We start from the raw sequence: 69,932 nt of genomic DNA, 5'->3' as shown, positions 1-69,932 counted from the left end.
GAGATAAGCATTGGAAAATTCAGGGCTATAACGTGTAGATGAAGCACTAACAGGAGGCTTTTAAATTTTCATTCTAGTGTCTTTCGTTTGGGAGAAAAATGCAAAGGTACAATACAGCTTTTCCTTGCCAATATCTCTCTTTTGCAAAGAGCTAGGCATTGGAAAATGCAGGGCTATAACGTGTAGATGAAGCACTAACAGGAGGCTTTACAATTGTCATTCTAGTGTCTTTCGTTTGGGAGAAAAATGCAAAGGTACAATGCTACTTTTCCTTGCCGATATCTCTCTTTTGCAAAGAGATAGGCATTGGAAAATGCAGGGCTATAACGTGTAGATGAAGCACTAACAGGAGGCTTTAAAATTTTCATTCTAGTGTCTTTCGTTTGGGAGAAAAATGCAAAGGTACAATACAGCATTTCCTTGCCGATATCTCTCTTTTGCAAAGAGATAGGCATTGGAAAATTCAGGGCTATAACGTGTAGATGAAGCACTAACAGGAGGCTTTAAAATTTTCATTCTAGTGTCCTTCGTTTGGGAGAAAACTGCAAAGGTACAATACAGCTTTTCCTTGCCGATATCTCTCTTTTGCAAAGAGATAGGCATTGGAAAATTCAGGGCTATAACGTGTAGATGAAGCACTAATAGGAGGCTTTAAAATTTTCATTCTAGTGTCCTTCGTTTGGGAGAAAAATGCAAAGGTACAATACAGCTTTTCCTTGCCGATATCTCTCTTTTGCAAAGAGATAGGCATTGGAAAATTCAGGGCTATAACGTGTAGATGAAGCACTAACAGGAGGCTTTAAAATTTTCATTCTAGTGTATTTCGTTTGGGAGAAAAATGCAAAGGTACAATACAGCATTTCCTTGCCGATATCTCTCTTTTGCAAAGAGATAGGCATTGGAAAATTCAGGGCTATAACGTGTAGATGAAGCACTAACAGGAGGCTTTAAAATTTTCATTCTAGTGTCCTTCGTTTGGGAGAAAACTGCAAAGGTACAATACAGCTTTTCCTTGCCGATATCTCTCTTTTGCAAAGAGATAGGCATTGGAAAATTCAGGGCTATAACGTGTAGATGAAGCACTAATAGGAGGCTTTAACATTTTCATTCTAGTGTCCTTCGTTTGGGAGAAAAATGCAAAGGTACAATACAGCTTTTCCTTGCCGATATCTCTCTTTTGCAAAGAGATAGGCATTGGAAAATTCAGGGCTATAACGTGTAGATGAAGCACTAACAGGAGGCTTTAAAATTTTCATTCTAGTGTCCTTCGTTTGGGAGAAAAATGCAAAGGTACAAGACAGCTTTTCCTTGCCAATATCTCTCTTTTGCAAAGAGCTGCGCATTGGAAAATTCAGGGATATGTCGTGTAGATGATGGCCTAACAGGAGGCTTTAAAATTTTCTTTCTAGTGTCCTTCGTTTGGGAGAAAAATGCAAAGGTACAAGACAGCTTTTCCTTGCCAATATCTCTCTATTGCAAAGAGCTACGCATTGGAAAATTCAGGGCTATGTCGTGTAGATGATGGCCTAACAGGAGGCTTTAAAATTTTCTTTCTAGTGTCCTTCGTTTGGGAGAAAAATGCAAAGGTACAAGACAGCTTTTCCTTGCCAATATCTCTCTTTTGCAAAGAGCTGCGCATTGGAAAATTCAGGGCTATGTCGTGTAGATGATGGCCTAACAGGAGGCTTTAAAATTTTCTTTCTAGTGTCCTTCGTTTGGGAGAAAAATGCAAAGGTACAAGACAGCTTTTCCTTGCCAATATCTCTATTTTGCAAAGAGCTACGCATTGGAAAATTCAGGGCTATGTCATGTAGATGATGGCCTAACAGGAGGCTTTAAAATTTTCTTTCTAGTCACCTTCGTTTGGGAGAAAAATGCAAAGGTACAAGACAGCTTTTCCTTGCCAATATCTCTCTTTTGCAAAAGAGCTGCGCATTCGAAAATTCAGGGCTATGTCGTGTAGATGATGGCCTAACAGGAGGCTTTAAAATGTTCTTTCTAGTGTCCTTCGTTTGGGAGAAAAATGCAATGGTACAAGACAGCTTTTCCTTGCCAATATCTCTCTTTTGCAAAGAGCTGCGCATTGGAAAATTCAGGGCTATGTCGTGTAGATGATGGCCTAACAGGAGGCTTTAAAATTTTCTTTCTAGTGTCCTTCGTTTGGGAGAAAAATGCAAAGGTACAAGACAGCTTTTCCTTGCCAATATCTCTCTTTTGCAAAGAGCTACGCATTGGAAAATTCAGGGCTATGTCGTGTAGATGATGGCCTAACAGGTGGCTTTAAAATTTTCTTTCTAGTGTCCTTCGTTTGGGAGAAAAATGCAAAGGTACAAGACAGCTTTTCCTTGCCAATATCTCTCTTTTGCAAAGAGCTGCGCATTCGAAAATTCAGGGCTATGTCGTGTAGATGATGGCCTAACAGGAGGCTTTAAAATGTTCTTTCTAGTGTCCTTCGTTTGGGAGAAAAATGCAATGGTACAAGACAGCTTTTCCTTGCCAATATCTCTCTTTTGCAAAGAGCTGCGCATTGGAAAATTCAGGGCTATGTCGTGTAGATGATGGCCTAACAGGTGGCTTTAAAATTTTCTTTCTAGTGTCCTTCGTTTGGGAGAAAAATGCAATGGTACAAGACAGCTTTTCCTTGCCAATATATCTCTTTTGCAAAGAGCTGCGCATTGGAAAATTCAGGGCTATGTCGTGTAGATGATGGCCTAACAGGAGGCTTTAAAATGTTCTTTCTAGTGTCCTTCGTTTGGGAGAAAACTGCAATGGTACAAGACAGCTTTTCCTTGCCAATATCTCTCTTTTGCAAAGAGCTGCGCATTGGAAAATTCAGGGCTATGTCGTGTAGATGATGGCCTAACAGGAGGCTTTAAAATTTTCATTCTAGTGTCCTTCGTTTGGGAGAAAAATGCAAAGGTACAATACAGCTTTTCCTTGCCAATATCTCTCTTTTGCAAAGAGCTAGGCATTGGAAAATTCAGGGCTATACCGTGTAGATGAAGCACTAAACAGGAGGCTTTTAAATTTTCATTCTAGTGTCCTTCGTTTGGGAGAAAAATGCAAAGGTACAATACAGCTTTTCCTTGCCGATATCTCTCTTTTGCAAAGAGATAGGCATTGGAAAATTCAGGGCTATAACGTGTAGATGAAGCACTAACAGGAGGCTTTAAAATTTTCATTCTAGTGTCTTTCGTTTGGGAGAAAAATGCAAAGGTACAATACAGTTTTTCCTTGCCGATATCTCTCTTTTGCAAAGAGATAGGCATTGGAAAATTCAGGGCTATAACGTGTAGATGAAGCACTAACAGGAGGCTTTAAAATTTTCATTCTAGTGTCTTTCGTTTGGGAGAAAACTGCAAAGGTACAATACAGCTTTTCCTTGCCGATATCTCTCTTTTGCAAAGAGATAGGCATTGGAAAATTCAGGGCTATAACGTGTAGATGAAGCACTAATAGGAGGCTTTAAAATTTTCATTCTAGTGTCCTTCGTTTGGGAGAAAAATGCAAAGGTACAATACAGCTTTTCCTTGCCGATATCTCTCTTTTGCAAAGAGATAGGCATTGGAAAATTCAGGGCTATAACGTGTAGATGAAGCACTAACAGGAGGCTTTAAAATTTTCATTCTAGTGTATTTCGTTTGGGAGAAAAATGCAAAGGTACAATACCGCTTTTCCTTGCCGATATCTCTCTTTTGCAAAGAGCTAGGCATTGGAAAATTCAGGGCTATAACGTGTAGATGAAGCACTAATAGGAGGCTTCAAAATTTTCAATCTAGTGTCCTTCGTTTGGGAGAAAAATGCAAAGGTACAATACAGCTTTTCCTTGCCAATATATTTCTTTTGCAAAGAGCTAGGCATTGGAAAATTCAGGGCTATAACGTGTAGATGAAGCACTAACAAGAGGCTTTAAAATTTTCATTCTAGTGTCTTTCGTTTGGGAGAAAAATGCAAAAGTACAATGCTGCTTTTCCTTGCCGATATCTCTCTTTTGCAAAGAGATAAGCATTGGAAAATTCAGGGCTATAACGTGTAGATGAAGCACTAACAGGAGGCTTTAAAATTTTCATTCTAGTGTCTTTCGTTTGGGAGAAAAATGCAAAGGTACAATACAGCTTTTCCTTGCCGATATCTCTCTTTTGCAAAGAGCTAGGCATTGGAAAATTCAGGGCTATAACGTGTAGATGAAGCACTAACAGGAGGCTTTAAAATTTTCATTCTAGTGTCTTTCGTTTGGGAGAAAAATGCAAAGGTACAATACAGTTTTTCCTTGCCGATATATCTCTTTTGCAAAGAGATAGGCATTGGAAAATTCAGGGCTATAACGTGTAGATGAAGCACTAACAGGAGGCTTTAAAATTTTCATTCTAGTGTCTTTCGTTTGGGAGAAAACTGCAAAGGTACAATACAGCTTTTCCTTGCCGATATCTCTCTTTTGCAAAGAGATAGGCATTGGAAAATTCAGGGCTATAACGTGTAGATGAAGCACTAATAGGAGGCTTTAAAATTTTCATTCTAGTGTCCTTCGTTTGGGAGAAAAATGCAAAGGTACAATACAGCTTTTCCTTGCCGATATCTCTCTTTTGCAAAGAGATAGGCATTGGAAAATTCAGGGCTATAACGTGTAGATGAAGCACTAACAGGAGGCTTTAAAATTTTCATTCTAGTGTATTTCGTTTGGGAGAAAAATGCAAAGGTACAATACAGCTTTTCCTTGCCGATATCTCTCTTTTGCAAAGAGCTAGGCATTGGAAAATTCAGGGCTATAACGTGTAGATGAAGCACTAATAGGAGGCTTTAAAATTTTCAATCTAGTGTCCTTCGTTTGGGAGAAAAATGCAAAGGTACAATACAGCTTTTCCTTGCCAATATCTTTCTTTTGCAAAGAGCTAGGCATTGGAAAATTCAGGGCTATAACGTGTAAATGAAGCACTAACAGGAGGCTTTAAAATTTTCATTCTAGTGTCTTTCGTTTGGGAGAAAAATGCAAAAGTACAATGCTGCTTTTCCTTGCCGATATCTCTCTTTTGCAAAGAGATAAGCATTGGAAAATTCAGAGCTATAACGTGTAGATGAAGCACTAACAGGAGGCTTTAAAATTTTCATTCTAGTGTCTTTCGTTTGGGAGAAAAATGCAAAGGTACAATACAGCTTTTCCTTGCCGATATCTCTCTTTTGCAAAGAGCTAGGCATTGGAAAATTCAGGGCTATAACGTGTAGATGAAGCACTAACAGGAGGCTTTAAAATTTTCATTCTAGTGTCTTTCGTTTGGGAGAAAAATGCAAAGGTACAATACAGTTTTTCCTTGCCGATATCTCTCTTTTGCAAAGAGATAGGCATTGGAAAATTCAGGGCTATAACGTGTAGATGAAGCACTAACAGGAGGCTTTAAAATTTTCATTCTAGTGTCTTTCGTTTGGGAGAAAACTGCAAAGGTACAATACAGCTTTTCCTTGCCGATATCTCTCTTTTGCAAAGAGATAGGCATTGGAAAATTCAGGGCTATAACGTGTAGATGAAGCACTAATAGGAGGCTTTAAAATTTTCATTCTAGTGTTCTTCGTTTGGGAGAAAAATGCAAAGGTACAATACAGCTTTTCCTTGCCGATATCTCTCTTTTGCAAAGAGATAGGCATTGGAAAATTCAGGGCTATAACGTGTAGATGAAGCACTAACAGGAGGCTTTAAAATTTTCATTCTAGTGTATTTCGTTTGGGAGAAAAATGCAAAGGTACAATACCGCTTTTCCTTGCCGATATCTCTCTTTTGCAAAGAGCTAGGCATTGGAAAATTCAGGGCTATAACGTGTAGATGAAGCACTAATAGGAGGCTTTAAAATTTTCAATCTAGTGTCCTTCGTTTGGGAGAAAAATGCAAAGGTACAATACAGCTTTTCCTTGCCAATATCTTTCTTTTGCAAAGAGCTAGGCATTGGAAAATTCAGGGCTATAACGTGTAAATGAAGCACTAAAAGGAGGCTTTAAAATTTTCATTCTAGTGTCTTTCGTTTGGGAGAAAAATGCAAAAGTACAATGCTGCTTTTCCTTGCCGATATCTCTCTTTTGCAAAGAGATAAGCATTGGAAAATTCAGGGCTATAACGTGTAGATGAAGCACTAACAGGAGGCTTTAAAATTTTCATTCTAGTGTATTTCGTTTGGGAGAAAAATGCAAAGGTACAATACAGCTTTTCCTTGCCGATATCTCTCTTTTGCAAAGAGCTAGGCATTGGAAAATTCAGGGCTATAACGTGTAGATGAAGCACTAATAGGAGGCTTTAAAATTTTCAATCTAGTGTCCTTCGTTTGGGAGAAAAATGCAAAGGTACAATACAGCTTTTCCTTGCCAATATCTTTCTTTTGCAAAGAGCTAGGCATTGGAAAATTCAGGGCTATAACGTGTAAATGAAGCACTAACAGGAGGCTTTAAAATTTTCATTCTAGTGTCTTTCGTTTGGGAGAAAAATGCAAAAGTACAATGCTGCTTTTCCTTGCCGATATCTCTCTTTTGCAAAGAGATAAGCATTGGAAAATTCAGGGCTATAACGTGTAGATGAAGCACTAACAGGAGGCTTTAAAATTTTCATTCTAGTGTCTTTCGTTTGGGAGAAAAATGCAAAGGTACAATACAGCTTTTCCTTGCCGATATCTCTCTTTTGCAAAGAGCTAGGCATTGGAAAATTCAGGGCTATAACGTGTAGATGAAGCACTAACAGGAGGCTTTAAAATTTTCATTCTAGTGTCTTTCGTTTGGGAGAAAAATGCAAAGGTACAATACAGTTTTTCCTTGCCGATATCTCTCTTTTGCAAAGAGATAGGCATTGGAAAATTCAGGGCTATAACGTGTAGATGAAGCACTAACAGGAGGCTTTAAAATTTTCATTCTAGTGTCTTTCGTTTGGGAGAAAACTGCAAAGGTACAATACAGCTTTTCCTTGCCGATATCTCTCTTTTGCAAAGAGATAGGCATTGGAAAATTCAGGGCTATAACGTGTAGATGAAGCACTAATAGGAGGCTTTAAAATTTTCATTCTAGTGTTCTTCGTTTGGGAGAAAAATGCAAAGGTACAATACAGCTTTTCCTTGCCGATATCTCTCTTTTGCAAAGAGATAGGCATTGGAAAATTCAGGGCTATAACGTGTAGATGAAGCACTAACAGGAGGCTTTAAAATTTTCATTCTAGTGTATTTCGTTTGGGAGAAAAATGCAAAGGTACAATACCGCTTTTCCTTGCCGATATCTCTCTTTTGCAAAGAGCTAGGCATTGGAAAATTCAGGGCTATAACGTGTAGATGAAGCACTAATAGGAGGCTTTAAAATTTTCAATCTAGTGTCCTTCGTTTGGGAGAAAAATGCAAAGGTACAATACAGCTTTTCCTTGCCAATATCTTTCTTTTGCAAAGAGCTAGGCATTGGAAAATTCAGGGCTATAACGTGTAAATGAAGCACTAAAAGGAGGCTTTAAAATTTTCATTCTAGTGTCTTTCGTTTGGGAGAAAAATGCAAAAGTACAATGCTGCTTTTCCTTGCCGATATCTCTCTTTTGCAAAGAGATAAGCATTGGAAAATTCAGGGCTATAACGTGTAGATGAAGCACTAACAGGAGGCTTTAAAATTTTCATTCTAGTGTCTTTCGTTTGGGAGAAAAATGCAAAGGTACAATACAGCTTTTCCTTGCCAATATCTCCCTTTTGCAAAGAGCTAGGCATTGGAAAATGCAGGGCTATAACGTGTAGATGAAGCACTAACAGGAGGCTTTACAATTTTCATTCTAGTGTCTTTCGTTTGGGAGAAAAATGCAAAGGTACAATGCTGCTTTTCCTTGCCGATATCTCTCTTTTGCAAAGAGATAGGCATTGGAAAATGCAGGGCTATAACGTGTAGATGAAGCACTAACAGGAGGCTTTAAAATTTTCATTCTAGTGTCTTTCGTTTGGGAGAAAAATGCAAAGGTACAATACAGCATTTCCTTGCCGATATCTCTCTTTTGCAAAGAGATAGGCATTGGAAAATTCAGGGCTATAACGTGTAGATGAAGCACTAACAGGAGGCTTTAAAATTTTCATTCTAGTGTCCTTCGTTTGGGAGAAAACTGCAAAGGTACAATACAGCTTTTCCTTGCCGATATCTCTCTTTTGCAAAGAGATAGGCATTGGAAAATTCAGGGCTATAACGTGTAGATGAAGCACTAATAGGAGGCTTTAAAATTTTCATTCTAGTGTCCTTCGTTTGGGAGAAAAATGCAAAGGTACAATACAGCTTTTCCTTGCCGATATCTCTCTTTTGCAAAGAGATAGGCATTGGACAATTCAGGGCTATAACGTGTAGATGAAGCACTAACAGGAGGCTTTAAAATTTTCATTCTAGTGTATTTCGTTTGGGAGAAAAATGCAAAGGTACAATACAGCATTTCCTTGCCGATATCTCTCTTTTGCAAAGAGATAGGCATTGGAAAATTCAGGGCTATAACGTGTAGATGAAGCACTAACAGGAGGCTTTAAAATTTTCATTCTAGTGTATTTCGTTTGGGAGAAAAATGCAAAGGTACAATACCGCTTTTCCTTGCCGATATCTCTCTTTTGCAAAGAGCTAGGCATTGGAAAATTCAGGGCTATAACGTGTAGATGAAGCACTAATAGGAGGCTTCAAAATTTTCAATCTAGTGTCCTTCGTTTGGGAGAAAAATGCAAAGGTACAATACAGCTTTTCCTTGCCAATATATTTCTTTTGCAAAGAGCTAGGCATTGGAAAATTCAGGGCTATAACGTGTAGATGAAGCACTAACAAGAGGCTTTAAAATTTTCATTCTAGTGTCTTTCGTTTGGGAGAAAAATGCAAAAGTACAATGCTGCTTTTCCTTGCCGATATCTCTCTTTTGCAAAGAGATAAGCATTGGAAAATTCAGGGCTATAACGTGTAGATGAAGCACTAACAGGAGGCTTTAAAATTTTCATTCTAGTGTCTTTCGTTTGGGAGAAAAATGCAAAGGTACAATACAGCTTTTCCTTGCCGATATCTCTCTTTTGCAAAGAGCTAGGCATTGGAAAATTCAGGGCTATAACGTGTAGATGAAGCACTAACAGGAGGCTTTAAAATTTTCATTCTAGTGTCTTTCGTTTGGGAGAAAAATGCAAAGGTACAATACAGTTTTTCCTTGCCGATATCTCTCTTTTGCAAAGAGATAGGCATTGGAAAATTCAGGGCTATAACGTGTAGATGAAGCACTAACAGGAGGCTTTAAAATTTTCATTCTAGTGTCTTTCGTTTGGGAGAAAACTGCAAAGGTACAATACAGCTTTTCCTTGCCGATATCTCTCTTTTGCAAAGAGATAGGCATTGGAAAATTCAGGGCTATAACGTGTAGATGAAGCACTAATAGGAGGCTTTAAAATTTTCATTCTAGTGTCCTTCGTTTGGGAGAAAAATGCAAAGGTACAATACAGCTTTTCCTTGCCGATATCTCTCTTTTGCAAAGAGATAGGCATTGGAAAATTCAGGGCTATAACGTGTAGATGAAGCACTAACAGGAGGCTTTAAAATTTTCATTCTAGTGTATTTCGTTTGGGAGAAAAATGCAAAGGTACAATACAGCTTTTCCTTGCCGATATCTCTCTTTTGCAAAGAGCTAGGCATTGGAAAATTCAGGGCTATAACGTGTAGATGAAGCACTAATAGGAGGCTTTAAAATTTTCAATCTAGTGTCCTTCGTTTGGGAGAAAAATGCAAAGGTACAATACAGCTTTTCCTTGCCAATATCTTTCTTTTGCAAAGAGCTAGGCATTGGAAAATTCAGGGCTATAACGTGTAAATGAAGCACTAACAGGAGGCTTTAAAATTTTCATTCTAGTGTCTTTCGTTTGGGAGAAAAATGCAAAAGTACAATGCTGCTTTTCCTTGCCGATATCTCTCTTTTGCAAAGAGATAAGCATTGGAAAATTCAGAGCTATAACGTGTAGATGAAGCACTAACAGGAGGCTTTAAAATTTTCATTCTAGTGTCTTTCGTTTGGGAGAAAAATGCAAAGGTACAATACAGCTTTTCCTTGCCGATATCTCTCTTTTGCAAAGAGCTAGGCATTGGAAAATTCAGGGCTATAACGTGTAGATGAAGCACTAACAGGAGGCTTTAAAATTTTCATTCTAGTGTCTTTCGTTTGGGAGAAAAATGCAAAGGTACAATACAGTTTTTCCTTGCCGATATCTCTCTTTTGCAAAGAGATAGGCATTGGAAAATTCAGGGCTATAACGTGTAGATGAAGCACTAACAGGAGGCTTTAAAATTTTCATTCTAGTGTCTTTCGTTTGGGAGAAAACTGCAAAGGTACAATACAGCTTTTCCTTGCCGATATCTCTCTTTTGCAAAGAGATAGGCATTGGAAAATTCAGGGCTATAACGTGTAGATGAAGCACTAATAGGAGGCTTTAAAATTTTCATTCTAGTGTTCTTCGTTTGGGAGAAAAATGCAAAGGTACAATACAGCTTTTCCTTGCCGATATCTCTCTTTTGCAAAGAGATAGGCATTGGAAAATTCAGGGCTATAACGTGTAGATGAAGCACTAACAGGAGGCTTTAAAATTTTCATTCTAGTGTATTTCGTTTGGGAGAAAAATGCAAAGGTACAATACCGCTTTTCCTTGCCGATATCTCTCTTTTGCAAAGAGCTAGGCATTGGAAAATTCAGGGCTATAACGTGTAGATGAAGCACTAATAGGAGGCTTTAAAATTTTCAATCTAGTGTCCTTCGTTTGGGAGAAAAATGCAAAGGTACAATACAGCTTTTCCTTGCCAATATCTTTCTTTTGCAAAGAGCTAGGCATTGGAAAATTCAGGGCTATAACGTGTAAATGAAGCACTAAAAGGAGGCTTTAAAATTTTCATTCTAGTGTCTTTCGTTTGGGAGAAAAATGCAAAAGTACAATGCTGCTTTTCCTTGCCGATATCTCTCTTTTGCAAAGAGATAAGCATTGGAAAATTCAGGGCTATAACGTGTAGATGAAGCACTAACAGGAGGCTTTAAAATTTTCATTCTAGTGTCTTTCGTTTGGGAGAAAAATGCAAAGGTACAATACAGCTTTTCCTTGCCAATATCTCCCTTTTGCAAAGAGCTAGGCATTGGAAAATGCAGGGCTATAACGTGTAGATGAAGCACTAACAGGAGGCTTTACAATTTTCATTCTAGTGTCTTTCGTTTGGGAGAAAAATGCAAAGGTACAATGCTGCTTTTCCTTGCCGATATCTCTCTTTTGCAAAGAGATAGGCATTGGAAAATGCAGGGCTATAACGTGTAGATGAAGCACTAACAGGAGGCTTTAAAATTTTCATTCTAGTGTCTTTCGTTTGGGAGAAAAATGCAAAGGTACAATACAGCATTTCCTTGCCGATATCTCTCTTTTGCAAAGAGATAGGCATTGGAAAATTCAGGGCTATAACGTGTAGATGAAGCACTAACAGGAGGCTTTAAAATTTTCATTCTAGTGTCCTTCGTTTGGGAGAAAACTGCAAAGGTACAATACAGCTTTTCCTTGCCGATATCTCTCTTTTGCAAAGAGATAGGCATTGGAAAATTCAGGGCTATAACGTGTAGATGAAGCACTAATAGGAGGCTTTAAAATTTTCATTCTAGTGTCCTTCGTTTGGGAGAAAAATGCAAAGGTACAATACAGCTTTTCCTTGCCGATATCTCTCTTTTGCAAAGAGATAGGCATTGGAAAATTCAGGGCTATAACGTGTAGATGAAGCACTAACAGGAGGCTTTAAAATTTTCATTCTAGTGTATTTCGTTTGGGAGAAAAATGCAAAGGTACAATACAGCATTTCCTTGCCGATATCTCTCTTTTGCAAAGAGATAGGCATTGGAAAATTCAGGGCTATAACGTGTAGATGAAGCACTAACAGGAGGCTTTAAAATTTTCATTCTAGTGTCCTTCGTTTGGGAGAAAACTGCAAAGGTACAATACAGCTTTTCCTTGCCGATATCTCTCTTTTGCAAAGAGATAGGCATTGGAAAATTCAGGGCTATAACGTGTAGATGAAGCACTAATAGGAGGCTTTAACATTTTCATTCTAGTGTCCTTCGTTTGGGAGAAAAATGCAAAGGTACAATACAGCTTTTCCTTGCCGATATCTCTCTTTTGCAAAGAGATAGGCATTGGAAAATTCAGGACTATAACGTGTAGATGAAGCACTAACAGGAGGCTTTAAAATTTTCATTCTAGTGTATTTCGTTTGGGAGAAAAATGCAAAGGTACAATACCGCTTTTCCTTGCCGATATCTCTCTTTTGCAAAGAGCTAGGCATTGGAAAATTCAGGGCTATAACGTGTAGATGAAGCACTAATAGGAGGCTTTAAAATTTTCAATCTAGTGTCCTTCGTTTGGGAGAAAAATGCAAAGGTACAATATAGCTTTTCCTTGCCAATATCTCTCTTTTGCAAAGAGCTAGGCATTGGAAAATTCAGGGCTATAACGTGTAGATGAAGCACTAACAGGAGGCTTTAAAATTTTCATTCTAGTGTCTTTCGTTTGGGAGAAAAATGCAAAAGTACAATGCTGCTTTTCCTTGCCGATATCTCTCTTTTGCAAAGAGATAAGCATTGGAAAATTCAGGGCTATAACGTGTAGATGAAGCACTAACAGGAGGCTTTTAAATTTTCATTCTAGTGTCTTTCGTTTGGGAGAAAAATGCAAAGGTACAATACAGCTTTTCCTTGCCAATATCTCTCTTTTGCAAAGAGCTAGGCATTGGAAAATGCAGGGCTATAACGTGTAGATGAAGCACTAACAGGAGGCTTTACAATTGTCATTCTAGTGTCTTTCGTTTGGGAGAAAAATGCAAAGGTACAATGCTACTTTTCCTTGCCGATATCTCTCTTTTGCAAAGAGATAGGCATTGGAAAATGCAGGGCTATAACGTGTAGATGAAGCACTAACAGGAGGCTTTAAAATTTTCATTCTAGTGTCTTTCGTTTGGGAGAAAAATGCAAAGGTACAATACAGCATTTCCTTGCCGATATCTCTCTTTTGCAAAGAGATAGGCATTGGAAAATTCAGGGCTATAACGTGTAGATGAAGCACTAACAGGAGGCTTTAAAATTTTCATTCTAGTGTCCTTCGTTTGGGAGAAAACTGCAAAGGTACAATACAGCTTTTCCTTGCCGATATCTCTCTTTTGCAAAGAGATAGGCATTGGAAAATTCAGGGCTATAACGTGTAGATGAAGCACTAATAGGAGGCTTTAAAATTTTCATTCTAGTGTCCTTCGTTTGGGAGAAAAATGCAAAGGTACAATACAGCTTTTCCTTGCCGATATCTCTCTTTTGCAAAGAGATAGGCATTGGAAAATTCAGGGCTATAACGTGTAGATGAAGCACTAACAGGAGGCTTTAAAATTTTCATTCTAGTGTATTTCGTTTGGGAGAAAAATGCAAAGGTACAATACAGCATTTCCTTGCCGATATCTCTCTTTTGCAAAGAGATAGGCATTGGAAAATTCAGGGCTATAACGTGTAGATGAAGCACTAACAGGAGGCTTTAAAATTTTCATTCTAGTGTCCTTCGTTTGGGAGAAAACTGCAAAGGTACAATACAGCTTTTCCTTGCCGATATCTCTCTTTTGCAAAGAGATAGGCATTGGAAAATTCAGGGCTATAACGTGTAGATGAAGCACTAATAGGAGGCTTTAACATTTTCATTCTAGTGTCCTTCGTTTGGGAGAAAAATGCAAAGGTACAATACAGCTTTTCCTTGCCGATATCTCTCTTTTGCAAAGAGATAGGCATTGGAAAATTCAGGACTATAACGTGTAGATGAAGCACTAACAGGAGGCTTTAAAATTTTCATTCTAGTGTATTTCGTTTGGGAGAAAAATGCAAAGGTACAATACCGCTTTTCCTTGCCGATATCTCTCTTTTGCAAAGAGCTAGGCATTGGAAAATTCAGGGCTATAACGTGTAGATGAAGCACTAATAGGAGGCTTTAAAATTTTCAATCTAGTGTCCTTCGTTTGGGAGAAAAATGCAAAGGTACAATATAGCTTTTCCTTGCCAATATCTCTCTTTTGCAAAGAGCTAGGCATTGGAAAATTCAGGGCTATAACGTGTAGATGAAGCACTAACAGGAGGCTTTAAAATTTTCATTCTAGTGTCTTTCGTTTGGGAGAAAAATGCAAAAGTACAATGCTGCTTTTCCTTGCCGATATCTCTCTTTTGCAAAGAGATAAGCATTGGAAAATTCAGGGCTATAACGTGTAGATGAAGCACTAACAGGAGGCTTTTAAATTTTCATTCTAGTGTCTTTCGTTTGGGAGAAAAATGCAAAGGTACAATACAGCTTTTCCTTGCCAATATCTCTCTTTTGCAAAGAGCTAGGCATTGGAAAATGCAGGGCTATAACGTGTAGATGAAGCACTAACAGGAGGCTTTACAATTGTCATTCTAGTGTCTTTCGTTTGGGAGAAAAATGCAAAGGTACAATGCTACTTTTCCTTGCCGATATCTCTCTTTTGCAAAGAGATAGGCATTGGAAAATGCAGGGCTATAACGTGTAGATGAAGCACTAACAGGAGGCTTTAAAATTTTCATTCTAGTGTCTTTCGTTTGGGAGAAAAATGCAAAGGTACAATACAGTTTTTCCTTGCCGATATCTCTCTTTTGCAAAGAGATAGGCATTGGAAAATTCAGGGCTATAACGTGTAGATGAAGCACTAACAGGAGGCTTTAAAATTTTCATTCTAGTGTCCTTCGTTTGGGAGAAAAATGCAAAGGTACAATACAGCTTTTCCTTGCCAATATCTCTCTTTTGCAAAGAGCTAGGCATTGGAAAATTCAGGGCTATACCGTGTAGATGAAGCACTAACAGGAGGCTTTTAAATTTTCATTCTAGTGTCCTTCGTTTGGTAGAAAAATGCAAAGGTACAATACAGCTTTTCCTTGCCGATATCTCTCTTTTGCAAAGAGATAGGCATTGGAAAATTCAGGGCTATAACGTGTAGATGAAGCACTAACAGGAGGCTTTAAAATTTTCATTCTAGTGTCTTTCGTTTGGGAGAAAAATGCAAAGGTACAATACAGCTTTTCCTTGCCGATATCTCTCTTTTGCAAAGAGATAGGCATTGGAAAATTCTGGGCTATAACGTGTAGATGAAGCACTAACAGGAGGCTTTAAAATTTTCATTCTAGTGTCCTTCGTTTGGCAGAAAAATGCAAAGGTACAATACAGCTTTTCCTTGCCGATATCTCTCTTTTGCAAAGAGATAGGCATTGGAAAATTCAGGGCTATAACGTGTAGATGAAGCACTAATAGGAGGCTTTAAAATTTTCATTCTAGTGTCCTTCGTTTGGGAGAAAAATGCAAAGGTACAATAAAGCTTTTCCTTGCCGATATCTCTGTTTTGCAAAGAGATAGGCATTGGAAAATTCAGGGCTATAACGTGTAGATGAAGCACTAACAGGAGGCTTTAAAATTTTCATTCTAGTGTCTTTCGTTTGGGAGAAAAATGCAAAGGTACAATACAGCTTTTCCTTGCCGATATCTCTCTTTTGCAAAGAGCTAGGCTTTGGAAAATTCAGGGCTATAACGTGTAGATGAAGCACTAACAGTAGGCTTTAAAATTTTCATTCTAGTGTCTTTAGTTTGGGAGAAAAATGCAAAGGTACAATACAGCTTTTCCTTGCCAATATCTCTCTTTTGCAAAGAGCTAGGCATTGGAAAATTCAGGGCTATACCGTGTAGATGAAGCACTAACAGGAGGCTTTTAAATTTTCATTCTAGTGTCCTTCGTTTGGTAGAAAAATGCAAAGGTACATTACAGCTTTTCCTTGCCGATATCTCTCTTTTGCAAAGAGATAGGCATTGGAAAATTCAGGGCTATAACGTGTAGATGAAGCACTAACAGGAGGCTTTAAAATGTTCATTCTAGTGTCTTTCGTTTGGGAGAAAAATGCAAAGGTACAATACAGCTTTTCCTTGCCGATATCTCTCTTTTGCAAAGAGATAGGCATTGGAAAATTCTGGGCTATAACGTGTAGATGAAGCACTAACAGGAGGCTTTAAAATTTTCATTCTAGTGTCTTTCGTTTGGGAGAAAACTGCAAAGGTACAATACAGCTTTTCCTTGCCGATATCTCTCTTTTGCAAAGAGATAGGCATTGGAAAATTCTGGGCTATAACGTGTAGATGAAGCACTAACAGGAGGCTTTAAAATTTTCATTCTAGTGTCCTTCGTTTGGGAGAAAAATGCAAAGGTACAATACCGCTTTTCCTTGCCGATATCTCTCTTTTGCAAAGAGCTAGGCATTGGAAAATTCAGGGCTATAACGTGTAGATGAAGCACTAATAGGAGGCTTTAAAATTTTCAATCTAGTGTCCTTCGTTTGGGAGAAAAATGCAAAGGTACAATATAGCTTTTCCTTGCCAATATCTCTCTTTTGCAAAGAGCTAGGCATTGGAAAATGCAGGGCTATAACGTGTAGATGAAGCACTAACAGGAGGCTTTAAAATTTTCATTCTAGTGTCTTTCGTTTGGGAGAAAAATGCAAAGGTACAATACAGTTTTTCCTTGCCGATATCTCTCTTTTGCAAAGAGATAGGCATTGGAAAATTCAGGGCTATAACGTGTAGATGAAGCACTAACAGGAGGCTTTAAAATTTTCATTCTAGTGTCCTTCGTTTGGGAGAAAAATGCAAAGGTACAATACAGCTTTTCCTTGCCAATATCTCTCTTTTGCAAAGAGCTAGGCATTGGAAAATTCAGGGCTATACCGTGTAGATGAAGCACTAACAGGAGGCTTTTAAATTTTCATTCTAGTGTCCTTCGTTTGGTAGAAAAATGCAAAGGTACAATACAGCTTTTCCTTGCCGATATCTCTCTTTTGCAAAGAGATAGGCATTGGAAAATTCAGGGCTATAACGTGTAGATGAAGCACTAAAAGGAGGCTTTAAAATTTTCATTCTAGTGTCTTTCGTTTGGGAGAAAAATGCAAAGGTACAATACAGCTTTTCCTTGCCGATATCTCTCTTTTGCAAAGAGATAGGCATTGGAAAATTCTGGGCTATAACGTGTAGATGAAGCACTAACAGGAGGCTTTAAAATTTTCATTCTAGTGTCCTTCGTTTGGGAGAAAAATGCAAAGGTACAATACAGCTTTTCCTTGCCGATATCTCTCTTTTGCAAAGAGATAGGCATTGGAAAATTCAGGGCTATAACGTGTAGATGAAGCACTAATAGGAGGCTTTAAAATTTTCTTTCTAGTGTCCTTCGTTTGGGAGAAAAATGCAAAGGTACAATAAAGCTTTTCCTTGCCGATATCTCTGTTTTGCAAAGAGATAGGCATTGGAAAATTCAGGGCTATAACGTGTAGATGAAGCACTAACAGGAGGCTTTAAAATTTTCATTCTAGTGTCTTTCGTTTGGGAGAAAAATGCAAAGGTACAATACAGCTTTTCCTTGCCGATATCTCTCTTTTGCAAAGAGCTAGGCTTTGGAAAATTCAGGGCTATAACGTGTAGATGAAGCACTAACAGTAGGCTTTAAAATTTTCATTCTAGTGTCTTTAGTTTGGGAGAAAAATGCAAAGGTACAATACAGCTTTTCCTTGCCAATATCTCTCTTTTGCAAAGAGCTAGGCATTGGAAAATTCAGGGCTATACCGTGTAGATGAAGCACTAACAGGAGGCTTTTAAATTTTCATTCTAGTGTCCTTCGTTTGGTAGAAAAATGCAAAGGTACAATACAGCTTTTCCTTGCCGATATCTCTCTTTTGCAAAGAGATAGGCATTGGAAAATTCAGGGCTATAACGTGTAGATGAAGCACTAACAGGAGGCTTTAAAATTTTCATTCTAGTGTCTTTCGTTTGGGAGAAAAATGCAAAGGTACAATACAGCTTTTCCTTGCCGATATCTCTCTTTTGCAAAGAGATAGGCATTGGAAAATTCAGGGCTATAACGTGTAGATGAAGCACTAATAGGAGGCTTTAAAATTTTCATTCTAGTGTCCTTCGTTTGGGAGAAAAATGCAAAGGTACAATACAGCTTTTCCTTGCCGATATCTCTCTTTTGCAAAGAGATAGGCATTGGAAAATTCAGGGCTATAACGTGTAGATGAAGCACTAATAGGAGGCTTTAAAATTTTCATTCTAGTGTCCTTCGTTTGGGAGAAAAATGCAAAGGTACAATACCGCTTTTCCTTGCCGATATCTCTCTTTTGCAAAGAGCTAGGCATTGGAAAATTCAGGGCTATAACGTGTAGATGAAGCACTAACAGGAGGCTTTAAAATTTTCATTCTAGTGTCTTTCGTTTGGGAGAAAAATGCAAAGGTACAATACAGTTTTTCCTTGCCGATATCTCTCTTTTGCAAAGAGATAGGCATTGGAAAATTCAGGGCTATAACGTGTAGATGAAGCACTAACAGGAGGCTTTAAAATTTTCATTCTAGTGTCCTTCGTTTGGGAGAAAAATGCAAAGGTACAATACAGCTTTTCCTTGCCAATATCTCTCTTTTGCAAAGAGCTAGGCATTGGAAAATTCAGGGCTATACCGTGTAGATGAAGCACTAACAGGAGGCTTTTAAATTTTCATTCTAGTGTCCTTCGTTTGGTAGAAAAATGCAAAGGTACAATACAGCTTTTCCTTGCCGATATCTCTCTTTTGCAAAGAGATAGGCATTGGAAAATTCAGGGCTATAACGTGTAGATGAAGCACTAACAGGAGGCTTTAAAATTTTCATTCTAGTGTCTTTCGTTTGGGAGAAAAATGCAAAGGTACAATACAGCTTTTCCTTGCCGATATCTCTCTTTTGCAAAGAGATAGGCATTGGAAAATTCTGGGCTATAACGTGTAGATGAAGCACTAACAGGAGGCTTTAAAATTTTCATTCTAGTGTCCTTCGTTTGGGAGAAAAATACAAAGGTACAATACAGCTTTTCCTTGCCGATATCTCTCTTTTGCAAAGAGATAGGCATTGGAAAATTCAGGGCTATAACGTGTAGATGAAGCACTAACAGGAGGCTTTAAAATTTTCATTCTAGTGTCTTTCGTTTGGGAGAAAAATGCAAAGGTACAATACAGCTTTTCCTTGCCGATATCTCTCTTTTGCAAAGAGCTAGGCTTTGGAAAATTCAGGGCTATAACGTGTAGATGAAGCACTAACAGTAGGCTTTAAAATTTTCATTCTAGTGTCTTTAGTTTGGGAGAAAAATGCAAAGGTACAATACAGCTTTTCCTTGCCAATATCTCTCTTTTGCAAAGAGCTAGGCATTGGAAAATTCAGGGCTATACCGTGTAGATGAAGCACTAACAGGAGGCTTTTAAATTTTCATTCTAGTGTCCTTCGTTTGGTAGAAAAATGCAAAGGTACAATACAGCTTTTCCTTGCCGATATCTCTCTTTTGCAAAGAGATAGGCATTGGAAAATTCAGGGCTATAACGTGTAGATGAAGCACTAACAGGAGGCTTTAAAATTTTCATTCTAGTGTCTTTCGTTTGGGAGAAAAATGCAAAGGTACAATACAGCTTTTCCTTGCCGATATCTCTCTTTTGCAAAGAGATAGGCATTGGAAAATTCAGGGCTATAACGTGTAGATGAAGCACTAATAGGAGGCTTTAAAATTTTCATTCTAGTGTCCTTCGTTTGGGAGAAAAATGCAAAGGTACAATACAGCTTTTCCTTGCCGATATCTCTCTTTTGCAAAGAGATAGGCATTGGAAAATTCAGGGCTATAACGTGTAGATGAAGCACTAATAGGAGGCTTTAAAATTTTCATTCTAGTGTCCTTCGTTTGGGAGAAAAATGCAAAGGTACAATAAAGCTTTTCCTTGCCGATATCTCTCTTTTGCAAAGAGATAGGCATTGGAAAATTCAGGGCTATAACGTGTAGATGAAGCACTAACAGGAGGCTTTAAAATTTTCATTCTAGTGTCCTTCGTTTGGGAGAAAAATGCAAAGGTACAATACAGCTTTTCCTTGCCAATATCTCTCTTTTGCAAAGAGCTAGGCATTGGAAAATTCAGGGCTATACCGTGTAGATGAAGCACTAAACAGGAGGCTTTTAAATTTTCATTCTAGTGTCCTTAGTTTGGGAGAAAAATGCAAAGGTACAATACAGCTTTTCCTTGCCGATATCTCTCTTTTGCAAAGAGATAGGCATTGGAAAATTCAGGGCTATAACGTGTAGATGAAGCACTAATAGGAGGCTTTAACATTTTCATTCTAGTGTCCTTCGTTTGGGAGAAAAACGCAAAGGTACAATAAAGCTTTTCCTTGCCGATATCTCTCTTTTGCAAAGAGATAGGCATTGGAAAATTCAGGGCTATAACGTGTAGATGAAGCACTAACAGGAGGCTTTAAAATTTTCATTCTAGTGTCTTTCGTTTGGGAGAAAAATGCAAAGGTACAATACAGCTTTTCCTTGCCGATATCTCTCTTTTGCAAAGAGCTAGGCATTGGAAAATTCAGGGCTATAACGTGTAGATGAAGCACTAACAGTAGGCTTTAACATTTTCATTCTAGTGTCTTTAGTTTGGGAGAAAAATGCAAAGGTACAATACAGCTTTTCCTTGCCAATATCTCTCTTTTGCAAAGAGCTAGGCATTGGAAAATTCAGGGCTATAACGTGTAGATGAAGCACTAACAGGAGGCTTTAAAATTTTCATTCTAGTGTCTTTCGTTTGGGAGAAAAATGCAAAGGTACAATACAGTTTTTCCTTGCCGATATCTCTCTTTTGCAAAGAGATAGGCATTGGAAAATTCAGGGCTATAACGTGTAGATGAAGCACTAACAGTAGGCTTTAACATTTTCATTCTAGTGTCTTTAGTTTGGGAGAAAAATGCAAAGGTACAATACAGCTTTTCCTTGCCAATATCTCTCTTTTGCAAAGAGCTAGGCATTGGAAAATTCAGGGCTATAACGTGTAGATGAAGCACTAACAGGAGGCTTTAAAATTTTCATTCTAGTGTCCTTCGTTTGGGAGAAAAATGCAAAGGTACAATACAGCTTTTCCTTGCCAATATCTCTCTTTTGCAAAGAGCTAGGCATTGGAAAATTCAGGGCTATACCGTGTAGATGAAGCACTAAACAGGAGGCTTTTAAATTTTCATTCTAGTGTCCTTCGTTTGGGAGAAAAATGCAAAGGTACAATACAGCTTTTCCTTGCCGATATCTCTCTTTTACAAAGAGATAGGCATTGGAAAATTCAGGGCTATAACGTGTAGATGAAGCACTAACAGGAGGCTTTAAAATTTTCATTCTAGTGTCTTTCGTTTGGGAGAAAAATGCAAAGGTACAATACAGTTTTTCCTTGCCGATATCTCTCTTTTGCAAAGAGATAGGCATTGGAAAATTCAGGGCTATAACGTGTAGATGAAGCACTAACAGGAGGCTTTAAAATTTTCATTCTAGTGTCTTTCGTTTGGGAGAAAAATGCAAAGGTACAATACAGCTTTTCCTTGCCAATATCTCTCTTTTGCAAAGAGCTAGGCATTGGAAAATTCAGGGCTATAACGTGTAGATGAAGCACTAACAGGAGGCTTTAAAATTTTCATTCTAGTGTCTTTCGTTTGGGAGAAAAATGCAAAAGTACAATGCAGCTTTTCCTTGCCGATATCTCTCTTTTGCAAAGAGATAGGCATTGGAAAATGCAGGACTATAACGTGTAGATGAAGCACTAACAGTAGGCTTTAAAATTTTCATTCTAGTGTCTTTCGTTTGGGAGAAAAATGCAAAGGTACAATACAGCATTTCCTTGCCGATATCTCTCTTTTGCAAAGAGCTAGGCATTGGAAAATTCAGGGCTATACCGTGTAGATGAAGCACTAACAGGAGGCTTTAAAATTTTCATTATAGTGTCCTTCGTTTGGGAGAAAAATGCAAAGGTACAATACAGCTTTTCCTTGCCAATATCTCTCTTTTGCAAAGAGCTAGGCATTGGAAAATTCAGGGCTATACCGTGTAGATGAAGCACTAACAGGAGGCTTTTAAATTTTCATTCTAGTGTCCTTCGTTTGGGAGAAAAATGCAAAGGTACAATACAGCTTTTCCTTGCCGATATCTCTTTTTTGCAAAGAGATAGGCATTGGAAAATTCAGGGCTATAACGTGTAGATGAAGCACTAACAGGAGGCTTTAAAATTTTCATTCTAGTTTCTTTCGTTTTAGAGAAAAATGCAAAGGTACAATAAAGCTTTTCCTTGCCGATATCTCTCTTTTGCAAAGAGATAGGCATTGGAAAATTCAGGGCTATAACGTGTAGATGAAGCACTAACAGGAGGCTTTAAAATTTTCATTCTAGTGTCTTTCGTTTGGGAGAAAAATGCAAAGGTACAATACAGCTTTTCCTTGCCGATATCTCTCTTTTGCAAAGAGCTAGGCATTGGAAAATTCAGGGCTATAACGTGTAGATGAAGCACTAATAGGAGGCTTTAAAATTTTCAATCTAGTGTCCTTCGTTTGGGAGAAAAATGCAAAGGTACAATACAGCTTTTCCTTGCCAATATCTCTCTTTTGCAAAGAGCTAGGGATTGGAAAATTCAGGGCTATAACGTGTAGATGAAGCACTAACAGGAGGCTTTAAAATTTTCATTCTAGTGTCTTTCGTTTGGGAGAAAAATGCAAAAGTACAATGCTGCTTTTCCTTGCCGATATCTCTCTTTTGCAAAGAGATAGGCATTGGAAAATTCAGGGCTATAACGTGTAGATGAAGCACTAACAGGAGGCTTTAAAATTTTCATTCTAGTGTCTTTCGTTTGGGAGAAAAATGCAAAGGTACAATACAGCTTTTCCTTGCCAATATCTCTCTTTTGCAAAGAGCTAGGCATTGGAAAATGCAGGGCTATAACGTGTAGATGAAGCACTAACAGGAGGCTTTACAATTTTCATTCTAGTGTCTTTCGTTTGGGAGAAAAATGCACAGGTACAATGCAGCTTTTCCTTGCCGATATCTCTCTTTTGCAAAGAGATAGGCATTGGAAAATGCAGGGCTTTATCGTGTAGATGAAGCACTAACAGGAGGCTTTAAAATTTTCATTCTAGTGTCTTTCGTTTGGGAGAAAAATGCAAAGGTACAATACAGCATTTCCTTGCCGATATCTCTCTTTTGCAAAGAGATAGGCATTGGAAAATTCAGGGCTATAACGTGTAGATGAAGCACTAACAGGAGGCTTTAAAATTTTCATTCTAGTGTCTTTCGTTTGGGAGAAAAATGCAAAGGTACAATACAGCTTTTCCTTGCCGATATCTCTCTTTTGCAAAGAGATAGGCATTGGAAAATTCAGGGCTAAAACGTGTAGATGAAGCACTAATAGGAGGCTTTAAAATTTTCATTCTAGTGTCCTTCGTTTGGGAGAAAAATGCAAAGGTACAATACAGCTTTTCCTTGCCGATATCTCTCTTTTGCAAAGAGATAGGCATTGGAAAATTCAGGGCTATAACGTGTAGATGAAGCACTAACAGGAGGCTTTAAAATTTTCATTCTAGTGTCTTTCGTTTGGGAGAAAAATGCAAAGGTACAATACAGCTTTTCCTTGCCGATATCTCTCTTTTGCAAAGAGCTAGGCATTGGAAAATTCAGGGCTATAACGTGTAGATGAAGCACTAACAGTAGGCTTTAAAATTTTCATTCTAGTGTCTTTCGTTTGGGAGAAAAATGCAAAGGTACAATACAGCTTTTCCTTGCCAATATCTCTCTTTTGCAAAGAGCTAGGCATTGGAAAATTCAGGGCTATAACGTGTAGATGAAGCACTAACAGGAGGTTTTAAAATTTTCATTCTAGTGTCTTTCGTTTGGGAGAAAAATGCAAAGGTACAATACAGTTTTTCCTTGCCGATATCTCTCTTTTGCAAAGAGATAGGCATTGGAAAATTCAGGGCTATAACGTGTAGATGAAGCACTAACAGGAGGCTTTAAAATTTTCATTCTAGTGTCCTTCGTTTGGGAGAAAAATGCAAAGGTACAATACAGCTTTTCCTTGCCAATATCTCTCTTTTGCAAAGAGCTAGGCATTGGAAAATGCAGGGCTATAACGTGTAGATGAAGCACTAACAGGAGGCTTTACAATTTTCATTCTAGTGTCTTTCGTTTGGGAGAAAAATGCAAAGGTACAATGCAGCTTTTCCTTGCCGATATCTCTCTTTTGCAAAGAGATAGGCATTGGAAAATGCAGGGCTATAACGTGTAGATGAAGCACTAACAGGAGGCTTTAAAATTTTCATTCTAGTGTCTTTCGTTTGGGAGAAAAATGCAAAGGTACAATACAGCATTTCCTTGCCGATATCTCTCTTTTGCAAAGAGATAGGCATTGGAAAATGCAGGGCTATAACGTGTAGATGAAGCACTAACAGGAGGCTTTAAAATTTTCATTCTAGTGTCTTTCGTTTGGGAGAAAAATGCAAAGGTACAATACAGCTTTTCCTTGCCAATATCTCTCTTTTGCAAAGAGCTAGGCATTGGAAAATGCAGGGCTATAACGTGTAGATGAAGCACTAACAGGAGGCTTTACAATTTTCATTCTAGTGTCTTTCGTTTGGGAGAAAAATGCACAGGTACAATGAAGCTTTTCCTTGCCGATATCTCTCTTTTGCAAAGAGATAGGCATTGGAAAATGCAGGGCTTTATCGTGTAGATGAAGCACTAACAGGAGGCTTTAAAATTTTCATTCTAGTGTCTTTCGTTTGGGAGAAAAATGCAAAGGTACAATACAGCATTTCCTTGCCGATATCTCTCTTTTGCAAAGAGATAGGCATTGGAAAATTCAGGGCTATAACGTGTAGATGAAGCACTAAGAGGAGGCTTTAAAATTTTCATTCTAGTGTCTTTCGTTTGGGAGAAAAATGCAAAGGTACAATACAGCTTTTCCTTGCCGATATCTCTCTTTTGCAAAGAGATAGGCATTGGAAAATTCAGGGCTAAAACGTGTAGATGAAGCACTAATAGGAGGCTTTAAAATTTTCATTCTAGTGTCCTTCGTTTGGGAGAAAAATGCAAAGGTACAATACAGCTTTTCCTTGCCGATATCTCTCTTTTGCAAAGAGATAGGCATTGGAAAATTCAGGGCTATAACGTGTAGATGAAGCACTAACAGGAGGCTTTAAAATTTTCATTCTAGTGTCTTTCGTTTGGGAGAAAAATGCAAAGGTACAATACAGCTTTTCCTTGCCGATATCTCTCTTTTGCAAAGAGCTAGGCATTGGAAAATTCAGGGCTATAACGTGTAGATGAAGCACTAACAGTAGGCTTTAAAATTTTCATTCTAGTGTCTTTCGTTTGGGAGAAAAATGCAAAGGTACAATACAGCTTTTCCTTGCCAATATCTCTCTTTTGCAAAGAGCTAGGCATTGGAAAATTCAGGGCTATAACGTGTAGATGAAGCACTAACAGGAGGTTTTAAAATTTTCATTCTAGTGTCTTTCGTTTGGGAGAAAAATGCAAAGGTACAATACAGTTTTTCCTTGCCGATATCTCTCTTTTGCAAAGAGATAGGCATTGGAAAATTCAGGGCTATAACGTGTAGATGAAGCACTAACAGGAGGCTTTAAAATTTTCATTCTAGTGTCCTTCGTTTGGGAGAAAAATGCAAAGGTACAATACAGCTTTTCCTTGCCAATATCTCTCTTTTGCAAAGAGCTAGGCATTGGAAAATGCAGGGCTATAACGTGTAGATGAAGCACTAACAGGAGGCTTTACAATTTTCATTCTAGTGTCTTTCGTTTGGGAGAAAAATGCAAAGGTACAATGCAGCTTTTCCTTGCCGATATCTCTCTTTTGCAAAGAGATAGGCATTGGAAAATGCAGGGCTATAACGTGTAGATGAAGCACTAACAGGAGGCTTTAAAATTTTCATTCTAGTGTCTTTCGTTTGGGAGAAAAATGCAAAGGTACAATACAGCATTTCCTTGCCGATATCTCTCTTTTGCAAAGAGATAGGCATTGGAAAATGCAGGGCTATAACGTGTAGATGAAGCACTAACAGGAGGCTTTAAAATTTTCATTCTAGTGTCTTTCGTTTGGGAGAAAAATGCAAAGGTACAATACAGCTTTTCCTTGCCAATATCTCTCTTTTGCAAAGAGCTAGGCATTGGAAAATGCAGGGCTATAACGTGTAGATGAAGCACTAACAGGAGGCTTTACAATTTTCATTCTAGTGTCTTTCGTTTGGGAGAAAAATGCACAGGTACAATGCAGCTTTTCCTTGCCGATATCTCTCTTTTGCAAAGAGATAGGCATTGGAAAATGCAGGGCTTTATCGTGTAGATGAAGCACTAACAGGAGGCTTTAAAATTTTCATTCTAGTGTCTTTCGTTTGGGAGAAAAATGCAAAGGTACAATACAGCATTTCCTTGCCGATATCTCTCTTTTGCAAAGAGATAGGCATTGGAAAATTCAGGGCTATAACGTGTAGATGAAGCACTAACAGGAGGCTTTAAAATTTTCATTCTAGTGTCTTTCGTTTGGGAGAAAAATGCAAAGGTACAATACAGCTTTTCCTTGCCGATATCTCTCTTTTGCAAAGAGATAGGCATTGGAAAATTCAGGGCTAAAACGTGTAGATGAAGCACTAATAGGAGGCTTTAAAATTTTCATTCTAGTGTCCTTCGTTTGGGAGAAAAATGCAAAGGTACAATACAGCTTTTCCTTGCCGATATCTCTCTTTTGCAAAGAGATAGGCATTGGAAAATTCAGGGCTATAACGTGTAGATGAAGCACTAACAGGAGGCTTTAAAATTTTCATTCTAGTGTCTTTCGTTTGGGAGAAAAATGCAAAGGTACAATACAGCTTTTCCTTGCCGATATCTCTCTTTTGCAAAGAGCTAGGCATTGGAAAATTCAGGGCTATAACGTGTAGATGAAGCACTAACAGTAGGCTTTAAAATTTTCATTCTAGTGTCTTTCGTTTGGGAGAAAAATGCAAAGGTACAATACAGCTTTTCCTTGCCAATATCTCTCTTTTGCAAAGAGCTAGGCATTGGAAAATTCAGGGCTATAACGTGTAGATGAAGCACTAACAGGAGGTTTTAAAATTTTCATTCTAGTGTCTTTCGTTTGGGAGAAAAATGCAAAGGTACAATACAGTTTTTCCTTGCCGATATCTCTCTTTTGCAAAGAGATAGGCATTGGAAAATTCAGGGCTATAACGTGTAGATGAAGCACTAACAGGAGGCTTTAAAATTTTCATTCTAGTGTCCTTCGTTTGGGAGAAAAATGCAAAGGTACAATACAGCTTTTCCTTGCCAATATCTCTCTTTTGCAAAGAGCTAGGCATTGGAAAATGCAGGGCTATAACGTGTAGATGAAGCACTAACAGGAGGCTTTACAATTTTCATTCTAGTGTCTTTCGTTTGGGAGAAAAATGCAAAGGTACAATGCAGCTTTTCCTTGCCGATATCTCTCTTTTGCAAAGAGATAGGCATTGGAAAATGCAGGGCTATAACGTGTAGATGAAGCACTAACAGGAGGCTTTAAAATTTTCATTCTAGTGTCTTTCGTTTGGGAGAAAAATGCAAAGGTACAATACAGCATTTCCTTGCCGATATCTCTCCTTTGCAAAGAGATAGGCATTGGAAAATGCAGGGCTATAACGTGTAGATGAAGCACTAACAGGAGGCTTTAAAATTTTCATTCTAGTGTCTTTCGTTTGGGAGAAAAATGCAAAGGTACAATACAGCTTTTCCTTGCCGATATCTCTCTTTTGCAAAGAGATAGGCATTGGAAAATTCAGGGCTATAACGTGTAGATGAAGCACTAACAGGAGGCTTTAAAATTTTCATTCTAATGTCCTTCGTTTGGGAGAAAAATGCAAAGGTACAATACAGCTTTTCCTTGCCGATATCTCTCTTTTGCAAAGAGATAGGCATTGGAAAATTCAGGGCTATAACGTGTAGATGAAGCACTAATAGGAGGCTTTAAAATTGTCATCCTAGTGTCCTTCGTTTGGGAGAAAAATGCAAAGGTACAATACAGCTTTTCCTTGCCGATATCTCTCTTTTGCAAAGAGATAGGCATTGGAAAATTCAGGGCTATAACGTGTAGATGAAGCACTAACAGGAGGCTTTAAAATTTTCATTCTAGTGTCTTTCGTTTGGGAGAAAAATGCAAAGGTACAATACAGCTTTTCCTTGCCGATATCTCTCTTTTGCAAAGAGCTAGGCATTGGAAAATTCAGGGCTATAACGTGTAGATGAAGAACTAACAGTAGGCTTTAAAATTTTCATTCTAGTGTCTTTCGTTTGGGAGAAAAATGCAAAGGTACAATACAGCTTTTCCTTGCCAATATCTCTCTTTTGCAAAGAGCTAGGCATTGGAAAATTCAGGGCTATAACGTGTAGATGAAGCATATCCTACCATCTTTTACTTGTACAACTACTGGAGCTACGTTTGCCATTAATCCAGTGTCCTGTCCATCTTTTGTCCAAAGTGACTCTGGTATCTGAGATGTCATTTCTTCTACTTGGGATGGAGTCCTATTTGTCATAATGGTATGTGACATTAATTTTGATGGGGAATCTAACATGTCTCGCACTTCCTGAGCGTGATTCTCAGGTATGTCCAAGAATACACCTTCAGGAGTACAATAAATGACGCACCCCATTTTACACAGTAAGTCTCTACCCAGGAGATTGGTCGGTGCCGATGCAGCCAGCAAAAAGGAATGCTTGGTATGTAACGGCCCTATTGTAATCTCTGCTGGTTTGCTAACAGGGTAATGCTGGACTACTCCTGTTACTCCTATGGCTGGAATTGTCCTACCAGTGGTTCTCATGCCCACTGTCGAATTTATCACTGATTTGGCCGCCCCTGTGTCTACAAGAAAGTTTAATGATTTACCAGCTACATTGATTGCAATTTTGGGTTCACTCCCAAGGCTTGCAATCAATTTTACTGGCTGCAGATTACAGGTATGGCCACACCCCTGAAGTATTCAAGATGATTTCTTGCAGCAGCTGGGCACTGTAACAGCTCCAGAGCTGCTCTGTAAGGCAAGTAAAAGGGTGTGGGCCCTGCAGCACTACCTGTAGTTCGCATTGTGCGTTGGAAGGCACAAAGTAAGCAGACGGGAGAAGTCAGGATAGTGCGCAAGGGCATAGAAGGGAGCGGCTCAAGAAAAGAGAAGTGGAAACAGGCAGCAAACTAGGCTGGAGAGAGACCTGAGACAAAGAGATCTAAATTATACGAGAGCCGACCAGGGGAAACACAAATTATGCCGTCAAGTGTCCCACATTTGGGGAAATCGCAGGAGCAGCACACCCAGAGTGCAATGGGTGAGCCTTGCCCTGGGAGAAGCACCTTCATGATCATAGTATCTCACCTGGCAGGTAAGTAGGAGTTGGGCTAGAGCTGGGGAGGGTTGCTGCTCGGGTACCCCCCTGTCAAGTGAAGGAGATCCAACTGAGGCAGCACAAGGGAACTCTCGAAAGAAGAACAAGGCTAGAGGAAAATCTGAGACAAAGAAATCTGACTTTTACCAGAGCTGACCAGAGGAAAGCACAAACACAGTCCCCCACTACCACAAATAATGCAGTCGAGTTTCCCACATTTGGGGAAATCACAGGGGTCAGCATACCCAAAATGCAATGAATGAACCTCACCCTCGGAGAACAATCTTCATGACCATGGTATCTCCTATGCAAAATAAGTATGATTTGGGATAGGGCTGGGGAGGGCCGCTGCTCAGGCACATCTCTGTCAAGTAAAGGAGATTCAACAGAGGCAGCACAAGGGAACTCCCATCTGGGGACAACAACTGCAGGGAGAACACATATTTTCAGATGAACATGGGAGGGCAGAAGGCTGCCTAATACTGAAGCACCCCCAAACAACAAACCAAATGCAACAACTAGTACAAGCATTCCTGGGGGAAGTTCTGCAGAAGACGGATTTGCATACGGTGATGTCATCCAAGCAGTGGGCCAAAGTTTGCTGGAACCCTCATCTGCATATGAAAAGAGAAAAGGGGTATGCAGGGCATGGCGGCCTTTTGCGGCGCTTGGATGACCCTTAGTTCGCATTAAACACCCCCACCCTCCTTCGGTGTGGGGCTCATGTTGGCTATGCCCCAGCCCCTGAAGCATTCAAGCTGATTTCTTGCAGCAGCTGGGCACTGTAACAGCTCCAGAGCTGCTCTGTACGGCAAGTAAAAGGGTGTGGGCCCTGCAGCACTACCTGTAGTTTGCATTGTGCATTGGAAGGCACTTAAGAAAAGAGAAGTGGAAACAGACAGCAAACTAGGCTGGAGAGAGACCTGAGACAAAGAGATCTGAATTATACGAGAGCCGACCAGGGGAAACACAAATTATGCAGTCAAGTTTCCCACATTTGGGGAAATCGCAGGGGCAGCACAGCCAGAGTGCAATGGGTGAGCCTTGCCCTGGGAGAAGCACCTTCAAGATCATAGTATCTCACCTGGCAGGTAAATAGGAGTTGGGCTAGAGCTGGGGAGGGTCGCTGCTCGGGCACCCCCCTGTCAAGTGAAGGAGATCCAACTGAGGCAGCACAATGGAACTCTCGAAAGAAGAACAAGGCTAGAGGAAGATCTGAGACAAAGAAATCTGACTTTTACCAGAGCTGACCAGCGGAAAACACAAACACAGTCCCCCACTACCACAAATAATGCTGTCGAGTTTCACACATTTGGGGAAATCACAGGGGTCAGCATACCCAGAATGCAATGAATGAACCTCACACTGGGAGAATAATCTTCATGACCATGGTATCTCCTATGCAAAATAAGTATGATTTGGGATAGGGCTGGGGAGGGCCGTTGCTCAGGCACATCTCTGTCAAGTAAAGGAGATTCAACTGAGGCAGCATAAGGGAACTCTCATCTGGGGACAACAACTGCAGGGAGAACACATATTTTCAGATGAACATGGGAGGGCAGAAGGCTGCCTAATACTGAAGCACCCCCAAACAACAAACCAAATGCAACAACTAGTGCAAGCATTCCTGGGGGAAGGCCTGCAGCAGATGGATTTGCATATGGTGATGTCATCCAAGCAGTGGGTCAAAGTTGGCTTCAACCCTCGTCTGCATATGAAAAGAGAAAAGGGGCGTGCAGGGCATGGCGGCCTTTTGCGGCCCTTGGATGACCCCTAGTTCGCATTAAACACCTCCACCCTCCTTCGGTGTGGGGCTCATGTTGGCTATGCCCCAGCCCCTGAAGCATTCAAGCTGATTTCTTGCAGTAGCTGGGCACTGTAACAGCTCCAGAGCTGCTCTGTACGGCAAGTAAAAGGGTGTGGGCCCTGCAGCACTACCTGTAGTTTGCATTGTGCATTGGAAGGCACAAAGTAAGCAGACGGGAGAAGTAAGGATAGTGCGCAAGGCCATAGAATGGAGCGGCTTAAGAAAAGAGAAGTGGAAACAGACAGCAAACTAGGCTGGAGAGAGACCTGAGACAAAGAGATCTGAATTATACGAGAGCCGACCAGGGGAAACACAAATTATGCAGTCAAGTTTCCCACATTTGGGGAAATCGCAGGGGCAGCACATCCAGAGTGCAATGGGTGAGCCTTGCCCTGGGAGAAGCACCTTCATGATTATAGTATCTCACCTGGCAGGTAAGTAGAAGTTGGGCTAGAGCTGGGGAGGGTCGCTGCTCGGGCACCCCCCTGTCAAGTGAAGGAGATCCAACTGAGGCAGCACAAGGGAACTCTCGAAAGAAGAACAAGGCTAGAGGAAGAACTGAAACAAAGAAATCTGACTTTTACCAGAGCTGACCAGAGGAAAGCACAAACACAGTCCCCCACTACCACAAATAATGCAGTTGAGTTTCCCACATTTGGGGAAATCACAGGGGTCAGCATACCCAGAATGCAATGAATGAAACTCACCCTGGGAGAACAATCTTCAACACCATGGTCTCTCCTATGCAAAATAAGTATGATTTGGGATAGGGCTGGGGAGGGCCGCTGCTCAGGCACATCTCTGTCAAGTAAAGGAGATTCAACTGAGGCAGCACAAGGGAACTCTCATCTGGGGACAACAACTGCAGGGAGAACACATATTTTCAGATGAACATGGGAGGGCAGAAGGCTGCCTAATACTGAAGCACCCCCAAACAACAAACCAAATGCAACAACTAGTGCAAGCATTCCTGGGGGAAGGCCTGCAGCAGATGGATTTGCATATGGTGATGCCATCCAAGCAGTGGGTCAAAGTTGGCTTCAACCCTCGTCTGCATATGAAAAGAGAAAAGGGGCGTGCAGGGCATGGCGGCCTTTTGCGGCGCTTGGATGACCCCTAGTTCGCATTACACACCTCCACCCTCCTTCGGTGTGGGGCTCATGTTGGCTATGCCCCAGCCCCTGAAGCATTCAAGCTGATTTCTTGCAGCAGCTGGGCACTGTAACTGCTCCAGAGCTGCTCTGTAAGGCAAGTAAAAGGGTGTGGGCCCTGCAGCACTACCTGTAGTTTGCATTGTGCGTTGGAAGGCACGAAGTAAGCAGACGGGAGAAGTCAGGATAGTGCGCAAGGGCATAGAAGGGAGCGGCTCAAGAAAAGAGAAGTGGAAACAGACAGCAAACTAGGCTGGAGAGAGACCTGAGACAAAGAGATCTGAATTATACGAGAGCCGACCAAGGGAAACACAAATTATGCAGTCAAGTTTCCCACATTTGGGGAAATCGCAGGGGCAGCACAACCAGAGTGCAATGGGTGAGCCTTGCCCTGGGAGAAGCACCTTCATGATCATAGTATCTCACCTGGCAGGTAAGTATGAGTTGGGCTAGAGCTGGGGAGGGTCGCTGCTCGGGCACCCCCCCTGTTAAGTGAAAGAGATCCAACTGAGGCAGCACAAGGGAACTCTCGAAAGAAGAACAAGGCTAGAGGAAGATCTGAGATAAAGAAATCTGATTTTTACCAGAGCTGACCAGAGGAAAGCACAAACACAGTCCCCCACTACCACAAATAATGCAGTCGAGTTTCCCACATTTGGGGAAATCACAGGGGTCAGCATACCCAGAATGCAATGAATGAACCTCACCCTGGGAGAACAATCTTCATGACCATGGTATCGCCTATGCAAAATAAGTATGATTTGGGACAGGGCAGGGGAGGGCCGCTGCTCAGGCACATCTCTGTCAAGTAAAGGAGATTCAACTGAGGCAGCACAAGGGAACTCTCATCTGGGGACAACAACTGCAGGGAGAACACATATTTTCAGATGAACATGGGAGGGCAGAAGGCTGCCTAATACTGAAGCACCCCCAAACAACAAACCAAATGCAACAACTAGTGCAAGCATTCCTGGGGGAAGGCCTGCAGCAGATGGATTTGCATATGGTGATGTCATCCAAACAGTGGGTCAAAAATGGCTTCAACCCTCGTCTGCATATGAAAAGAGACAAGGGGCGTGCAGGGCATGGCGGCCTTTTGCGGCGCTTGGATGACCCCTAGTTCGCATTACACACCTCCACCCTCCTTCGGTGTGGGGCTCATGTTGGCTATTCCCCAGCCCCTGAAGCATTCAAGCTGATTTCTTGCAGCAGCTGGGCACTGTAACTGCTCCAGAGACGCTCTGTAAGGCAAGTAAAAGGGTGTGGGTCCTGCAGCACTACCTGTAGTTTGCATTGTGCGTTGGAAGGCACGAAGTAAGCAGACGGGAGAAGTCAGGATAGTGCGCAAGGGCATAGAAGGGAGCGGCTCAAGAAAAGAGAAGTGGAAACAGACAGCAAACTAGGCTGGAGAGAGACCTGAGACAAAGAGATCTGAATTATACAAGAGCCGACCAGGGGAAACACAAATTATGCAGTCAAGTTTCCCACATTTGGGGAAATCGCAGAAGCAGCACACCCAGAGTGCAATGGGTGAGCCTTGCCCTGGGAGAAGCACCTTCATGATCATAGTATCTCACCTGGCAGGTAAGTAGGAGTTGGGCTAGAGCTGGGGAGGGTCGCTGCTCGAGCATCCCCCTGTCAAGTAAAGGAGATTCAACTGAGGCAGCACAAGGGAACTCTCATCTGGGGACAACAACTGCAGGGAGAACACATATTTTCAGATAAAAATCTTGGTCATGCTCTGGTTTCTCTTCAGAACGAACAAATCTTTCGCCTTTTACTAAAGATTTCCGTGGAGAGGAGCAAAACCGAGTTTTATCTCAATTTTTGCATGCCCCATCTTTTTGGGGTTTCTTTTATCGGTTTAAAGATAGAATGAGTGTGCTTTAATGTAAGCTCATTTGCATAGAAATGACAGTAAATGTTTGTTTCTTTTCAAACAGAACTTTCTTGAGCATGCTACTTGCTTGAAAGATCTGGGAGCACATGGAATACAGTACAAACCATGCTTATAGCAAGGAGAAGACAGGTGAGAAATCTGCTTTCTTTCAAATTGGGCGCTCACTTTGATCTGAATGAGGACTGCTGGCACGGCACTCAGGCGACAGGTGGAATCTTGGTCATGCTCTGGTTTCTCTTCAGAACGAACAAATCTTTCGCCTTTTACTAAAGATTTCCGTGGAGAGGAGCAAAACTGAGTTTTATCTCAATTTTTGCATGCCCCATATTATTGGGGTTTCTTTTATCGGATTAAAGACAGAACGAGTGTGCTTTCTTGTTAGCTTTAATGTAAGTTTATTTGCATAACAATGACAATAAATGTCTGTTTCTTTTCAAGCAGAACTTTCTTGACCATACTAATTGCTTGAAAGATCTGGGAGCACGTGGAAAAGAGTACAAACCATGCTTATAGCAAGGGGAAGCCTGGTGAGAAATCTGCTTTCTTTCTTTCAAATTGGGTGCTCACTTTGAGCTGAATGAGGACTGCTGGCATGGCACTCAGGCGACAGGTGGAATCTTGGTCATGCTCTGGTTTCTCTTCAGAACGAACAAATCTTTCGCCTTTTACTAAAGATTTCCGTGGAGAGGAGCAAAACTGAGTTTTATCTCAATTTTTGCATGCCCCGTCTTATTGGGGTTTCTTTTATCAGTTTAAAGATAGAACGAGTGTGCTTTAATGTAAGCTCATTTGCATAGAAATGACAGTAAATGTTAGTTTCTTTTCAAACAGAACTTTCTTGACTATACTAATTGCTTGAAAGATCTGGGAGCACATGGAAAAGAGTACAAACCATGTTTATAGCAAGGGGAAGCCTGGTGAGAAATCTGCTTTCTTTCTTTCAAATTGGGTGCTCACTTTGAGCTGAATGAGGACTGCTGGCATGGCACTCAGGCGACAGGTAGAATCTTGGTCATGCTGTGGTTTCTCTTCAGAACGAACAAATCTTTCGCCTTTTACTAAAGATTTCCGTGGAGAGGAACAAAACGGAGTTTTATCTCAATTTTTGCATGCCCCATCTTATTGGGGTTTTATTTTATCGGTTTAAAGATAGAACGAGTGTGCTTTAATGTAAGCTCATTTGCATAGAAATGACAGTAAATGTTTGTTTCTTTTCAAACAGAACTTTCTTGACCACACTAATTGTTTGAAAGATCTGGGAGCACATGGAAAAGAGTACAAACGATGTTTATAGCAAGGGGAAGCCTGGTGAGAAATCTGCTTTCTTTCATTCAAATTGGGTGCTTACTTTGAGCTGAATGAGAACTGCTGGCATGGCACTCAGGCGACAGGTGGAATCTTGGTCATGCTCTGGTTTCTCTTCAGAACTAACAAATATTTCGCCTTTTATTAAAGATTTCCGTGGAGAGGAGCAAAACTGAGTTTTATCTCAATTTTTGCATGCCCCATATTATTGGGGTTTCTTTTATCAGTTTAAAGACAGAACGAGTGTGCTTTCTTGTTAGCTTTAATGTAAGTTTATTTGCATAACAATGACAGTAAATGTTTGTTTCTTTTCAAACAGAACTTTCTTGACCATGCTACTTGCTTGAAAGATCTGGGAGCACATGGAAAACAGTACAAACCATGCAGTATCACAAGAGCCTTTATTTGATCTTTCATGAAGATAGAGCAGAATTGAGGACACGTCAACAATTTCTGCCAAAGGTGGTTCATCTTTCCACATGGTGCCTTTGGCCACTGACACCTTCGTTGAGTCAAAGTCTCTGGCTGTGGTCAGAACTTTGAAAATTTATGTCACCAGAACGGTACAGATTAGGAAAACAGAGGCTCTGTTTGTCCTGTATGCTCCCAACAGGATTGGGTGTCCTGCTTCCATGCAGACCATTATGCGCTGGATCTGTGGTAAGATTCAGCATGCTCATTCCACGGCAGGATTGCCGTTACTGAATTAGGTGAAGACCCATTCTACTAGAAAGGTGGGTTCATCCTGGGCAGCTGGTCGGGGAGTCTCGGCATTGCAACTTTGCCGAGCAGCTATTTAGTAAACACTTTTGCTAAGTTTTACAAGTTTGATACCTTGGCTGATGATAACCTCAAGTTGGGTCATTCGGTGCTGCAGAGTCGTTCGCACTCTCCCACCCGTTCAAGAGCTTTGGTATAACCCCATGGTTCTTAATGTGACCCCAGCATCCTCTAGGTCATATGAGAAAATAGGATTTTAATACCTACCGGTAAATCCTTTTCTCTTAGTACGTAGAGGATGCTGGGCACCCGTCCCAGTCCATACTGTGTCTGCAGTTATTACTTGTGGTTATACACATGTTGTGTTACGGTTCTGCTCAGCTTTTTGCTGCAATTGTTCATGCCGTTGGCTTGTGTTCTGTTGAATGCCACGTTCTGCGGCATGCTTAAGGTGTGAGCTGGTAAGATGCTCACCTTAGTTTAACAATAAATCCTTTCCTCGAAATGTCCGTCTCCCTGGGCACAGTTCCTATAACTGGAGTCTGGAGGAGGGGCATAGAGGGAGGAGCCAGTTCACACCCTTTGAAAGTCTTAAAGTGCCCATGTCTCTTGCGGATCCCGTCTATACCCCATGGTTCTTAATGTGACCCCAGCATCCTCTACGGACTAAGAGAAAAGGATGCCCTTGTGTACTATCCTGACTTCTCCTCCCGTCTGCTTACTTTGTGCCTTCCAACGCACAATGCGAACTACATGTGGTGCTGCAGGGCCCACACCCTTTTACTTGCCTTACAGAGCAGCTCTGGAGCTGTTACAGTGCCCAGCTGCTGCAAGAAATCAGCATGAATGCTTCAGGGGATGGGGCATGGCCAACATGAGCCCCACACCAAAGGAGGGTGGGGGTGTTTAATGCGAACTAGGGGTCATCCAAGCACTGCAAAAGGCCGCCATGCCCTGCATGCCCCTTTTCTCTTTTTATATGCAGATGAGTGTTCCAGCCAACTTTGGCCCACTGCTTGGATGACATCACCGTATGCAAATCCGTCTGCTGCAGACCTTCCCCCAGGAATGCTTGTACTAGTTGTTGGATATGGTTTGATATTTGATGGTGCTTCAGTATTAGGCAGCCTTCCGCCCTCCCATGTTCATCTGAAAAGATGTGGTCTCCCTGCAGTTGTTGTCCCCAGACGAGAGTTCCCTTGTGCTTCCTCAGTTGAATCTCCTTAACTTGACGGGGGAGGGGCTGCCCGAGCTGCCACCCTCCCCAGCCCTATCCCAATTCATACTTATTTTACATATTAGATCTCTTGATCATGAAGATTGTTCTCACAGGGTGAGGTTCATCCATTATATTTTAAAATAGGAAGGTACAAATTACATATTTGAATTGCATCTATGTGCTGGATTCAAATGCCCCCCCCCCCCTTCCTTTCTCAATTGTGCCCGTCAGCAGCTATTCTAAGGTTGCTGCCAATGGGTGTGACACATTAATTTCTTCTGTGGGGTACACTGGACTCCACAAGGATTCACATTGGGGTGTAGAGTAGGATCTTGATCTGAGGCACCAACCGGCTCAAAGCTTTTGACTGTTCCCAAGATGCTCAGCGCATCCTCCTCTATAACCCCGCTTCCATGAACAGGGAGCTCAGTTTGTAGTTGGTGCCTTCAGTAGCAGGCCACTTAACAGGGGCCTGCCTCAGGCAGCCTATTCTTAGCTATTAATTTTGACAAGAAAAGAAGAACTTGTTTTATGAGAATCTACAAGGGCTGCAGCAGGCTAGGTCTAATAGACATCTTTACTGCAGCTTCATCACTCCCAGCGGCGCTGTATACTCCCGTGCCCTGGTTGCTGGGTCACTGCAGCGGAGGCTCCGGTTTCTTCCTAAGGTCAGTCACACACACACCGCCCTTCCGGATCACGAGGCCGCTGATTAAGGGGAGCGTGGCCGTAGGGGGTGGGCCGTGTGCGCACTGGGGTGGACACTGATTACTGGGCAGCCGCTCCACTAGCCACCAGGTACAGTTAAGGAGCACAGGTCTGGGGGTTTTTCTCCTATATTAACCCAATTTTGTACTGCCCGCAGCGCATTGTGATAGGTAATAGGGCCTGATTCAGGTTGGATTGCAATCACAATAAGCGATCCAACTGCAAAAATTGCTAAGATCATACGCATGTGCCTGCATGCGATCGCCTCTGCCTGTCAATCGGGGCAGGGGGGGAGAGTGGGGTCAGCAACACTCCATTTCCAAGTCAGGGATGGAGCAGTGCGGGGGCAAGGCTTCAAAATGGGGTCTGCAATGGAGGAGACACAGGGGGCGTGGTCACAGCGGCTGTATGACATCACATTCAGCCGCTGTGATCACAAAAATGGTGGCGGCTTCCTGCGCGCACATACAGTCTGCACCAGCAGGAGGCTACACCATTGTTTATGATCACGCTGAACTGCAGTGCGACTGCAATTACAGCATGGTCAAGAAGGGAGGTGTCATACTGGGTGGCCATGCCCTGTCACTGTGCAGGAGCCAGCACCGCTTACACACTAGTCCCCGGGTGCAGCCCCCAACCCCCGGGACACCCGGAGCAATAAAATGTAGATTCAGGCCACCAGGCCACGCCCCTACCTATGAAATCATGCCTCCTTTTTACCATTGCGCTGCTTATTTGCACGTACTGCATTACAATCTCCCTCGCCACCTCTCTGGGTGTCACCAGTGATAGTGACACCTCTGCCATGCTTGTAGCAGCTGGTCCAAAGATCTATGCCTCAAGCCCTGAGTGTTTGGCCCTTGTGACTTGTTGATCATCATAGCGAAGCAGATGCTTACAGAAAACTGCAGGGGCTTAGATTGAAAATAAAAAAAATTGATGGGTATAAGGTAGAGAGGAGCGGGTTCGGTTCTCCGAGAACCGAATTCCCCACGAACTCCACGTGGTTTACACTGGTCTGAGGCAGGCTCGGTTGTTCCCGCCTGACTCGGAAAACCTGAACAAGGGAAAATGTCATCATCCCGCTGTCGGATTCTCGCGAGATTCGGATATTATAATTAGAGCTGCGCGTTGCCGCCATTTTTACTCGTGCATTGAAGAGAGAGCGGAGAGGACGTGGCTATGTTCTCTCAGTGGAAATCTCAATATCAGTGCTCAGTATCAGTGGTTACCTATTGCTGCTCAGTAATACTAGTAGTGTGTCTCTCTTGCTCAGTGTCAGTTCTCAGTAGTATCCTCATCAGTGCTCAGTATCACTGCTCATTGTCTTGTGCTGCATTGTGGTGCTCAGCATACTACAGTACATTACTAATAGTCCAGTGCTGCATCTTGCTGCTCAGTGTCAGTTCTAGTATCCTCATCAGTGCTCACTATCACTGCTCATTGCATTGTGGTGTTCTATATACTACAGTAATATAGTAACATATAGTAACATAGTTTTTGAGGTTGAATAGAGGCAAATTGCCCATCGTGTTCAACCTGTTTTAAGTTGTGATGATTCTACATACTTGCTGAATAATGTTTTATGACTAGTTAGCTACTAAAACTCATGTTACCCCCGGATTAACCATGTTGATATTTTAAGTATTATAACCTTGGATAGCTTTTTCATTCAGAAATGTATCCATTCCTTTTTTAAATCCAATTACAGAGTCCGCCATTACCACCTTCCCTGGCAGGGAATTCCACATCCTGATTGCCCTAACAGTGAAGAACCCTTTCCTCCATTGCGTTCTGAACTTTCCTCCAGTCGCAGCGAGTGACCACGTGTTCTTTTAATAAATAATTCCTCTGATAACTCTTTGTTATGTATCTTTACATATTTGAAGATATTAATAATATCTCCTCTTAGGCACCTCTTTTCTAGTGTATACATATTCAGCCTAGTAAGTCTTTCCTTATAGTCCAGTACTTTTAGGCCTTTAATCAATTTAGTCTTCAGGATCTCTCAGACTTCCATGAGCAGCAGAGTAGTGCAATGGAAGGATGCTGGGCCCATAACCCAGAGGTCGATTGATCGAAACTATCCTCTGCTATGTGCATTTTTTTTTTATAATTAAAGTAATCAAAAACTGGGATTGATATTTTGGCTCTTTTATTTTTACTTAAAGTACAATAACTTTTATCATTTTAATTTGTTTTAATAGTATATTGACAGCATTGTTTTCTTTAAAAAATCCACTTAATTTTCTTTACCCTATTACTGAAATGGTAATTGACAAAAACAAACTACATTGTCATCAGAAGAGCAATGCAAAATGTACAAGTGATATATTAAAAACATCTTCCATCTTGAATTTCAATGATGCTTTGGTGCAACAATTTTGTGAGAAACATCTTCACCCATAAAGAAAGATTTTCTTAATTCCTTACCTGTGTGCTGATTAGATATCACCTTGTTTTCACATTAAACAGACTTCCCCATGAGGAAGCAGCAAGGATGCAGTGACGTTTATGTTTCCTGGTGTCAACCTGTATTATTTCAGTAGACATTGAAATGAGGATGCATCTTGCTGCCTTTCCAATGAAGCAAGTTTAATTCAGTAATAGGTGAAAAACCATTCCTACAAAGGTGTTAATCAGAGACTTGGCTTTGTGGACACTTTTCAGAGAGCAAATTTGTTAGCATAAACATAAAATCAGAAAATGAAGAGCTGTTTCGTCACTCAATTGGACTTTTCTGCCAGCATAATTTTTTTTCTCTGCAACCCACTGCTAAATTGTGCTTCCTAGCTGTTTTTTTTATAAAATCACTTAATTAAATCTAACTCTGATTACATCAGAGAAGGCCAGGTACCCTACACCATAAGAGGGGGTTTGAAATTTTGACTTGTCTACTTAAAGATCACCAAAATCTGATTACAAGGTCAATAACATCCCTGGGTGGGATTGAACCACCAACCTTTTGGTTAATAGCCAAACATGCTAACCGATTGCGCCACATAGACACCTTGCAAAAGTAAATACTGACAAAGGCTAATAAGCATTCATCTAGAACGTTTCCTAGAAAAACTTTAAAAAGTCAATAATCTGGAGAATTTTTGTAAGAAACACATTGGTACTTTCCCATGATGAGTGAGTGCTTCAGGATCTCTTTCACTTACATGGGCTATTAATCAAAAGGTTGGTGGTTCAATCCCACCCAGGGATGTAATTGACCTTGTCATCAGATTTTGGTGATCTTTAAGTAGACAAGTCAAAATTTCAAACCCCCTTTTATGGTGTAGGGTACCTGGCCTTCTCTGACGTAATCAGAGTTAGATTTAATTAAGTGATTTTATAAAAAACAGCTAGGAAGCACAATTTAGCAGTGGGTTGCAGAGAAAACAATAACATTTTAAACCTACCGGTAAATTTTTTTCTCTCGTAGTCCGTAGAGGATGATGGGGACTCCGTAAGGACCATGGGGGATAGACGGGCTCCGCAGCAGACATGGGCACTTTAAGAAAGACTTTAGATCTGGGTGTGCACTGGCTCCTCCCTCTATGCCCCTCCTCCATACCTCAGTTAGAGAAACTGTGCCCAGAGGAGACGGACAGTACGAGGAAAGGATTTTTGTTAATCCAAGGTCAAGATTCATACCAGCCACACCAATCACACCGTATAACTTGTGATATACTACCCAGTTAACAGTATGAAAACAACATAGCATCAGTCCAAGACCGATGAAAACTAACATATAACCCTTGTGTAAGCAATAACTATATACAAGTCTTGCAGAAGTAGTCCGCACTTGGGACGGGCACCCAGCATCCTCTACGGACTACGAGAAAAAGATTTACCGGTAGGTTTAAAATCTTATTTTCTCTTACGTCCTAGAGGATGCTGGGGATTCCGTAAGGACCATGGGGATTATACCAAAGCTCCCAAACGGGCTCCTGCGGATGACTCTGCAGCACCGATTGAGCAAACAGGAGGTCCTCCTCAGCCAGGGTATCAAACTTATAGAACTTTGCAAAGGTGTTTGAACCCGACCAAGTAGCAGCTCGGCACAGCTGTAGTGCCGAGACCCCTCGGGCAGCTGCCCAAGAAGAGCCCACCTTCCTAGTGGAATGGGCCTTGACTGAATTAAGCAACGGCAATCCCGCCATAGAATGCGCCTGCTGAATCGTGTTACAGATCCAGAGAGCAATAGTCTGCTTTGAAGCAGGGGTGCCAATCTTGTTGGCTGCATACAGGACAAACAGTGCTTCTGTTTTTCTGACTCTAGCCGTTCTGGCCACGTAAATTTTCAAAGCCCTGACCACATCAAGGGACTCGGAATCCTCCAAGTCACGCGTAGCCACAGGCACCACAATAGGTTGGTTCATATGAAAGGATGAGTCCACTTTTAGCAGGAATTGAGGACGGGTCTGCAATTCCGCTCTATCCATATGGAAAACCAGATAGGGGATTTTATGTGATAAAGCTGCTAATTCCGACACTCGCCTAGCGGAAGCCAAGGCTAATAACATGACCACCTTCCAAGTGAGATATTTAAACTCCACCATTTTAAGTGGTTCAAACCATAACCTTAACACCACGTTAAGGTCCCAAGGGACCACCGGAGGTACAAAAGGAGGCTGAATATGCAGTACTCCCTTCACAAAAGTTTGTACTTACTTCAGGAAGAGAGGCCAATTCCTTTTGAAAGAAAATGGATAAGGCCAAAATCTGAACCTTAATAGAGCCTAATTTTAGGCCCAAATTCACTCCAGTTTGTAGGAAGTGAAGGAAGTGGCCCAGGTGGAATTCTTCCGTATGAGCATTCCTGGCCTCACACCAAGAAACATATTTTCGCCATATACAGTGATAATGTTTAGATGTCACGTCCTTCCTAGCCTTTATTAGCGTAGGAATGACCTCATCTGGAATACCCATTTCCGCTAGGATCCGGCGTTCAACCGCCATGCCGTCAAACGCAGCTGCGGTAAGTCTTGGAACAGACAGGGCCCCTGTTGCAACAGGTCCTGTCTTAGAAGAAGTGGCCACGGATCTTCTGTGAGCATTTCCTGCAGATCTGGATACCAGGTCCTTCGCGGCCAATCTGGAACAATGAGAATTGTTCTTACTCCTCTTTTTCTTACTATTATCAACACCTTGGGTATGAGAGGTAGAGGAGGAAATACATAGACCGACCGGAACACCCACGGTGTCACTAGGGCGTCTACAGCTACTGCCTGAGGGTCTCTTGACCTGGTGCAATACCTCTGTAGCTTTTTGTTGAGGCGGGACGCCATCATGTCTATCTGGAACAGTCCCCACCGACTTGCAATCTGTGCGAAGACTTCCTGATGGAGTCCCCACTCTCCTGGATGTAGGTCGTGTCTGCTGAGGAAGTCTGCTTCCCAGTTGTCCACTCCCGGAATGAACACTGCTGACAGTGCGCTTACATGATTCTCCGCCCAGCGACGAATTCTGGTTGCTTCCGCCATCGCCACTCTGCTCCTTGTGCCGCCTTGGCGGTTTACATGAACTACTGCGGTGACGTTGTCTGACTGGATCAGAACTGGTTGGTCGCGAAGTAAGGTCTCCGCTTGACATAGGGCGTTGTATATGGCCCTTAGCTCCAGGATGTTGATGTGAAGACAAGTCTCCTGACTTGACCAAAGACCTTGGAAATTTCTTCCCTGTGTGGCTGCTCCCCAACCTCGGAGGCTCGCGTTCGTGGTCACCAGGATCCAGTCCTGAATGCCGAACCTGCGGCCCTCTAGAAGGTGAGCACTCTGCAGCCACCACAGGAGAGATACCCTGGCCCTGGGGGACAGGGTGATCAACTGATGAATCTGTAGATGTGACCCAGACCATTTGTCCAGTAGGTCCCATTGCAAGATCCTCGCATGGAACCTGCCGAAGGGAATGGCCTCGTATGATGCCACCATCATTCCCAGGACTCGAGTGCAGTGATGCACTGACACCTGTTTTGGTTTCAATAGGTTCCTGACCAGAGTCATGAGTTCCTGGGCCTTTTCTATCGGAAGATAAACCCTTTTCTGGTCCGTATCCAGAATAATGCCCAAGCAAAGTCAGACGAGTCGTAGGAACCAACTGCGACTTCGGGATATTGAGAATCCAGCCGTGTTGCTGTAACACCTTCAGTGAAAGTTATACGCTGTTCAGCAACTGCTCTCTTGATCTCGCTTTTATGAGGAGATCGTTCAAGTACGGGATAATTGTGACACCTTGCTTTCGCAGGAGCACCATAATTTCCGTCATTACCTTGGTGAAAATTCTCGGAGAAAATTCTGGAGAGACCAAACGGCAACGTCTGAAATTGGTAATGACAATACTGTACCGCAAATCTTAGGTACGCCTGATGAGGTGGATAAATGAGTACATGAAGGTATGCATCCTTTATGTCCAGAGATATCATAAAATCCCCCCCTTCTAGGCTGGCGATGACCGCTCTTAGCGATTCCATCTTGAACTTGAACCTTTTCAAGTATAGGTTCAGGGATTTTAAATTTAATATGGGTCTGACCAAACCGTCCGGTTTTGGGACTACAAACAGGGTCGAATAATTTCCCTTTCCTTGTTGAAGCAGGGGAACCTTGACCACCACCTGTTGAAGATACAATTTGTGAATTGCATTTAACACTATCTCCCTTTCCTGGGGAGAAGATGGTAGGGCCGATTTGAAAAACCGGCGAGGAGGCACTTCTTCGAATTTCAGCTTGTAACCCTGAGAAACAATTTCTATTGCCTAGGTATCCACCTGCGAATGAACCCAGATGTGGCTGAAAACTCGAAGACGTGCCCCCAACTGGGCGGACTCCTTTAGCGGAGCCCCAGCGTCATGCGGTGGATTTTGTAGAGGCCAGGGAGGACTTCTGTTCCTGGGAACTAGCTGTGTTGTGCAGCTTCTTCCCTCTGCCCTTACCTCTGGCAAGAAAGGACGCACCTCGTACTTTCTTGTTTCTCTGTGATCGAAAGGACTGCATTTGATAATGTGGTGCTTTCTTAGGCTGTGAGGGAATATAAGGCAAAAAATTTGATTTACCAGCTGTAGCTGTGGAGACTAGGTCCGAGAGACCTTCCCCAAACAATTCCTCACCCCTGTAAGGTAAAACCTCCATATGCCTTTTTGAGTCGGCATCACCTGTCCATTGCCGGGTCCATAGGACTCGTCTAGCAGAAATCGACATAGCGTTTATTCTAGAACCCAGTAGACTAATGTCACTTTGAGCATCTCTCATATATAGGACAGCATCTTTTATATGCCCTATGGTCAATAACATAGCATCCTTATCTAGGGTCTCAATCTCTGCTGATAAGGTATCTGTCCATGCTGCCACCGCGCTACAACCCCGGCCGACGCAATCGCCGGTCTGAGTAAGGTACCAGAATGTGTGTAAATGGACTTTAGGGTAACCTCCTGCTTGCGGTCAGCAGGGTCCCTGATGGTAGCCGTATCCTGGGATGGCAGCGCTACCTTTTTGGATAAGCGTGTCAATGCTTTATCCACCCTAGGGGAGGATTCCCACCGTATCCTGTCCATTGGCGGGAAAGGATACGCCATAAGAATCCTTTTGGGAATCTGCAGCTTTTTGTCTGGAGATTCCCAAGCTTTTTCACATAATTCGTTCAACTCATGTGAGGGGGGAAAGGTTATCTCAGGTTTCTTTCCCTTATACATGTGTACCCTCGTGTCAGGGACAGGGGACTCTGTGATGTGCAAAACATCTTTTATTGCAATAATCATATATCGAATACATTTAGCCAATTTTGGCTGTAACTTTGCATCATCGTAGTCGACACTGGAGTCAGAATCCGTGTCGGTATCTGTGTCAACTATTTGGGATAGTGGGCGCTTTTGAGACCCCGAAGGTCCCTGCGACATAGGGACAGGCATGGATTGACTCCCTGACTGTTCCCTAGCTTCAGCTTTGTCTAATCTCTTGTGTAATAAGTTTACATTAGCACTTAAAACATTCCACATATCCATCCAGTCAGGTGTCGGCGTTGTCGATGGAGACACCACATTAATTTGCTCCTGCTCCTCTCTAGGAGAGCCTTCTACCTCAGACATGTCGACACACGTGTACCGACACACCATACACTCAGGGAATCCTCTTATCTGAGGACAGTTCCCCAACAAGGCCCTTTGGAGAGACAGAGAGAGAGAGTATGCCAGCACACACCCCAGCGCTATATGACCCAGGAAAAAAACACAATAATTTTATGTTTACCCAGTAGCGCTGTATTTCCATATATATATGCGCCTAATTATGTGCCCCCCTCTTCTTTAAGACCCTCTTTCTACCGTGGTATAAGCAGGGGAGAGTCCGTGGAGCTTCCCCTCAGCGGTGCTGTGGAGAAAATGGCGCTGGTGAGTGCTGAGGGAGAAGCCCCACCCCCTCAGCGACGGGCTTCTGTCCCGCTCAAATATAGTAAAAAAATGGCGGGGGCTCTTATATATATATACAGTGCCTAGCTGCATATATATTTATTTTGCCAAAGAGAGGTCTATATTGCTGCCCAGGGCGTCCCCCCTGCGCCCTTCACCCTTACACTGACTGCCGTGTGTGAGGTGTATGGGAGCAATGGAGCACAGCTTTACTGCTGTGCGTTACCTCAGTGAAGATCATGAAGTCTTCCGCCGCCTCTGAAGTCTTCTTTTCTTCTCATACTCACCCGGCTTCTATCTTCCGGCTCTGCGAGGGGGACGGCGGCGCGGCTCTGGGACGGACGGCGAGGGTGAGACCTGCGTACCGATCCCTCTGGAGCTAATGCTGTACAGTAGCCTAAGAAGCAGAGCCTATCAACTCACAGAAGTAGGTGTGCATCTCTCCCCTCCGCCCCTCGATGCAGGGAGTCTGTTGCCAGCAGGCTCCCTGAAAATAAAAAAATCTAACAAATATACTTTCTGTCAGGAAACTCAGGAGAGCTCCCTGAAAAGCACCCAGTCTCCTCTGGGCACAGTAGTAAACTGAGGTCTGGAGGAGGGGCATAGAGGGAGGAGCCAGTGCACACCCAGATCTAAAGTCTTTCTTAAAGTGCCCATGTCTCCTGCGGAGCCCGTCTATCCCCCATGGTCCTTACGGAGTCCCCAGCATCCTCTAGGACGTAAGAGAAAAATTATGCTGGCAGAAAAATCCAATTGAGTGATTAAACAGCTCCAGAGCTGCTCTGTAAGGCAAGTAAAAGGGTGTGGGCCCTGCAGCACTACCTGTAGTTTGCATTGTGCATTGGAAGCCTAGTTTGCTGTCTGTTTCCACTTCTTTTTTCTTGAGCCCCTCCCGTCTATACCCTTGTGCACTATCCTGACTTCTCCTCCCGTCTGCTTACTTTGTGCCTTCCAATGCACAATGCAAACTACAAGTAGTGCTGCAGGGCCCACACCCTTTTACTTGCCTTACAGAGCAGCTCTTGAGCTGTTACAGTGCCCAGCTGCTGCAAGAAATCAGCGTGAATGCTTCAGGGGCTGGGGCATGGCCAACATGAGCCCCACACTGAAGGAGGGTGGGGGTGTTTAATGCGAACTAGGGGTCTCGCACAATGCGAACTACAGGTAGTGCTGCAGGGCCCACACCCTTTTACTTGCCTTACAGAGCAGCTCTGGAGCTGTTACAGTGCCCAGCTGCTGCAAGAAATCAGCTTGAATGCTTCAGGGGCTGGGGCATAGCCAACATGAGCCCCACACCGACGGAGGGTGGAGGTGTTTAATGCGAACTAGGGGTCATCCAAGTGCCGCAAAAGGCCGCCATGCCCTGCACGCATCTTTTCTCTTTTCATATGCAGACGAGGGTTGAAGCCAACTTTGACCCTCTGCTTGGATGACATCGCCATATGCAAATCCATCTGCTGCAGGCCTTCCCCCAGGAATGCTTGCACTAGTTGTTGCATTTGGTTTGTTGTTTGGGGGTGCTTCAGTATTAGGCAGCCTTCTGCCCTCCCATGTTCATCTGAAAATATGTGTTCTCCCTGCAGTTGTTGTCCCCAGATAAGAGTTCCCTTGTGCTGCCTCAGTTGAATCTCCTTTACTTGACAGAGATGTGCCTGAGCAGCGGCCCTCCCCAGCCCTATCCCAAATCATACTTATTTTGCATAGGAGATACCATGGTCATGAAGACTGTTCTCCCAGGGTGCGGTTCATTCATTGCATTCTGGGTATGCTGACCCCTGTGATTTCCCCAAATGTGGGAAACTCGACTGCATTATTTAATGCGAACTAGGGGTCATCCAAGCACCGCAAAAGGCCGCCATGCCCTGCATACCCCTTTTCTCTTTTCATAAGCAGACGAGGTTTGAAGCCAACTTTGACCCACTGCTTGGATGACATCACTTGCTGCCTTTCCAATGAAGCAAGTTTAATTTAATAATAGGTGAAAAACCATCCCTACAAAGGTGTTAATCAGATACTTGGCTTTGTGGACACTTTTCAGAGCACAAATTTGTTAGCATAAAAATAAAGCCAGAAAATGAAGAGCTGTTTAATCACTCAATTGGATTTTTCTGCCAGCATATTTCTTTTTCTCTGCAACCCACTGCTAAATTGTGCTTCGTGGCAGTTTTTTTTATAAAATCACTTAATCAAATCTAACTCTGATTACATCAGAGAAGGCCAGGTACCCTACACCATAAGATGTGGTTTGAAATTTTTACTTGTCTACTTAAAGATCACCAAAATCTGATAACAAGGTCAATTACGTCCCTAGGTGGGATTGAACCACCAACCTTTTGGTTAACAACTGAACACGCTAACTATTTGCGCCTCAGAGACACTTTGCGAAAGTACATACTGACAAAGGCTAATAAGCATTCATCTAGAACGTTTCCTAGAAAAACTTTAAAAAGTCAATAATCTGGAGAGTTTTTGTAAGATGTTCCTTCCATCAACCAATGAAGAAACACATTGGTACTTTCCCATGATGAGTGAGTACTTCAGGATCTCTTGCACTTACATGTGCAGCAGAGGACTACAATGGAAGCATGCTGGGCCTATAACCCAGAGGTAGGCAGATTGCAACTGTCCTCTGCTATATGCATTTTTTTTGTTAATTAAAGTAATCCAAAACTGGGATTGATATTTTGGCTCTTTTATTTTTACTTAAAGTACAATAACTTTTACCGTTTTAATTTGTTTTAATAGTATATTGACAGTATTGTTTTCTTTCAAAAATCCACTTAATTTTCTTTACCCTATTATTAAAATGGTAAGTGACAAAAACAAACTACATTGTCACCAGAAGAGCAATACAAAATGTACAAGTGATATATTAAAATCATCTTTTCAGCTTGAATTTCAATGATGCATTGAGGTAACGATTTTGTGAGAAACATCTTCACCCTTAAATAAAGATTTTCTTAATTCCCTACCTGTGTGCTAATTAGATATCACCTTGTTTTCACATTTAACAGACTTCCACATGAGAAAGCAGCAAAGATGCAGTGGCGTTAATGTTTCCTGGTGTCAACCTGTATTATTTCAGTAGACATTGAAATGAGGATGCATCTTGCTGCCTTTCCAATGAAGCAAGTTTAATTTAGTAATAGGTTAAAAACCATCCCTACAAAGGTGTTAATCAGAGACTTGGCTTCGTGGACACTTTTCAGAGAACAAATTTGTTAGCATAAAAATAAAGCCAGAAAATGAAGAGCTGTTTAATCACTCAATTGGATTTTTCTGCCAGCATTTTTCTTTTTCTCTGCAACCCACTGCTAAATTGTGCTTCCTAGCTGTTTTTTTTATAAAATCACTTAATCAAATCTAACTCTGATTACATCAGAGAAGGCCATGTATCCTACACCATAAGATGGGGTTTGAAATTTTGACTTGTCTACTTAAAGATCACCAAAATCTGATAACAAGGTCAATTACGTCCCTGGGTGGGATTGAACCACCAACCTTTTGGTTAATAGCCTTATACACTAACTGATTGCGCCACAGCGACACTTTTCAAAAGTACATACTGACAAAGGCTAATAAGCATTCATCTAGAATGTTTCCTAGTAACATTTTAAAAAGTCAATAATGTGGAGAGTTTTTGTAAGATGTTTCTTCCATCAACCAATGAAGAAACACATTGGTACTTTCCCATGATGAGTGAGTGCTTCAGGATCTCTTGCACTTACATGTGCAGCAGAGTACTGTAATGGAAGCATGCTGGGTCCATAACCCAGAGGTAGGCAGATTGACACTATCCTCTGCTATATGCATTGTTTTTTGTTAATTAAAGTAATCCAAAACTGGGATTGATATTTTTGCTCTTTTATTTTTACTTAAAGTACAATAACTTTTACCATTTTAATTTGTTTTAATAGTATATTGACAGTATTGTTTTCTTTCAAAAATCCACTTAATTTTCTTTACCCTATTATTAAAATGGTAATTGACAAAAACAAACTACATTGTCACCAGAAGAGCAGTACAAAATGTACAAGTGATATATTAAAATCATCTTTCCAGCTTGAATTTCAATGATGCCTTGGTGCAACAATTTTGTGAGAAACATCTTCACCCATAAAGAAAGATTTTCTTAATTCCTTACCTGTGTGCTGATTAGATATCACCTTGTTTTCACATTAAACAGACTTCCCCATGAGGAAGCAGCAAGGATGCAGTGACGTTTATGTTTCCTGGTGTCAACCTGTATTATTTCAGTAGACATTGAAATGAGGATGCATCTTGCTGCCTTTCCAATGAAGCAAGTTTAATTTAATAATAGGTGAAAAACCATCCCTACAAAGCTGTTAATCAGATACTTGGCTTTGTGGACACTTTTCAGAGCACAAATTTGTTAGCATAAAAATAAAGCCAGAAAATGAAGAGCTGTTTAATCACTCAATTGGATTTTTCTGCCAGCATATTTCTTTTTCTCTGCAACCCACTGCTAAATTGTGCTTCGTGGCTGTTTTTTTTATAAAATCACTTAATCAAATCTAACTCTGATTACATCAGAGAAGGCCAGGTACCCTACACCATAAGATGTGGTTTGAAATCTTTACTTGTCTACTTAAAGATCACCAAAATCTGATAACAAGGTCAATTACGTCCCTAGGTGGGATTGAACCACCAACCTTTTGGTTAACAACTGAACACGCTAACTATTTGCGCCTCAGAGACACTTTGCGAAAGTACATACTGACAAAGGCTAATAAGCATTCATCTAGAACGTTTCCTAGAAAAACTTTAAAAAGTCAATAATCTGGAGAGTTTTTGTAAGATGTTCCTTCCATCAACCAATGAAGAAACACATTGGTACTTTCCCATGATGAGTGAGTGCTTCAGGATCTCTTGCACTTACATGTGCAGCAGAGGACTACAATGGAAGCATGCTGGGCCTATAACCCAGAGGTAGGCAGATTGCAACTGTCCTCTGCTATATGCATTTTTTTTGTTAATTAAAGTAATCCAAAACTGGGATTGATATTTTGGCTCTTTTATTTTTACTTAAAGTACAATAACTTTTACTGTTTTAATTTGTTTTAATAGTATATTGACAGTATTGTTTTCTTTCAAAAATCCACTTAATTTTCTTTACCCTATTATTAAAATGGTAATTGACAAAAACAAACTACATTGTCACCAGAAGAGCAATACAAAGGGGTATATGCAATAGCGGGCGAATCGCGTCATTAGATCCGCCTCTGTATGATTCGCCCGCTATCGCCAGCCGCAGCCCTGTCGCCGGGACCCTGGATTCGCAATATGCAATGAAAAAATGATTCGCCCCTCCTGCAGGCGGATTCCGGCCAATCGGCGATCAGTGGGCGTACTGAATTCGCCTTCCCGCCCAAAGCAGCACTATATTAGGGCTTGTTTGTTGCATGTGCTCTGCAGCCATTTTGTGAACCTGCAGAGAGGTGTGAGGAGGTGCAGAGCTAGCAATTTGGTTGTTTGCTGTGGATATCTTTGGACACCCCAGCAGGCTTTATTCCAGGACAGTCAGGAGGATTCCTGTTACCCCGGAGCAGAGCCATTTTAGGAGCTTTTACTACAGTTGTAGGTAAGTACCACATGTGTGTCTGGTGTTGCATGTATGTGTTTGTGTAGTGGGGGTTGCCATGAGGTGTACATGGGGTGTTTGTGCATGTGTGCATGTGTGCAGGTATGTGTATAGCCCCTTGCTTGTGTTGCTGCATTTTTGGGGGGAGACTTGTGTTTTGGGGTAGTTTTTCACGTTTTTTTTTTCTTTAATTGACTTTTTTGGGTCTTCTATTAGCATTGGTGTACCCCCTGAGTGTGTTGGGATGCTTTCTGGCCATTTTGGGGTGATTTGGAGCAAGTTTAGTCGACAGCCAGGTTGACATGTGCTGCTGATTGTTTTTCAAACATGTGTTTTCCTGCCTAATTTTGATGTGGGGTGCCTCCTGAGTGTGCAGGGATGCTTTCTGGTCATTTTGGGGTGATTTGGAGCAAGTTGAGTCGACAGCCAGGTTGACATGTGATGCTGATTGTTTTTCAAACATGTGTTTTCCCGCCTAATTTTGCTGTGGGGTGCCTCCTGAGTGTGCAGGGATGCTTTCTGGCCATTTTGGGGTGATTTGGAGCAAGTTGAGTCGACAGCCAGGTTGACATGTGCTGCTGATTGTTTTTCAAACATGTGTTTTCCCGCCTAATTTTGCTGTGGGGTGCCTCCTGAGTGTGCAGGGATGCTTTCTGGCCATTTTGGGGTGATTTGGAGCAAGTTGAGTCGACAGCCAGGTTGACATGTGCTGCTGATTGTTTTTCAAACATGTGTTTTCCCGCCTAATTTTGCTGTGGGGTGCCTCCTGAGTGTGCAGGGATGCTTTCTGGCCATTTTGGGGTGATTTGGAGCAAGTTGAGTCGACAGCCAGGTTGACATGTGCTGCTGATTGTTTTTCAAACATGTGTTTTCCCGCCTAATTTTGCTGTGGGGTGCCTCCTGAGTGTGCAGGGATGCTTTCTGGCCATTTTGGGGTGATTTGGAGCAAGTTTAGTCGACAGCCAGGTTGACATGTGCTGCTGATTGTTTTTCAAACATGTGTTTTCCCACCTAATTTTGCTGTGGGGTGCCTCCTGAGTGTGCAGGGATGCTTTCTGGCCATTTTGGGGTGATTTGGAGCAAGTTGAGTCGACAGCCAGGTTGACATGTGCTGCTGATTGTTTTTCAAACATGTGTTTTCCCGCCTAATTTTGCTGTGGGGTGCCTCCTGAGTGTGCAGGGATGCTTTCTGGCCATTTTGGGGTGATTTGGAGCAAGTTTAGTCGACAGCCTGGTCGACATTTTGTAAGGGGCAGCCATTTTGTAAGGGGCAGCCATTTTGTGAGGGTCAGCCATTTATACATGTATGTTTTTTTTTTTTATAACAGAGATGTCAAGGGACAAACCAACCCGATCCGCCCCTTCCCCCACCCCCTCGGATCTATCCCTGCAAAGCAATGAGGAGTGGGAGCCAACCCAGGAGGCGGATGCGACCGACCAGGCATCTAGTGACCAGCCGCGGTCGTCAAGGGCCCATGAGAAGTCCAAGAAAAAGCCTAGTAAAAAGGTACTTAACCACACATGCAGACACAAATAGCATCAAACTTTACCCACTGTAGTTTGTGCAATGCCATGCACACCTACTGTAATAGGTGCGCAATGCCAGGGATACTGACACTCACAGGTACATACCGATCTTAATAAAAAATTTTTTTTTTTTTTTAATCCCTAAAGGCAAGAAGCCAGCCAGAGGAGCAGTCGGAGGAGGAAGCCTCTGGTGAAGAAGCAGGACAGAAAAAGCCGCGTGGACCCAGATACACTGAGGCGGAAAACTGTGTCCTAGTGGATTGCGTCGACAGGTCCTACGACGTTTTGTATGGATCAAGGGCACAGAAAACAGCATTTAAGGTAAAGCGGAACATCTGGGAATCCATCGCCAGTCAAGTAACTGCAATTTCTGGAAACCGTCGGAGCACCCGAAATTGCTTGAAGCGGTACAGTGATTGCCGCAGACAGACCAAGAAGAAGATGGGGATTCAGTGCCGACATGAGACAGCTACGGGAGGTGGCCCGGCTCTCAATTTGAAGTGGCTATCCTGGGAGAACGTTATTAGAAGGCGCTTGAACCCTGTCATGGTCGAAGGAGTTCGCGGAGGTGTGGACTCCAGCCGTCCTGCTGGCTTTCTCGAGGAGGAAGAACCGCCCAGAAGACGGAGGAAGGCGGGAGACCAGCCGTCCAAAAGGAGGTCTGATGGTAAGAATACATTCACATGAGCTGTATTTCCTTTTAAATTTTTTGTATGTGCTAATGTTTTTTTTTTTTTTTCAGACAGACCTGCCCAGAGGACATCACCTGCGCACAGGACATCGCCAGCGCACGGACCGTTACCTGTGCAGCAGGCATCGGCAGCAGCGCGCGGACCATCAACTGCGCCGCAAGCATCGCGAGCACACAGATCGTCACCTGTGCGCCACAGTTCGTCATCGCGCAGTTGGTCACCTGTGCACCAGACGACATCAGTGCACAGACTATCACCTGTGCACCAGACACCGTCGGCGACCACACCACAAGATGGGCGCCAAACTACAGCTCCTGCGCGCAGGCCATCACCAGATCGTCGTCTCTCCAGGAGCTCTGGGACTGTGACTGAAGAGCCTCAAGACACAACCCTTGTGGACCCATCACTCGATCTGTTTGAGTCTACAGGGTTAAACTTTTCTTGGGTTTGAGGACAGCCGTGCAGATGTATCCAGCCAGACCCTTGAAAAGTCTTCCGAAACGAGGACAAGTGGAGCTCCTGGAGCAGCGGCATCACAGGATGGAGAAGGTTTGTTTGTTTTTTTTGTGGGGGGGGGGGGGGGGCAGTAGTTGTGTAAAGTTTATCAACTTTTCCAAAATTTATTTTGCAAACAGTGGTGCCACGAACCAGCAGCGGACTAGCTTCGGGGATTGGTTCGTACTTCAGGCCGGATCTCCTACAGGGGTCGTCAGAGGATGACGAGGTGGAAGTGCAGGATGATCCAGTTGCTACATCCCTGCGTGAGTAAATTGAATTGTGAACCTTCCAAAAAATGTATGATGAATGTGGATAATATTGTCTAATTTTCTTTTCAGCTGCCCAAATGAATGTGGTGGCAGACATCCAGGAAGGGCAGAATCCCTCAACTGTTCAGAGGGTTCACACCCTGGCATCAGAGATTGGGACACGCCAGGATACATACACAAATGTTGTGGGAAGCAGACTGGACAACATTGAGAGGACAATGGAGAAAATGTCCAACAATCTGCATGAACTGCAGAAGACTATTTCCGACAGCATGGCCACAATACTACAGATCATAATTGAAGATCGTAGGGAGAATAGGAACATACTTAACATCATGTCCGATTCCTTGGTCAAGCTTGTGGAAAAAAACACATGTTTGGCAGAAAGCAATAAGAACATGTCGGATAGTCATCGACACTCCGCTTCCAGCCAACAGGTCATGGCAACCACACTGCAGATGATCTATGATAAGCTCCCAGTACCAGCTCATCAACACGCTGGTGATCCACCATATCCGCCGTCTCAAGCCACAAGGACGCATCGTACCCTTCCTCAAGTCCCATCCCAGTACAGTCAGTCACAGATGTACCAGGGATATACAGGGATGTACCCCACCCCCCAGATGCCTCCACCACCAGCCGCACATTCTTCAACAGCATGGGCACCGAGGGCCAGTCGACATACTCCCCAGCCTCCCAGGACATCCACGCCCTATCAGGGGGAAGAAGAGGATCCGGACAGACTTCCACCATAAACCCGGTCGTATTATTTTATTTTATTTTAAATGTTTTTCATGTATCCCTGTCTTCCCCTCCCATTAGTTTGTTGTTTTTCTTACTATTGTTTATTATTTGTTGGGCTTCCCCACCCGTGACCGGGTACTACCAAGGAGCTTTGTGTAGGCATACATGCGCGGGCATGTATGCGGGCGCGTGTGGTAACGGATGAAAGCTCCTTGCGGCTACATGTATGATGGGCCAAAGAGCTATTCTGATACCCCCTTTTTCTTCAAAAAATCCTTTTTGTAATGATGTACAGTAGACTTTCATTGTGTGAATTTACTATTCACTAGTCTGTGTTTTTGACTTATTCATAGGATTGTTGAGGAAAAATGAAGTGGACGGCATAAGATTGTGTTGAGCGTACCAAGGTGAGTAGAACCATGTTTAATTCAAGAAACTTTGAACCGCATGCCTTTGTAGAACAACACCGCCCAGCAATGGCTCATGCTGGGCTGTGTTGTTCCACAAATGTTAGCATGTCAAAGTACTGACCACTGACGACACTCTTTCACTTTGAACCGCATGCCTTTGTAGAACAACACCGCCCAGCAATGGCTCATGCTGGGCTGTGTTGTTCCACAAATGTTAGCATGTCAAAGTACTGACCACTGACGACACTCTTTCACTTTGAACCGCATGCCTTTGTAGAACAACACCGCCCAGCAATGGCTCATGCTGGGCTGTGTTGTTCCACAAATGTTAGCATGTCAAAGTACTGACCACTGACGACACTCTTTCACTTTGAACCGCATGCCTTTGTAGAACAACACCGCCCAGCAATGGCTCATGCTGGGCTGTGTTGTTCCACAAATGTTAGCATGTCAAAGTACTGACCACTGACGACACTCTTTCACTTTGAACCGCATGCCTTTGTAGAACAACACCGCCCAGCAATGGCTCATGCTGGGCTGTGTTGTTCCACAAATGTTAGCATGTCAAAGTACTGACCACTGACGACACTCTTTCACTTTGAACCGCATGCCTTTGTAGAACAACACCGCCCAGCAATGGCTCATGCTGGGCTGTGTTGTTCCACAAATGTTAGCATGTCAAAGTACTGACCACTGACGACACTCTTTCACTTTGAACCGCATGCCTTTGTAGAACAACACCGCCCAGCAATGGCTCATGCTGGGCTGTGTTGTTCCACAAATGTTAGCATGTCAAAGTACTGACCACTGACGACACTCTTTCACTTTGAACCGCATGCCTTTGTAGAACAACACCGCCCATCAATGGCTCATGCTGGGCTGTGTTGTTCCACAAATTTTCATTGGAAAAAATGAACATGAATTTAGTGTGTTTTTACTTTAATATACTTTTTTTTTCTTTTCCCCACAGATATCTATATACACAAGAAAAGAATGTAAAGAAGAACAAACTACTTTTTTGTTTTAATTAACTTTCAAACTTTATTAAAAAAAATTTTTCTTCAATAAACTTTTAAAAATAGAAGTTTCCTGTGGTTTTTATTAAAATTTGTAATGCAGTTGAATTGTATGTAAGTAGATTTCCCAGGGAACATCAGGGGATCTGTCTCCTCACATCCACGCCACTTGGGAAGATACAACGCAGGACCTGTGGAAGAGAACAGTATGAGCTACCAGATGTGGGTAATAGTGTCACCCTGGGACTGGAAGGAAGAGGTACATACAGTCCACACAACACAAGCGGGGAACAATGGGTCCAAATGCAAACCTCCAGCACTTGCGTCACTACACATCCAAACATTCCCTGACCAGCATTGCTGTTTCATGGAATGTTTGGATGTGTAGTGACGCAAGTGCCGGAGGGCTGCACTTTGGGCATGCCAGGGTGATTTTGGATAAGGGAGTTTTGGGCAATACATCTCACCTGAGGGGGTTGTCTGCTACATGGCGGAGGGTCAGGTCCACATCACCAGTAGGGTCTCCCATGGAACATCAGGTGAAATGCCGTGTCTCCTCACATCCACGCCACTTGGGAAGATACAACGCAGGACCTGTGGAAGAGAACAGTATGAGCTACCAGATGTGGGTAATAGTGTCACCCTGGGACTGGAAGGAAGAGGTACATACAGTCCACACAACACAAGCGGGGAACAATGGGTCCAAATGCAAACCTCCAGCACTTGCGTCACTACACATCCAAACATTCCCTGACCAGCATTGCTGTTTCAAGGAATGTTTGGATGTGTAGTGACGCAAGTGCCGGAGGGCTGCACTTTGGACATGCCAGGGTGATTTTGGTCAAAGGGAGTTCTGGGCAATCCATCTCACCTATGTTGACACGCCGACTGCAACGATCTCCGACGAACCGAGGGTACCTGTCAAAAAATCATACTCACCTTCCAGCGTCCAGAGGTACATCCACGTCCAGAGAGATAATCCACGTACTTGGCAAAACAAAAAAACGCACACCGATCCAGCGGACTAATGAAAGGGGTCCAATGTTTTCACATCAAACCCCTTTGTCCCAAATGCCGGGACAAATTTTAAAAATGTTTTTATTGGTGTTTTTTTTTTTGGGAATAGCAGATCTATTTATATTAGAAGGGATTAGGTACTTTTTTTTGGGGGGGGGGAGGCACAAATATTATTTATATATTTTTTAAAATAATTTTTTTTTTTTTATTGCTGGAACGGTAAAATCAGAAAAAAAAATGGCGTGGGGTCCCCCCTCCAAAGCATAACCAGCCTCGGGCTCATTGAGCTGGTCCTGGTTCTAAAAATGCGGGGAAAAAATTGACAGGGGATCCCCCGTATTTTTAAAACCAGCACCGGGCTCTGCGCCTGATGCTGGTGCCAAAAATACGGGGGACAAAACGAGTAGGGGTCCCCCGTATTTTTAACACCAGCATCGGGCTCCACTAGCTGGACAGATAATGCCACAGCCGGGGGTCACTTTTATGCCGTGCCCTGCGGCCGTGGCATCAAATATCCAACTAGTCACCCCTGGCCGGGGTACCCTGGGGGAGTGGGGACCCCTTCAATCAAGGGGTCCCCCCCCCAGCCACCCAAGGGCCAGGGGTGAAGCCCGAGGCTGTCCCCCCCCCATCCAATGGGCTGCGGATGGGGGGGCTGATAGCCTTTGTTGTAAAAGAAAGATATTGTTTTTTCCAGTAGTACTACAAGTCCCAGCAAGCCTCCCCCGCAAGCTGGTACTTGGAGAACCACAAGTACCAGCATGCGGGAGAAAAACGGGCCCGCTGGTACCTGTAGTTCTAATGGAAAAAAAATACCCAAATAAAAACAGGACACAGACACCGTCGACAGTAAAACTTTATTACACACTGCCGACACACACATACTTACCTATGTTCACACGCCGACATCGGTCCTCTTCTCCATGTAGAATCCCGGGGTACCTGAAAAGCAAAGTTCAATATACTCACCTTAACCAGGGTCCAGAGATAAATCCACGTACTTGGCAAAAAAAGAAAACGCATTTACCCGCACCAAAAACGGACTGAAAGGGGTCCCATACTGACACATGGGACACCTTTCCACGATTAAGATCTGTCAGTGACAGCTGTTACTGACAGGTCTCTAAGCCAATCAGGAAGCGCAACTTCGTTGCGCTCACCTGATTGGCTGATCGCTGTGACAGCGCATCGCACAGCTCCCTCCATTATATTCAATGGTGGGAACTTAGCGGCTAGCGGTGAGGTCACCCGCCGGTCAGCGGCTGACCGGCGGGTGACCCCACCGCTAACCGCTAAGTTCCCACCATTGAAAGTAATGGAGCGGCTTTGCGAGGCGCTGTCAGAGTACAGACGGCGTCCAGCCAATCAGGTGAGCGCCACGGCAGTAGCGCTTCCTGATTGGCTGAAGGGACATCAGTGACAGGAGTCACGTGATGTCCCGGCATTCGGGGAGAGGGGTCCCATGTGTCAGCATGGGACCCCTTTCGGTCCGCAGGTCCGGTTGTTCGTTTTCTTTTTTTGCCAAGTACGTGGATTTATCTCTGGAGCCTGGTTGAGGTGAGTATATTGATCTTTTATTTTCAGGTACCCCGGGATTCTACATGGAGAAGAGGACCGATGTCGGCGTGTGAACATAGGTAAGTATGTGTGTGTCGGCAGTGTGTAATAAAGTTTTACTGTCGACGGTGTCTGTGTCCTGTTTTTATTTGGGTATTTTTTTTCCATTAGAACTACAGGTACCAGCGGGCCCGTTTTTCTCCCGCATGCTGGTACTTGTGGTTCTCCAAGTACCAGCTTGCGGGGGAGGCTTGCTGGGACTTGTAGTACTACTGGAAAAAACAATATCTTTCTTTTACAACAAAGGCTATCAGCCCCCCCATCCGCAGCCCATTGGATGGGGGGGGGACAGCCTCGGGCTTCACCCCTGGCCCTTGGGTGGCTGGGGGGGGGGACCCCTTGATTGAAGGGGTCCCCACTCCCCCAGGGTACCCCGGCCAGGGGTGACTAGTTGGATATTTGATGCCACGGCCGCAGGGCACGGCATAAAAGTGACCCCCGGCTGTGGCATTATCTGTCCAGCTAGTGGAGCCCGATGCTGGTGTTAAAAATACGGGGGACCCCTACTCGTTTTGTCCCCCGTATTTTTGGCACCAGCATCAGGCGCAGAGCCCGGTGCTGGTTTTAAAAATACGGGGGATCCCCTGTCAATTTTTTCCCCGCATTTTTAGAACCAGGACCAGCTCAATGAGCCCGAGGCTGGTTATGCTTCGGAGGGGGGACCCCACGCCATTTTTTTTTCTGATTTTACCGTTCCAGCAATAAAAAAAAAATAATAAAAAAAAAATAATATTTTAAAAAATATATAAATAATATTTGTGCCTCCCCCCAAAAAAAAAAAAAAACCTAATCCCTTCTAATATAAATAGATCTGCTATTCCCAAAAAAAAAAACACAAAAAAAACCATGTTTAAAATTTTTTTATTTGTTTTCACCCTCCAAAGTGTGGCGGATTGAAAATCGCGAATTTGCTGTCTAAAAGCACTGCAGGCGAATTTCCAAACTTGAATTGAATATGCTGGAGGCGAATTGCAGCATCTGTACCATTGCAGAAAAGGCGAATGCGGAAAAAGGCGAATTGAGAAAAGGCGAATTTTGACGGTCCGTTTTTTTGCGAAAAAGTACTGCACTGCATAGGCGAATTGATTTTTTGAGGCGAAAACGTTCCGGAATTCGCCTTTTTCTGAAATTCGCCCGCTATTGCATATACCCCTATATGTACAAGTGATATATTAAAATCATCTTTTCAGCTTGAATTTCAATGATGCATTGAGGTAACGATTTTGTGAGAAACATCTTCACCCTTAAATAAAGATTTTCTTAATTCCCTACCTGTGTGCTAATTAGATATCACCTTGTTTTCACATTTAACAGACTTCCACATGAGAAAGCAGCAAGGATGCAGTGGCGTTAATGTTTCCTGGTGTCAACCTGTATTATTTCAGTAGACATTGAAATGAGGATGCATCTTGCTGCCTTTCCAATGAAGCAAGTTTAATTTAGTAATAGGTTAAAAACCATCCCTACAAAGGTGTTAATCAGAGACTTGGCTTTGTGGACACTTTTCAGAGAACAAATTTGTTAGCATTAAAATAAAGCCAGAAAATGAAGAGCTGTTTAATCACTCAATTTGATTTTTCTGCCAGCATTTTTCTTTTTCTCTGCAACCCACTGCTAAATTGTGCTTCCTAGCTGTTTTTTTATAAAATCACTTAATCAAATCTAACTCTGATTACATCAGAGAAGGCCAGGTATCCTACACCATAAGAGGGGGTTTGAAATTTTGACTTGTCTACTTAAAGATCACCAAAATCTGATAACAAGGTCAATTACGTCCCTGGGTGGGATTGAACCGCCAACCTTTTGGTTAATAGCCTTATACACTAACTGATTGCGCCACAGCGACACTTTTCAAAAGTACATACTGACAAAGGCTAATAAGCATTCATCTAGAATGTTTCCTAGAAACATTTTAAAAAGTCAATAATGTGGAGAGTTTTTGTAAGATGTTTCTTCCATCAACCAATGAAGAAACACATTGGTACTTTCCCATGATGAGTGAGTGCTTCAGGATCTCTTGCACTTACATGTGCAGCAGAGTACTGTAATGGAAGCATGCTGGGTCCATAACCCAGAGGTAGGCAGATTGAAACTATCCTCTGCTATATGCATTGTTTTTTGTTAATTAAAGTAATCCAAAACTGGGATTGATATTTTTGCTCTTTTATTTTTACTTAAAGTACAATAACTTTTACCATTTTAATTTGTTTTAATAGTATATTGACAGTATTGTTTTCTTTCAAAAATCCACTTAATTTTCTTTACCCTATTATTAAAATGGTAATTGACAAAAACAAACTACATTGTCACCAGAAGAGCAGTACAAAATGTACAAGTGATATATTAAAATCATCTTTCCAGCTTGAATTTCAATGATGCCTTGGTGCAACAATTTTGTGAGAAACATCTTCACCCATAAAGAAAGATTTTCTTAATTCCTTACCTGTGTGCTGATTAGATATCACCTTGTTTTCACATTAAACAGACTTCCCCATGAGGAAGCAGCAAGGATGCAGTGACGTTTATGTTTCCTGGTGTCAACCTGTATTATTTCAGTAGACATTGAAATGAGGATGCATCTTGCTGCCTTTCCAATGAAGCAAGTTTAATTCAGTAATAGGTGAAAAACCATTCCTACAAAGGTGTTAATCAGAGACTTGGCTTTGTGGACACTTTTCAGAGAGCAAATTTGTTAGCATAAACATAAAATCAGAAAATGAAGAGCTGTTTAATTACTCAATTGGACTTCTCTGCCAGCATAATTTTTTTTCTATGCAACCCACTGCTAAATTGTGCTTCCTAGCTGTTTTTTTATAAAATCACTTAATCAAATCTAACTCTGATTACATCAGAGAAGGCCGGGTACCCTACACCATAAGAGGGGGTTTGAAATTTTGACTTGTCTACTTAAAGATCACCAAAATCTGATAACAAGGTCAATTACGTCCCTGGGTGGGATTGAATCACCAACCTTTAGGTTAATAGCCATACACACTAACTGATTGCGGCACAGCGACACTTTGCAAAAGTACATACTGACAAAGGCTAATAAGCATTCATCTAGAACGTTTCCTAGAAAAACTTTAAAAAGTCAATAATCTGGAGAATTTTTGTAAGAAACACATTGGTACTTTCCCATGATGAGTGAGTGCTTCAGGATCTCTTGCACTTACATGGGCTATTAACCAAAAGGTTCCCACCCAGTGATGTAATTGACCTTGTGATCATATTTTGGTGATCTTTAAGCAGACAAGTCAAAATTTCAAACCCCCTCTTATGGTGTAGGGTACCTGGCCTTCTCTGACGTAATCAGAGTTAGATTTAATTAAGGTGCGCAAGGGCATAGAAGGGAGCGGTTTAAGAAAAGAGAAGTGGAAACAGACAGCAAACTAGGCTGGAGAGAGACCTGAGACAAAGAGATCTGAATTATACGAGAGCCGACCAGGGGAAACACAAATTATGCAGTCAAGTTTCCCACATTTGGGGAAATCGCAGGAGCAGCACACCCAGAGTGCAATGGGTGAGCCTTGCCCTGGGAGAAGCACCTTCATGATCATAGTATCTCACCTGGCAGGTAAGTAGGAGTTGGGCTAGTGCTGGGGAGGGTCGCTGCTCGGGTACCCCCCTGTCAAGTGAAGGAGATCCAACTGAGGCAGCACAAGGGAACTCTTGAAATAAGAACAAGGCTAGAGGAAGATCTGAGACAAAGAAATCTGACTTTTACCAGAGCTGACCAGAGGAAAGCACAAACACAGTCCCCCACTACCACCAGGAAACATTAACGCCACTGCATCCTTGCTGCTTTCTCATGTGGAAGTCTATTTAATGTGAAAACAAGGTGATATCTAATTAGCACAAAGAAAAGAAAATTAAGTGAATTTTTGAAAGAAAACAATACTGTCAATATACTATTAAAACAAATTAAAATGGTAAAAGTTATTGTTCTTTAAGTAAAAATAAAAGAGCAAAAATATCAATCCCAGTTTTGGATTACTTTAACAAAAAAAATGCATATAGCAGAGGATAGTTTCAATCTGTCTACCTCTGGGTTATGGGGCCAGCATGCTTCCATTGCAGTACTCTGCTGCACATGTAAGTGCAAGAGATCCTGAAGCATTCACTCATCATGGGAAAGTACCAATATGTTTCTTCATTGGTTGATGGCAGAAACATCTTACAAAAACACTCCAGATTATTGACTTTTTAAAGTTTTTCTAGGAAACGTTCTAGATGATTGTTTATTAGCCTTTGTCAGTATGTACTTTTACAAAGTGTCGCTGTGGCGCAATCAGTTAGTGTGTATGGCTATTAACCAAAAGGTTGGTGGTTCAATCCCACCCAGGGATGTAATTGACCTTGTTATCAGATTTTGGTGATCTTTAAGTAGACAAGTCAAAATTTCAAACCCCCTGTTATGGTGTTAGGTATTTAGACTTCTCTGATGTAATCAGAGTTAGATTTGATTCAGTGATTTTATAAAAACAGCTAGGAAGCACAATTTAGCAGTGGGTTGCAGAGAAAAAGAAATATGCTGGCAAAAAAATCCAATTGAGTGATTAAACAGCTCTTGGATGGTTTTTCACCTATTACTAAATTAAACTTGCTACATTGGAAAGGCAGCAAGATGCATCCTCATTTCAATATCTACTGAAATAATACAGGTTGACACCAGGAAACATTAACGCCACTGCATCCTTGCTGCTTTCTCATGTGGAAGTCTGTTTAATGTGAAAACAAGGTGATATCTAATTAGCACACAGGTAAGGAATTAAGAAAATCTTTATTTAAGGGTGAAGATGTTTCTCACAAAATCGTTGCCCCAATGCATCATTGAAATTCAAGCTGGAAAGATGATTTTAATATATCACTTGTACATTTTGTATTGCTCTTCTGGTGACAATGTAGTTTGTTTTTGTCAATTACCATTTTAATAATCGGGTAAAGAAAATTAAGTGGATTTTTGAAAGAAAACAATACTGTCAATATACTAAAAAAACAAATTAAAATGGTAAAAGTTATTGTACTTTAAGTAAAAATAAAAGAGCAAAAATGTCAATCCCAGTTTTGGATTACTTTAATTAACAAAAAAAAATGCATATAGCAGAGGATAGTTTCAATCTGCCTACCTCTGGGTTATGGACCCAGCATGCTTCCATTACAGTACTCTGCTGCACATGTAAGTGCAAGAGATCCTGAAGCACTCACTCATCATGGGAAAGTACCAATGTGTTTCTTCATTGGTTGATGGAAGAAACATCTTACAAAAACTCTCCACTTTATTGACTTTTTAAAATGTTTCTAGGAAACGTTCTAGATGAATGCTTATTAGCGTTTTTCAGTATATGCTTTTGCAAAGTGTCGCTGTGCCGCAATCAGTTAGTGTGTAAGGCTATTAACCAAAAGGTTGGTGGTTCAATCCCACCCAGGGACGTAATTGACCTTGTTATCAGATTTTGGTGATCTTTATGTAGACAAGTCAAAATTTCAAACCCCCTCTTATGGTGTAGGGTACCTGGCCTTCTCTGATGTAATCAGAGTTAGATTTGATTCAGTGATTTTATAAAAACAGCTAGGAAGCACAATTTAGCAGTGGGTTGCAGAGAAAAAGAAATATGCTGGCAAAAAAATCCAATTGAGTGATTAAACAGCTCTTGGATGGTTTTTCACCTATTACTAAATTAAACTTGCTACATTGGAAAGGCAGCAAGATGCATCCTCATTTCAATATCTACTGAAATAATACAGGTTGACACCAGGAAACATTAACGCCACTGCATCCTTGCTGCTTTCTCATGTGGAAGTCTGTTTAATGTGAAAACAAGGTGATATCTAATTAGCACACAGGTAAGGAATTAAGAAAATCTTTATTTAAGGGTGAAGATGTTTCTCACAAAATCGTTGCCCCAATGCATCATTGAAATTCAAGCTGGAAAGATGATTTTAATATATCACTTGTACATTTTGTATTGCTCTTCTGGTGACAATGTAGTTTGTTTTTGTCAATAACCATTTTAATAATCGGGTAAAGAAAATTAAGTGGATTTTTGAAAGAAAACAATACTGTCAATATACTAAAAAAACAAATTAAAATGGTAAAAGTTATTGTACTTTAAGTAAAAATAAAAGAGCAAAAATGTCAATCCCAGTTTTGGATTACTTTAATTAACCAAAAAAAATGCATATAGCAGAGGATAGTTTCAATCTGCCTACCTCTGGGTTATGGACCCAGCATGCTTCCATTACAGTACTCTGCTGCACATGTAAGTGCAAGAGATCCTGAAGCACTCACTTATCATGGGAAAGTACCAATGTGTTTCTTCATTGGTTGATGGAAGAAACATCTTACAAAAACTCTCCAGATTATTGACTATTTAAAGTTTTTATAGGAAACGTTCTAGATGAATGCTTATTAGCCTTTGTCAGTATGTACTTTTGCAAAGTGTCGCTGTGGCGCAAGCAGTTAGTGTGTACGGCAATTAACCAAAAGGTTGGTGGTTTAATCCCACCCAGGGACGTAATTGACCTTGTTATCAGATTTTGTTGATCTTTAAGTAGACAAGTCAAAATTTCGAAAACCCCTGTTATGGTGTAGGGTACCTGGCCTTCTCTGATGTAATCAGAGTTAGATTTGATTCAGTGATTTTATAAAAACAGCTAGGAAGCACAATTTAGCAGTGGGTTGCAGAGAAAAAGAAATATGCTGGCAAAAAAATCCAATTGAGTGATTAAACAGCTCTTCATTTTCTGGCTTTATTTTTATGCTAACAAATTTGTTCTCTGAAAAGTGTCCACAAAGCCAAGTATCTGATTAACATCTTTGTAGGGATGGTTTTTCACCTATTACTAAATTAAACTTGCTTCATTGGAAAGGCAGCAAGATGCATCCTCATTTCAATATCTACTGAAATAATACAGGTTGACACCAGGAAACATTAACGCCACTGCATCCTTGCTGCTTTCTCATGTGGAAGTCTGTTTAATGTGAAAACAAGGTGATATCTAATTAGCACACAGGTAAGGAATTAAGAAAATCTTTATTTAAGGGTGAAGATGTTTCTCACAAAATCGTTGCCCCAATGCATCATTGAAATTCAAGCTGGAAAGATGATTTTAATATATCACTTGTACATTTTGTATTGCTCTTCTGGTGACAATGTAGTTTGCTTTTGTCAATTACCATTTTAATAATCGGGTAAAGAAAATTAATTGGATTTTTGAAAGAAAACAATACTGTCAATATACTATTAAAACAAATTAAAATGGTAAAAGTTATTGTACTTTAAGTAAAAATAAAAGAGCAAAAATATCAATCCCAGTTTTGGATTACTTTAATTAACAAAAAAAAATGCATATAGCAGAGGATAGTTTCAATCTGCCTACCTCTGGGTTATGGACCCAGCATGCTTCCATTACAGTACTCTGCTGCACATGTAAGTGCCAGAGATCCCGAAGCACTCACTCATCATGGGAAAGTACCAGTGTGTTTCTTCATTGGTTGATGGAAGAAACATCTTACAAAAACTCTCCACATTATTGACTTTTTAAAATGTTTCTAGGAATCGTTCTAGATGAATGCTTATTAGCCTTTGTCAGTAAGTACTTTTGCAAAGTGTCGCTGTGGCGCAATCAGTTAGTGTGTAAGGCTATTAACCAAAAGGTTGGTGGTTCAATCCCACACAGGGACTTAATTGACCTTGTTATCAGATTTTGGTGATCTTTAAGTAGACAAGTCAAAATTTCAAACCCACTGTTATGGTGTAGGGTACCTGGCCTTCTCTGATGTAATCAGAGTTAGATTTGATTCAGTGATTTTCGAAAAACAGCTAGGAAGCACAATTTAGCAGTGGGTTGCAGAGAAAAAGAAATATGCTGGTAAAAAAATCCAATTGAGTGATTAAACAGCTCTTCATTTTCTGGCTTTATTTTTATGCTAACAAATTTGTTCTCTGAAAAGTGTCCACAAAGCCAAGTCTCTGATTAACACCTTTGTAGGGATGGTTTTTCACCTATTACTAAATTAAACTTGCTTCATTGGAAAGGCAGCAAGATGCATCTTCATTTCAATGTCTACTGAAATAATACAGGTTGACACCAGGAAACATTAACGCCACTGCATCCTTGCTGCTTTCGCATGTAATAGTCTGTTTAATGTGAAAACAAGGTGATATCTAATTAGCACACAGGTAAGGAATTAAGAAAATCTTTATTTAAGGGTGAAGATGTTTCTCACAAAATCGTTGCCCCAATGCATCATTGAAATTCAAGCTAGAAAGATGATTTTAATATATCACTTGTACATTTTGTATTGCTCTTCTGGTGACAATGTAGTTTGTTTTTGTCAATTACCATTTTAATAATCGGGTAAAGAAAATAATTGGATTTTTGAAAGAAAACAATACTGTCAATATACAATTAAAACAAATTAAAATGGTAAAAGTTATTGTACTTTAAGTAAAAATAAAAGAGCAAAAATATCAATCCCAGTTTTGGATTACTTTAATTAACAAAAAAAAATGCATATAGCAGAGGATAGTTTCAATCTGCCTACCTCTGGGTTATGGACCCAGCATGCTTCCATTACAGTACTCTGCTGCACATGTAAGTGCAAGAGATCCTGAAGCACTCACTCATCATGGGAAAGTACCAATGTGTTTCTTCATTGGTTGATGGAAGAAACATCTTACAAAAACTCTCCACATTATTGACTTTTTAAAATGTTTCTAGGAATCGTTCTAGATGAATGCTTATTAGCCTTTGTCAGTAAGTACTTCTGCAAAGTGTCGCTGTGGCGCAATCAGTTAGTGTGTAAGGCTATTAACCAAAAGGTTGGTGGTTCAATCCCACCCAGGGACTTAATTGACCTTGTTATCAGATTTTGGTGATCTTTAAGTAGACAAGTCAAAATTTCAAACCCCCTGTTATGGTGTAGGGTACCAGGCCTTCTCTGATGTAATCAGAGTTAGATTTGATTCAGTGATTTTATAAAAACAGCTAGGAAGCACAATTTAGCAGTGGGTTGCAGAGAAAAAGAAATATGCTGGTAAAAAAATCCAATTGAGTGATTAAACAGCTCTTCATTTTCTGGCTTTATTTTTATGCTAACAAATTTGTTCTCTGAAAAGTGTCCACAAAGCCAAGTCTCTGATTAACACCTTTGTAGGGATGGTTTTTCACCTATTACTAAATTAAACTTGCTTCATTGGAAAGGCAGCAAGATGCATCTTCATTTCAATGTCTACTGAAATAATACAGGTTGACACCAGGAAACATTAACGCCACTGCATCCTTGCTGCTTTCGCATGTAATAGTCTGTTTAATGTGAAAACAAGGTGATATCTAATTAGCACACAGGTAAGGAATTAAGAAAATCTTTATTTAAGGGTGAAGATGTTTCTCACAAAATCGTTGCCCCAATGCATCATTGAAATTCAAGCTGGAAAGATGATTTTAATATATCACTTGTACATTTTGTATTGCTCTTCTGGTGACAATGTAGTTTGTTTTTGTCAATTACCATTTTAATAATCGGGTAAAGAAAATTAAGTGGATTTTTGAAAGAAAACAATACTGTCAATATACTAGTAAAACAAATTAAAATGGTAAAAGTTATTGTACTTTAAGTAAAAATAAAAGAGCAAAAATGTCAATCCCAGTTTTGGATTACTTTAATTAACAAAAAAAAATGCATATAGCAGAGGATAGTTTCAATCTGCCTACCTCTGGGTTATGGACCCAGCATGCTTCCATTACAGTACTCTGCTGCACATGTAAGTGCAAGAGAACCTGAAGCACTCACTTATCATGGGAAAGTACCAATGTGTTTCTTCATTGGTTGCTGGAAGAAACATCTTACAAAAACTCTCCAGATTATTGACTTTTTAAAGTTTTTATAGGAAACGTTCTAGATGAATGCTTATTAGCCTTTGTCAGTATGTACTTTTGCAAAGTGTCGCTGTGGCGCAATCAGTTAGTGTGTACAGCTATTAACCAAAAGGTTGGTGGTTCAATCTCACCCAGGGACGTAATTGACCTTTTTATCAGATT

General features: G+C 41.7%; 1 protein-coding gene, 14 non-coding genes and 2 pseudogenes across 15 annotated transcripts; 7 read left to right on the top strand and 10 right to left on the bottom strand.

Annotated features, from left to right (window-relative positions):
- Positions 1 to 29,163: 29,163 nt before the first annotated feature.
- Positions 29,164 to 29,305, bottom strand: LOC135029856 (U1 spliceosomal RNA; annotated as a pseudogene).
- Positions 29,306 to 29,457: 152 nt separating this feature from the next.
- LOC135029839 (U1 spliceosomal RNA) lies at positions 29,458 to 29,621 on the bottom strand. The gene has a single exon (XR_010225926.1). It is a non-coding gene; the product is annotated as a U1 spliceosomal RNA (small nuclear RNA).
- A 615-nt stretch (positions 29,622 to 30,236) lies between these two features.
- LOC135029859 (U1 spliceosomal RNA) lies at positions 30,237 to 30,399 on the bottom strand. Its single transcript, XR_010225943.1, has one exon. It is a non-coding gene; the product is annotated as a U1 spliceosomal RNA (small nuclear RNA).
- Positions 30,400 to 30,551: 152 nt separating this feature from the next.
- LOC135029824 (U1 spliceosomal RNA) lies at positions 30,552 to 30,715 on the bottom strand. Its single transcript, XR_010225913.1, has one exon. It is a non-coding gene; the product is annotated as a U1 spliceosomal RNA (small nuclear RNA).
- Positions 30,716 to 31,386: 671 nt separating this feature from the next.
- On the bottom strand, positions 31,387 to 31,549 carry LOC135029848 (U1 spliceosomal RNA). Its single transcript, XR_010225934.1, has one exon. It is a non-coding gene; the product is annotated as a U1 spliceosomal RNA (small nuclear RNA).
- Positions 31,550 to 31,701: 152 nt separating this feature from the next.
- LOC135029743 (U1 spliceosomal RNA) lies at positions 31,702 to 31,865 on the bottom strand. Its single transcript, XR_010225839.1, has one exon. It is a non-coding gene; the product is annotated as a U1 spliceosomal RNA (small nuclear RNA).
- Positions 31,866 to 32,536: 671 nt separating this feature from the next.
- LOC135029801 (U1 spliceosomal RNA) lies at positions 32,537 to 32,699 on the bottom strand. The gene has a single exon (XR_010225895.1). It is a non-coding gene; the product is annotated as a U1 spliceosomal RNA (small nuclear RNA).
- Positions 32,700 to 32,852: 153 nt separating this feature from the next.
- Positions 32,853 to 33,016, bottom strand: LOC135029924 (U1 spliceosomal RNA). The gene has a single exon (XR_010225996.1). It is a non-coding gene; the product is annotated as a U1 spliceosomal RNA (small nuclear RNA).
- A 671-nt stretch (positions 33,017 to 33,687) lies between these two features.
- Positions 33,688 to 33,850, bottom strand: LOC135029828 (U1 spliceosomal RNA). The gene has a single exon (XR_010225917.1). It is a non-coding gene; the product is annotated as a U1 spliceosomal RNA (small nuclear RNA).
- A 144-nt stretch (positions 33,851 to 33,994) lies between these two features.
- Positions 33,995 to 34,110, top strand: LOC135029882 (U5 spliceosomal RNA). Its single transcript, XR_010225955.1, has one exon. It is a non-coding gene; the product is annotated as a U5 spliceosomal RNA (small nuclear RNA).
- A 270-nt stretch (positions 34,111 to 34,380) lies between these two features.
- Positions 34,381 to 34,496, top strand: LOC135029881 (U5 spliceosomal RNA). Its single transcript, XR_010225954.1, has one exon. It is a non-coding gene; the product is annotated as a U5 spliceosomal RNA (small nuclear RNA).
- A 286-nt stretch (positions 34,497 to 34,782) lies between these two features.
- Positions 34,783 to 34,898, top strand: LOC135029885 (U5 spliceosomal RNA). The gene has a single exon (XR_010225958.1). It is a non-coding gene; the product is annotated as a U5 spliceosomal RNA (small nuclear RNA).
- A 274-nt stretch (positions 34,899 to 35,172) lies between these two features.
- Positions 35,173 to 35,288, top strand: LOC135029894 (U5 spliceosomal RNA). Its single transcript, XR_010225967.1, has one exon. It is a non-coding gene; the product is annotated as a U5 spliceosomal RNA (small nuclear RNA).
- Positions 35,289 to 35,563: 275 nt separating this feature from the next.
- LOC135029908 (U5 spliceosomal RNA) lies at positions 35,564 to 35,679 on the top strand. The gene has a single exon (XR_010225980.1). It is a non-coding gene; the product is annotated as a U5 spliceosomal RNA (small nuclear RNA).
- Positions 35,680 to 48,183: 12,504 nt separating this feature from the next.
- On the top strand, positions 48,184 to 48,362 carry LOC135029870 (U1 spliceosomal RNA; annotated as a pseudogene).
- Positions 48,363 to 53,445: 5,083 nt separating this feature from the next.
- Positions 53,446 to 55,356, top strand: LOC135029717 (serine/arginine repetitive matrix protein 1-like). Its single transcript, XM_063953874.1, has 5 exons — positions 53,446 to 53,605; positions 53,773 to 54,292; positions 54,368 to 54,866; positions 54,953 to 55,078; positions 55,154 to 55,356. The coding sequence occupies exons 2-3, from the start codon at positions 54,067 to 54,069 to the stop codon at positions 54,766 to 54,768; spliced, it is 627 nt and encodes a 208-aa protein (XP_063809944.1). The 5' UTR covers positions 53,446 to 53,605; positions 53,773 to 54,066; the 3' UTR covers positions 54,769 to 54,866; positions 54,953 to 55,078; positions 55,154 to 55,356.
- A 7,951-nt stretch (positions 55,357 to 63,307) lies between these two features.
- On the bottom strand, positions 63,308 to 63,470 carry LOC135029788 (U1 spliceosomal RNA). The gene has a single exon (XR_010225882.1). It is a non-coding gene; the product is annotated as a U1 spliceosomal RNA (small nuclear RNA).
- Positions 63,471 to 69,932: the final 6,462 nt, after the last annotated feature.

Source organism: Pseudophryne corroboree, unplaced genomic scaffold (genome assembly GCF_028390025.1).
Source record: "Pseudophryne corroboree isolate aPseCor3 unplaced genomic scaffold, aPseCor3.hap2 scaffold_493, whole genome shotgun sequence".
Classification (NCBI taxonomy): domain Eukaryota; kingdom Metazoa; phylum Chordata; class Amphibia; order Anura; family Myobatrachidae; genus Pseudophryne; species Pseudophryne corroboree.
Note: the sequence above shows the minus strand (reverse complement) of the source record. Positions and strands in the feature narration are given on the sequence as shown.

Bases quoted from the DNA above. Each gene is read 5' to 3' on its own strand.
- LOC135029717 (XM_063953874.1), top strand. From the start codon at position 54,067: ATGGGGATTCAGTGCCGACATGAGACAGCTACGGGAGGTGGCCCGGCT. The intron at 54,293-54,367 runs GTAAGAATACAT...TTTTTTTTTCAG, and splicing joins GTCCAAAAGGAGGTCTGATG to ACAGACCTGCCCAGAGGACA.